Source organism: Bos taurus, chromosome 8 (genome assembly GCF_002263795.3).
Source record: "Bos taurus isolate L1 Dominette 01449 registration number 42190680 breed Hereford chromosome 8, ARS-UCD2.0, whole genome shotgun sequence".
Lineage (NCBI taxonomy): Eukaryota > Metazoa > Chordata > Mammalia > Artiodactyla > Bovidae > Bos > Bos taurus.
In genome coordinates this window covers 6,713,378-6,777,783 of record NC_037335.1, presented here as the reverse complement: position 1 = coordinate 6,777,783, position 64,406 = coordinate 6,713,378, and the positions used below count along the sequence as shown (strand labels likewise).

At 39.2% G+C, this 64,406-nt stretch overlaps 1 long non-coding RNA gene and 1 other non-coding gene across 3 annotated transcripts; one reads left to right on the top strand and one right to left on the bottom strand.

The window, feature by feature from the left end:
* The first annotated feature begins 7,898 nt into the window (after positions 1-7,898).
* Positions 7,899-8,056, top strand: LOC112447936 (U1 spliceosomal RNA). Its single transcript, XR_003036200.1, has one exon. It is a non-coding gene; the product is annotated as a U1 spliceosomal RNA (small nuclear RNA).
* Positions 8,057-14,558: 6,502 nt separating this feature from the next.
* Positions 14,559-34,064, bottom strand: LOC101907004 (uncharacterized). 2 transcript variants are annotated; one of them, XR_001500767.3, is made up of 3 exons: positions 33,733-34,064; positions 19,511-19,717; positions 14,559-14,868 (listed from the first exon to the last, which is right to left on the bottom strand). It is a non-coding gene; the product is annotated as an uncharacterized lncRNA (long non-coding RNA). The 2 variants fall into 2 exon arrangements; XR_235442.5 differs by lacking the exon at positions 33,733-34,064 and adding an exon at positions 20,632-20,806.
* Between the last annotated feature and the right edge of the window lie 30,342 nt (positions 34,065-64,406).

Sequence of the window (64,406 nt, the reverse complement as noted above, 5' to 3'; positions counted from 1 at the left end):
TTTTTATCCTCATCTATAAATCTCCATCATATTGAAGAGAGTAAAAGAATATGCCAGGGGTATGCTTCAGATAGAATTCCTGCAAGTGAAAGAATTTTAAAATTGGGAAAAGAGGGAGGGAATAATGGAAGTCTTAAGGTAATTTGGGGAAAATTTTTGGATACATTTCAGAAAAATATGGTTTCCATATTTAGCCTAGTATAAAAACATAAGGAATAGATTTCTGAATCTAATTGTCTGCCTACAGATGTTTGCCATCATTGTGAATTCGGATTCAACTGAACAATGAATAAGATTTTCTTATAATCACAGCATTGAATACCTTTCTGTGGTTCCCAATACCTCACTGGTTAGATGATTATCACATAAAGTGCTTATTGTTAATACTTGCTGGTTTACCTGAACTGTTTAGTGACGAGGGCTTATCAGTCATAATCCAATATGTTCCATCCAAGATAGGACTTGATCCCTGACTATTCCTTCTTCTTGTGCCTAAAACATCTAAAACAAGTCAGGCGCCAGCGTTGCGGGGTTGCTCTGTCACTCAGCATCATTTCACACACAGACGACAGAGCCCTGTGTGATCTCTGCTTCCCATTACGTTTTTCTTCTTATTATAAGTTGTGGTGAGTGACTAACAACAATTACCAAATTCCAAACAGTCCTATTTTTTTTGTCATTGCTGTAAAATATTTAAAACTTAAATAAACTAAGAACAGTAACACTATTTGTCAAGCTCTTCATGCACAGACACGCAAACGTGCGGCTTGATTGGGCAGAAAGTCAGAACCAAGAGAAATGGCAGACTTCCAACCCTTTTCAAAAATAATTTTTATTGGAGTATAGTTGATTTACAATATTGTGTTAGTTTCAGATGTACAGCAAAGTGAATCAGTTTGCATATATTCACTCTTTTTAAAAAGAGTCTTTTCTAATATAGGTCCTTAGATTCTTGAATAGAGTTTCCTGTGCTATGCAATAGGTCTTCATTATTATCTATTTTACATGTGTTAGTGTATATATGTTCATCCCAATCTCTCAACTGTCACTCCCACCCCCTTGGGAACCATAAGTTTGTTCTCTACATCTGTAACTAGTTCTAAAATTTTCTCTTTTAAAAGGCTACTCATTTGTAGAGGTTTCTAAGGCAAATGCTAGTATCTTTGTTTCATTGACCTTCTCTTGGTTCCTGAAGCATTTTATAGAAGAGAAGAGGCTGAGTCAGCCCCAGAGGAATTCTTAAAGCTTCCCTAAGTCCATCCCTATTGATGGTCTCCCATTTTGTTGTTTTAGTCACTAAGTAGTGTCCGACTCTTTGTGACGCCATGAACTGTAGCCCGCTAGGCTCTTCTGTCCATGGGATTTTCCCGGAAGAATACTAGAGTGGGTTACCATTTCCTTCTCCAGGAGATCTTCCCAGTCCAAGAATCCAACCTGCATCTTACGCATTGGCAGGCAGATTCTTTACCGCTGAGCCACCAGGGAAGCCCTTTCTCCCCTTCTACAACAAAACCGAATATCAGTAAAGTGAAAAACTAATCTTTCTTTAACTCTCTCCTGTTTAACTTATAGTCAATCCACCCTGTTGTGTTTCAGCTTGTGACAAATCTTTAAAGATGTTTCAACCTGCATGTTAAACATTAAAGCAGTAAAGGACTTTTCTATTCTTCCCTGTCCTTCTATCTCAAGAAAGAGACAAACTTGTTTTACTTTAATATATGCTCTGTTAAAGAGAAATTTGTAAGGAAAACGAAATAATTTTCTCAGAGCTCTGAAATAGGATATCCACTGAGTGAATTTTAAAATTTAAATTACATTTAATATAGTAAATGCCAAGAATATGAATAGATCTACTCTCAGTTACATATATTTATTGGATAACTTCCTTGTTTCAAGCACAGCCCTAAAAAGCAAGCCAGCAAAGATGAATAAATTGCGTGTTTTCCTTCAAGGGGCTCACAATCATGTTTGGAAAACAAGCACGCAGAGGAAAAAAATTACAATTCCAGATTATAAAGGTTGTAACAGATTTATGTACCAGATAGATAAGGAAGTTATAATGGAAACTGTTTAAAGGAGAGACTTTGTAACAAAGAAGACTCTTGAGCCCAACTTTAACAGATTTTCAAGAATTTGGCAGAAGATGTTCCAAGGAGAGGGAAAGTGCATAGTTGGTTCAACAAACTGTAAGCAGTTCCTTATGAGTTCAGGATGAAACATAGGGTTGAAAGCTGGTGTGAAGCATCCTGTGTTTCATTCTAAGTGATCTGCAATTTATTTTGGCAGTGGGGGACCTTTCATGGATGTTTAGTCAGTCCTAATGAGGTGGATGAATCTAGAGCTTATTATACGGTGAAGTAAGTCAGAAAGAGAAAGACAAATATTATATATTAACACATGTGTATGGAATCTAGAAAGATGGTATTGATGATTCTATTTGCAGGCCAGCAATGGAGATGCAAACAGAGAACAGGTTTGGGGACACAGTGCCAAGAAGGAGAGGTTGGGACAGAGACAGTATCGTTGAAACATAAGCATTCGGTCAGTTCAGCCGCTCAGTCATGTCCGACTCCTTGCAACTCCATAACTGCATGAGGCTAGGCTTCCCTGTCCATCACCACCTCCTGGAGCTTGCTCAAACTCATGTTTATCCAGTCGGTAATGTCATCCAACCATCATACCTTCTGTTGTCCCTTTCTCCTCCTGCCTTCAATCTTTCCCAGCAACAGGGTCTTTTCCAATGAGTCAGTTCTTCACAGTAGGTGGCCAAAGCATTGGAGTTTCAGCTTCAGCATCAGTCCTTCCAAAGAATATTCAGGATTGATTTCCTTTAGATGGACTGGTTTGATCTCCTTGCAGTCCAAGGAACTCTCAAGAGTTTATCCAACACCACAGTTCAAAAGCATCAATTCTTCAGTGCTCAGCTTTCTTTATGGTCCAACTCTCACATCCATACATGACTACTAGAAAAACCACAGCATTGACCAGATGGACCTTTGTTGGAAAAATAATGTCTCTGCTTTTTAATAAGCTGTCTAGGTTTGTCAAGCTTTTCTTCCAAGGAGCAAGTGTCTTTTCATTTCATGGCTGCAGTCACCATCTGCAGTTGGAACCCAAGGAAATAAAGTTGTCACTGTTTCCACTGTTTCCCCATCTATTTGCCATGAAGTAAACTAATGCTGAAGAAGCTGAAGTTGAATGGTTCTATGAAGACCTACAAGACCTTTTAGAACTAACACTCAAAAAACATGTCCTTTTCATTATAGGGGACTGGAATGCAAAAGTAGGAAGTCAAGAAACACCTGGAGTAACAGGCAAATTTGGCCTTGGAATATGGAATGAAGCAGGGCAAAGACTAATAGAGTTTTGCCAAGAAAATGCACTAATCATAGCAAACACCCTCTTCCAACAACAGAAGAGAAGACTCTACACATGGACATCACCAGATGGTCAACACCACAATCAGATTGATTATATTCCTTGCAGCCAAAGATGGAGAAGCTCTATACAGTCAGCAAAAACAAGACCAGGAGCTGACTGTGGCTCAGATCATGAACTCCTTATTACCAAATTCAGACTTAAATTGAAGAAAGTAGGGAAAATCACTAGACCGTTCAGGTATGACCTAAATCAAATCCCTTATGATTATACAGTGGAAATGAGAAATAGATTTAAGGGCCTAGATCTGATAGAGTGCCTGATGAACTATGGACTGAGGTTCATGACATTGTACAGGAGACAGGGATCAAGACCATCCCCATGGAAAAGAAATGCAAAAAAGCAAAATGGCTGTCTGGGGAGGCCTTACAAATAGCTGTGAAAAGAAGAGAAGTGAAAAGCAAAGGAGCAAAGGAAAGATATAAGCATCTGAATGCAGAGTTCCAAAGAATAGCAAGGAGAGATAAGAAAACCTTCCTCAGCAATCAATGCAAAGAAATAGAGGAAAACAGCAGAATGGGAAAGACTAGAGATCTCTTCAGGAAAATTAGAGATACCAAGGGAATATTTCATGCAAAGATGGGCTCGATAAAGGACAGAAATGATATGGACCTAACAGAAGCAGAAGATATCAAGAAGAGGTGGCAAGAATACACAGAAGAACTGTACAAAAAAGATCTGCACAACCCAGGTAATCACGATGGTGTGATCACTGACCTAGAGCCAGACATCCTGGAATGTGAAGTCAAGTGGGCCTTAGAAAGCATCACTATGAACAAAGCTAGTGGAGGTGATGGAATTCCAGTTGAGCTATTTCAAATCCTAAAAGATGATGCTGTGAAGGTGCTGCACTCAATATGCCAGCAAATTTGGAAAACTCAGCAGTGGCCACAGGACTGGAAAAGGTCAGTTTTCATTCCAATCCCAAAGAAAGGCAATGCCAAAGAATGCTCAAACTACCACACAATTGCACTCGTCTCACATGCTAGTAAAGTAATGCTCAAAATTCTCCAAGCTAGGCTTCAGCAATATGTGAACCGTGAACTTCCTGATGTTCAAGCTGGTTTTAGGAAAGGCAGAGGAACAAGAGATCAAATTGCCAACATCCACTGGATCATGGAAAAAGCAAGAGAGTTCCAGAAAAGCATCTATTTCTGCTTTATTGACTATGCCAAAGCCTCTGACTGTGTGGATCACAATAAACTGTGGAAAAGTCTGAGAGATGGGAATACAAGACCACCTGACCTGTCTCTTGAGAAATCTGTATGCAGGTCAGGAAGCAACAGTTAGAACTGGACATGGAACAACAGACTGGTTCCAAATAGGGAAAAGGAGTATGTCAAAGCTGTATATTGTCACCCTGCTTATTTAACTTATATGCAGAGAACATCATGAGAAACGCTGGACTGGAAGAAGCACAAACTGGAATCAAGATTGCCGGGAGAAATATCAATAACCTCAGATATGCAGATGACACCACCCTTATGGCAGAAAGTGAAGAGGAACTCAAAAGCTTCTTGATGAAAGTGAAAGTGGAGAGTGAAAAAGTTGGCTTAAAGCTCAATATTCAGAAAACGAAGATCATGGCATCCCGTCCCACCACTTCATGGGAAATAGATGGGGGATACAGTGGAAACAGTGTCAGACTTTATTTTTCTGGGCTCCAAAATCACTGCAGATGGTGACTGTAGCCATGAAATTAGAGACACTTACTCCTTGGAAGGAAAGTTATGACCAACCTGGATAGCATATTCAAAAGCAAGGACATTACTTTACCAACCAAGTTTCGTCTAGTCAAGGCTATGGTTTTTCCAGTGGTCATGCATGGATGTGAGAGTTGGACTGTGAAGAAGGCTGAGCACTGAACAATTGATGCTTTTGAACTGTGGTGTTGGAGAAGACTCTTGAGAGTCCCTTGGACTGCAAGGAGATCCAACCAGTCCATTCTGAAGGAGATCAGCCCTGGGATTTCTTTGGAAGGATTGATGCTAAAGCTGAAACTCCAGTACTTTGGCTACCTCATGCAGAGTTGACTCATTGGAAAAGACTCTGATGCTGGGAGGGATTGGGGGCAGGAGGAGAAGGGGACGACAGAGGAGGAGATGGCTGGATGGCATCACTGACTGGATGGACATGAGTCTGAGTGAACTCCGGGAGTTGGTGATGGACAGGGAGGCCTGGCATGCTGCGATTCATGGGGTCGCAAAGAGTTGGACACGACTGAGCGACTGAACTGAACTGAACTAAATGGGACCAAATGCTATGATCTTCATTTTTTGAATGTTGAGTTTTAAGCCACTTTTTTCACTCTCCTCTTTCACTTTCATCAAGAGGCTTTTCAGTTCCTCTTTGCTTTCGGCCATTAGGGTGGTGTCATCTGCATATCTGAGGTTATTGCTATTTCTCCTTGCAGTCTTGATTGTGTTTGTGCTTGTGCTTCATCACCTGGCATTTTACATGATGTACTCTGCATATAAATAAACAGGGTGACAATATACAGCCTCGACATAATCCTTTCCCAATTTCCCAACTATCAGTCTATTGTTCTGGTTCTAAGTGTTGCTTCTTGAGTCACATACAGGTTTCTCAGGAAGCAGGTAAGGTGGTCTGGTATTCCCATCTCTTTCAGAGTTTTCCACAGTTTATTGTGATCCACACAGTCAAAGGCTTTAGCTTAGTCAATGGAGCAGAAGTAGATGTTTTTCTGGAATTCTCTTGCTTTTTCTATGATCCGACAAATGCTGGCAATTTAATCTCTGGTTCCTCTGCCTTTCTAAATCTAGCTTGAACATCTGGAAGTTCTCAGTTCACATACTGTTGAAGCCTCGCTTGGAGAATTTTGAGCATTACTTTGCTAGCATGTAATAGGTGTGCAATGGTACAGAAGTTTGAAAATTCTTTGACATTCCATTTTTGGGGGATTGGAATGAAAGCTGACCTTTTCCAGTTCTATGGCCACTTCAGAGTTTTCCAAATTTGTTGGCATATTAAGTGCAGAACATCATCATCTTTTAAGATTTGAAATAGCTCAACCAGAGTTCCATCACCTCCACTAGCTTTGTTCGTAGTAATGCTTCCTAAGGCCCACTTGACTTTGCATTCCAGGATATCTGACAAGTGGCAACTTGCTGTGTGACACAGGGAGCTCAACCCAGTGCTCTGTGACAACGAAGACAGATGGGATGGCATGGGAGATGGGAGAGGGCTTCAGGAGGGAGGGGAAGTATGTACCTGTGTGGCTGATTCATGTTGCTATATGGCAGAAAGCAACACAATATTGTAAAGCAACTATTCTTCAATTTAAAAAAATTAAAAAGAAATAGTACAGGTGTTTTTGCATTTGAGAAGTTGATACTGAGATGACTTCAGAATGGAATAGATTAAAGTTGACCTGAAAGCCTGGGTAACTAAGTGGGAAAACTAAGTGGGAAAATTCCATAGGATAGATGATAGCAAACTCAGTGCATCCAGTAACCATGGAGATGAAGATATAAACACAGACAGGGCACAGTTAGGAATCAGAATAGTGGTGCCATGTGGGAATTGAGCTGTGACAAGGAGGACAACTCAAAATTTTAAAAAACCACCAAGTTTAAGAAAGCATCAACAGCATCATTAAAATGCAACAGTATTATTAGCAACCTTGAACCAGAATCACCTTTTTTCAACACATTTTGAAGTTATTTCCTTCACAGCCACCTGAGGCAGGGCTCAAATACCAAATCTATTTGTTTTCAATAAACAGAGAAATTGACAAATCTGTGATAAAAGCATGGCAGGTCAGGAATAAAACTCTCAATCTCAGCATTCCCATCCTGGAGAGTTTTTCTAGCTCTCCTGTGTGTATGTGTGTGTGTGTGCATGTGCGTGCACCAGGGCATGCCCAGTTGTGTCCAACTCTTTTGCCATTCCATGGACTGTAGCCTGCCAGGCTTCTCTGTCCATGGGATTTTACAGGCAAGAAAACTGGAGTGGGTTGCCATTTCCTCCTGCAGGGGATCTCCCTGACCCAAAGATCAAAACCTCATCTCCAGTTTTGCAGCAGATTCTTTACTGCTGAGCCATTGGGGAAGTCCTTTGTCTCTCGTAGTTAGTATTGTTAGAGATGATAGTGTCTCTAGTCTGTATTTCACAAATTATATTTCTGCAGAAGAGCTTCTAGGGACAAACATGAGTTCAGCCTCTTGGTTTCAAGAGAAAAAAATTATAAGGACACTAAGATGTATTTCATAACTCATGGGCAGCTGATGGCAGGAGCACCTGGGATCGAGACCTCAAAGTATCAGCACTGCCTCTTTCTTCTCATCTATTTGAATCTTCTCTCTCTCTGAAGATTTGCTTTTATGAATGTCCGACTTCATTTTCTCTGAGAGCATTATTTTTTTTTTTTAAAGAAAGAACAGATAGTAACTACTGGGATTCTCTTAAATTGATATTTAATTTATTAAAGTAAAAAATCCATACTTACCTGGCAGGGGAGATACCATGATCACGAAGGTGGTTTTCCCAGGGCAAGGCTTATCCATTGCACTCCGGATGTGTTGACCCCTGCGATTTCCCCAAATATGGGAAACTCGACTGCATAATTTGTGGTAGTGGGGGACTGCGTTCGCCCTAAAAAAAAAAATAAAATAAAGTAAAAAATCCTAGGGAATTTCCCTGGCAGTCCAGTGGTTAAGACTCTGTGCTTCTAATGCAGATAGTGTGGGCTTGATCCCTGGTTGGGGAACTAAGATCCTACAAGCTTGTGGTGCTGCCAAAAAAAAGTAAATATTCTAAAATTTAGTTTCCCTTAGGTTCTTAATCTTATTGTTTATAGATAGGTATTAAATAGATAGCTAGACATAGATAAATAGATATACAGATATACATCATAAATCTGTATTTATACCTTCAGAAGTTAACAATGACTTTCAAACTGGCCTCTGACTGCTGTTTGGGTCACTCAAGTTACATAACTCACTAAACAACAAGGTTTCTTACAAATTCAGTTCAGTTCAGTTCAGTCGCTCAGTCGTGTCTGACTCTTTGTGACCCTGTGGACTGCAGCACTCCAGGCCTCCCTGTCCATCACCAATTCCCAGAATTTGCTCAAACTCATGTCCATTGAGTCGGTGATGCCATCCAACCATCTCATCCTCTGTTATTCCCTTCTCCTCCTGCCTTCAATCTTTCCCAGCATCAGGATCTTTTCCAATGAGTCCATTCTTTGCATCAGGTGGCCAAAGTACTGGAGCTTCAGCTTCAGCATTGGTCCTTCCAATGAATATTCAGGAATGATTTCCTTTAGGATGGACTGGTTGGATCTCCTTTCGGTCCAACGAACTCTCAAGAAACTTCTCCAATACCACAGTTCAAAAGCATCAATTCTTCAGTGCTCAGCTTTCTTTATAGTCCAACTGTCACATCCATACATGACTACTGGGGAAGCCATAGCTTTGACTAGATGGACCTTTGTCAGCAAAGTAATGTCTCTGCTTTTCAATATGCTGTCTTGGTTAGTCATAGCTTTTCTTCCAAGGAGCAAATGTCTTTTAATTTGACGGCTGAAGTCACCATCTGCAGTGATTTTGGAGCCCCCCAAAAGAAAGTTTCTCACAGTTTCCATTGCTTCCCCATCTATTTGCCATGAAGTGATGAGACTGGATGGCATGATCTTAGTTTTCTGAATGTTGAGTTTTAAGCCAACTTTTTGACTCTCCTCTTTCACTTTCATCTAGAGGCTCTTTAGTTCTTCTTCACTTTCTGCCATTAGGGTGGTGTCATCTGCATATCTGAGGTTATTGGTATTTCTCCCAGCAATCTTGATTCCAGCTTGTGCTTCATCCAGCCCAGCATTTCTCATGATGTACTCTGAATATAAGTTAAATAAGCAGGATGACAGTATATAGCCTTGATGTACTCCTTTCGTGATTTGCAACAAGTTGCCTTTATCATTTTAGACAACATTCATAAGATTGGTATATTTGTTGCCTAATCTTACCTGACTTGACAAGTGAAATTTCCTCCAGAAACTTTCTCAAGTATTTAAACTACTTTAGTAAACCTCTTGAGAAATTTGTATGCAGGTCAGGAAGCAACAGTTAGAACTGGACTAACATGGAACAACAGACTAACATGGAACTGACATGAACTAACATGGAACAACAGACTGGTTCCAGATAGGAAAAGGAGTTTGTCAAGGCTGTATATTGTCACCCTGTTTATTTAACTTATATGCAGAGTACATCATGAGAAATGCTGGACTGGAAGAAACACAAGCTGGAATCAAGATTGCTGGGAGAAATATCAATAACCTCAGATATGCAGATGACACCACCCTTATGGCAGAAAGTGAAGAGGAATTCAAAAGCTTCTTGATGAAAGTGAAAGTGGAGAGTGAAAAAGTTGGCTTAAAGCTCAACATTCAGAAAACAAAGATCATGACATCCGGTCCTACCACTTTATGGGAAATAGATGGGGAAACAGTGGAAACAGTGTCAGACTTTATTTTTCTGGGCTCCAAAATCACTGCAGATGGTGATTGCAGCCATGAAATTAAAAGACGCTTACTCCTTGGAAGGAAAGTTATGACCAACCTAGATAGCATGCTCAAAAGCAGAGACATTGCCAACAAAGGTTCGTCTAGTCAAGGCTATGGTTTTTCCGGTGGTCATGCATGGATGTGAGAGTTGGACTGTGAAGAAGACTGAGCACCGAAGAATTGATGCTTTTGAACTGTGGTGTTGGAGAAGACTCTTGAGAGTCCCCTGGACTGCAAGGAGATCCAACCAGTCCATTCTGAAGGAGATCAGCCCTGGGATTTCTTTGGAAGGAATGATGCTAAAGCTGAAACTCCAGTACTTTGGCCACCTCATGCGAAGAGTTGACTCATTGGAAAAGACTCTGATGCTGAGAGGGATTGGAGGCAGGAGGAGAAGGGGACGACAGAGGATGAAATGGCTGGATAGCATCACTGACTGGATGGACGTGAGTCTGAGTGAACTCCGGGAGTTGGTGATGGACAGGGAGGCCTGGCGTGCAGTGATTCATGGGGTCGCAAAGAGTCGGACATGACTGAGCGACTGATATGATCTGAGTACTATATCAAACTCATAAATATGACAAACCTCAAATTCCCTCAAGCATTTCAGAAGTCTTTAAAGTTTTAGAAAAAAGCCTTTCCTATTGAAAGGCTGCTGCTGAACCATGAAAGACACCGGGATTTTTGGCCTCCAGAGAAGAATTCAGTCCAGGGCCAGAGACGAGACTTGATCACTCCGAGCTTTTGTGTAATAAAGTTTTTTTAAAATATAAAGGAGATAGAGAAAGCTTCTGACAGAGACATCAGAAGGGGGCAGAAAGAGTACCTCCTCACTAGTGTGGGCAATGGAGTTATATGCTTTTTAATTACTTATTACAGTGAATCAAAAGAATGTCTGGAGGTTGTAAAGACCTCACTAGACCCACTCCCATAATTTACATTTTAAGATAACAGGATTAACCAGAAAATTTTTTCCCAGAGACTGTCCTCAAGCAGGATACATTATTGTTATATAATCCTAAGGAATATAGAGGGAAAAAAAAACATTTGTCCTTTCTTCCTCCTTGAGAATTCCAGGCCCGTCTCTCCTTGGGGACCCCTGGACTTCTTATCAACCTGCCTAGGAATTGACTCTCTCACTATTTGGCCACATACACCACAAGTTCAAATCAATTCTTTAGTTGTAATTTTAAAGTTGACACCAGGGGGACAGAAAGGGTGGGATAAACTGACAGAGTAGTATTGACATATGTTCACTACCGTGTGTAAAATAGATAACTAGTGGGAAACTTGATCACAACAAACTGTAGAAAACTCTTAAAGAGATGGGAATACCAGACCACTTTATGTGCCTCCTAAGAAACCTGTATGTGAGTCAAGAAGCAACAGTTAGAACCAGACATGGAATGACAGATTGGTTCCAAATTGGGAAAGGAGTACATCAAGGCTGCATACCGCCATCCTGTTTATTTAACTTACATGCAGAATACATCATGCGAAATGCTGGGCTGGAAGAAGCACAAGATGGAATCAAGACTGCAAAGAGAAATATCAGTAACCTCAGATACGCAGATGACACCACCCTCCTGCCAATGCAGGAGACTCGGGTTTGATCCCTGGGTCAAGAAGATCCCCTGGAGAAGGGAATGGCTACCCACTCCAGTATTCTTGCTTGGAGAATTAAATGAACAGAGTAGCCTTGTGGGTTACAGTCTATGGGGTCTCAAAGAGTCAGACATGACTGAGGGACGAACACTAGAATTTTTTCCCCTTTGGCAAATTGCACTCAGATTCTCCTTGGAAAAGCCCCTCCCACAATGTGCCAACCACCATGAGCTCCAGATGGATTGACTCCATCCCAGCTCCAAGCTATATTATTTTTCTTCACTTAAAGATTGGTTCAATAGAACTTTTCACCCAAACCTCAGTCAGCATTTGGTTTCTTCCTGGCCACAGTGATTGGCCCAATCAGAGTAAATCACAAGACTTTTATTAAATGGTTATAGAAAGTGACACTCCCTCTCTCTTTGGCTATGAAACAAGTATACATATTACACTGGTTGCTATTGGCAGCCATTTTGAGAATGTGATGAGAACCCGAGTGAGAATGAGGTGAAGCCAGAATGCAGAACAGGGTACAGCCAAAGGAATCACAAAAAACTGGGAGACTACCTCAATCAAAACATGCCCAGACTTTTCAGACATGGGAGCCAGTATATCTGGTTTATAATTTATGCTAATTTGTGTTGGAGGTCTGTTATTTACAACCAAAAACATCCCAACTAATATATAAATCATCTGGGAAGGTGAATTTATCTAGGGAGTGAATAATAGACTGTAGCAAAGGTTAAATAAATCACTACTGTTTATTTTCACTCACTACAGGATTTCATAGATTCAAGAGTATTTGATGGAAAAAAAAACAAGTACTAAGTTTATCAGGACCAAGCACTCCTTTAAGAGTATATATATGGTCATCAATTCAAGTGCTTTTTGATAAATGTTGGATGCCAACTTTGAAAGTCCTGTTTGAAAAACATGCCCAGAAAGGTGAATGAGCCATTGGGAGATTGCTTAATTTAAAATGTTTTCTCTACTAAACCAGTTACTCTATTATACAGAATGCCCAACATTAGTCATGCTTACAAGATAAAGGTTTGAAAGATCTTATTCAAAATTATAATCTTAGATGGGCAAAGAAGGAGCAATTATTTATTACTTAACAACTCAGCAGGCACTAGTTTATCAGATTAGCTCCAGCAGAGAAAAAACCCTCAGGAAATAGAATACAAACATTATTAGGTGGAGGAATGGGGTGGAAGAGAGTTCTGGATCATTCTTGACTAAAGAGGAAGGCATATCTCAGTGGAGACCAGATCATAAGGTAGGGATGAGAAAAGAGTAGTAAAGAGACAGAAGATTATTCAAAAACCTAAGCTCACTTTCTGTTCTTTTCTCCAGAGCCAGTCTATGTAGAGAACATTTATAAATTATATCTTAATATAAGACTTAATATAAGACTATGCATGACTATATCTGAATATGAACCTTGAAACCAACAACTGGCAAAGTCCTAAGAACCTGTCCTTGAACTAGAAGAGGGTTCAAGCTAGAAATCTACTGCAAGCAAACTGAGTATATGCCACATTCTAAACCTTAGGATTTACCTTCCTCCTCCCTCTCTCCACCCCTCACTTCACGGGATCCTGCCAGTCAGTGATTTTCTTGGCAGTGTGTCCTTACAAGATATTTACATGATTTCTCTGCTGCACTTTCCATCCAAACTGGAAAGGAACCAGTTTTATGACAAACTTCTACTTGTCTCACTGGAAAAAAGGCAATGATTAACTACTAGAATTGCATCCAGACGTAGCTAAAAGCTGGTTCAGCTCTCATTCAATAGACTTTGCTTTTTCAAAAAAAAAATGGGGTCCTTCTTTTTCTTTCCATTCTGTTACCTATTCAGTCCATCTTTAACTGCCTTTTCCCTAACATATCAAATAAAAGGTCATTTGATTCAAGGGAGGTGTCCAGATATTTATGGAGTGAATGAAGGAGTAATGTCTATATCATCAGTTTGGGAAGAATATCTTTTTTTATCCTACAGAAAAAATAAGACCTTAAAAATACGTTTTAATTTCTTTTTAACCAAAAGAGAGAGAGAGAGACAGAGACACTCACACACACACACACAGGTATTATATTAAGGTATAAAACTACAACCTGACCACCTGGTATTGAATTAATATTTTATAAAGGAAAAAAAACTGATAATACTAACAAAATTCTCTGGTGTGTAAAATTGCAAATTAAGAGAAACTAATGTCATGTACAAAGTGAAAACTTCTGTCCTGTGTATCTGGTTTATGGTTTGCTTTCAGGTAAAGAGGAGCATCATTCAAGCCTCATTTGAACCATGCAGCAGCAGCAACCAATTTACCAGTAAATTAATGTCATATCCTGTTATTTTTGAGATTCTGACCTTTCATTTTGTTTAATCAGGAAATGTTTAAAATTACAGTGCTTAGGTTCAGCTTCTAGGTTTCACAGCAGCTCTTTTGCCAGCAGCCTGTCCTCCTCCATAGGGTTCCTGGTAGAAGCTGTCTATGCTTGGTAGAATATCAAAGTTTATCAAACCACATGATCCACAAAGTCTTAACTTTTCCTCATTACTCCTCAACCCACACACCCAATTCCACCCTAGAAATGAGTAATGCAATCCAGAAGGGAACTTTGGAGTTGCTAAACCAAATAGAGTCTAGCAGAGAATCCTAGACTCAGTAGAAAGATCTATTTAAATGAGTTTGTTGTTGGTCAGTCCTAAGTCGTGTCTGACTCTTTGCTACCCCATGGATGGCAGCACCCAAGGCTCCTCTGTCCTTCACTGTTTCCCAGAGTTTGTTCAAACTTAGGTCCATTGAGTTGGTGGTGCCATCCAAACATCTCATCCTCTGCTGCCCTCTTCTCCTCCTGCCTTCAATCTTTCCCAGCATAAGGGTCTTTTCCAGTGAATTGGCTCTTTGCTTCAAGTGGCCAAAGTAAATGGGTTTATAAATCTCTAAAAAAAATTTCTAACTGTGATGCTGAAAAGTGAAAATTAGTGAAGTCCATTAGCACAGCATTCTCACGATGGTCATCATGATCAGTTGATATTATGATTTATTCTTATAGCCAAAGAGTCTGAATCCAACTTCTAAAAAATACATGAAATACTTATCAGAAGGAACTTGAAATAACGGCAAAAGGCAAACTTGGGAACTTAGTTTTTATTTTCCTCTGAAAATGTCTGCCTTAAAGATAGAGGTTTTGATTGTGTAAATCACAGCCTTAGATGTGACATTTGCTAAAATCTTAGAGCAGTAAATTCTTCAGTATGATGTCTAACCTTCAGTATACTGGCATATTTCCTAGAGGGAAAAAACAAAGACAAAGTGAAACTACAGAAGTCATGAGATTCTATATAGAGAAAATAATGAATATGTCTATATTTTAAAAAATAATTTATTATTCTTACCTTTCTAGCTACCCAAACATCAGAAGACAACTTCTAAGTCTTAAAAATAATCTATAAATAATAAATGTAGTTCAGTGGCAAACTTTAGATTTTGAATATCTAAATGCTCCTATATTTTCCTACCGTGTTATTCTTTGATAATCCAGGGCCCCACCTTCTTCTACTCCTCTGGCCTTCTCACACATTTGCAAGGAAATGGACCAAAACATTCATTAAATACTGGGAAAATTAAGCTCCAGAGGAAATATTTTAGGACTATAGCAATGGGCTTTATTTCCTTATTCTAAGTACAATAATGATAATATCTTGTGTTTAAAATGTCTTTCTTTGAAAGCATTTGAGCATGTTGTTTTTGTTTGTGCTGTTAATAGGTTACCCAGTGTTCCCATGACATACTTTAAGCCACTTGACTCACTGGTAGAGGGTTAGAAATTAGAAGTTTAGAGTTTCAGCCTCCCCAGTGTATGTCTAAAGTTCCACTCTTTTATATGTTGGTTACATATTGGCTAATCCATAAGGTACCCACCTCAGGGACAGACTCCAAAGGCTTCTGAGTAACAGCAGAAGGTCACACCAATTAAGGTTACTTTTCTTCCCTTTGGGTATGAGCTCTGTTCTTTTGTGACAGAACTAATTTTGATTTTTAAAATCAACTCCTTGCTTTTCCCTGCATAATCATTATCTAAAGAAAGAACAGTCTGAGCTGTTACCTTCGGGTCTAACTTCAGGTCTGCTACATGCCAAATAAATCTTAGCTTATTTCTTCCTGCACAGATCAGAAAGAGGACCTTAACATCATCCAGGCCAGGAAGCCAGGTCTGATTAGCCATAAATGGAAGACTCTCCATTTACTAACTCCATATACTAAGAATCTCCATTTACTAAGTAACTAACTTCTTTCTACTTTAATTTTTTTTAAATAGAAAATTGGATTAACAAAATTAATAGTAATTATATCACTGGATTCCTGTGAATTTTAAAGAAAAATTATATATTTAATATATCATATATGAAAGTGAAATTGCTTGTCACCTAAGTCGTGTCTGACTCTTTGCAACCCTGTGAAATGTAGCTCACCAGGCTCCTCTGGCCATGGAATTCTGCAAATAAAAATATTGGAGTGGGTAGCCATTCCCTTCTCCAGGGGATCTTCCCAGGTCTCCCATATTCCAGGCAGATTCTTTACCATCTGAGCCACTAGGGAAGCCCAATCGATGGCCTATAATTATCTATGCATGTGTTACGTAAGTGCTCAAATAATTTTATCTTATTGTTTGAATTGTGTTATTATTTTTGTCTTTACTCTATTAGTAAGTATTCCAACAGGTCCAATATTGAGCTCAGAAACACCAGCTGACCAGAAGGCTAAGGTCTGTCAAGGCCTCACTGCAGCCTGCACAGTTTTACTTCCACCCACACCCCACCCCTCCCAAAAAATGACTAGGAAAATTCAACAGAATTACTTTGGTCATCCAAGCACAATTACTCAAAGCTGAAATTATTTGAATAGCCTGGTTGTTCCTGAATCTAAATATATATAAATTGTTTTAAAACTCATTCATGAATTTTTCAATTGAATTCTCAGAATATTCAGCACTTCTCAAAATATTGATGTTTATGGATTGGGTGAATATATACATGGATATATATATATATATATAAAATATGTGTATATGTATTACATATGTATATATATGAGTGTGTCATATATTCAATAAAAACATGCAAGAAATCTCCATGTATTAAATTGTCAAACATTAAGAATATTCAGTAATAAAGATAATAAGTATGTTTAAATTACTGCATGCAGATGATTATAAAAGAAAAGAAGCATTTTTCCAAAGATTAAATGGATTTCCTTTCAGTATTTCAGTTTTAAATATGACCTCACATATAATGTACACTGTGTGATACTGAACTTTTTAGTTCTCCATCTAAAATCCATGTATTTAATATTTTCCATTCTATTTTTTTTCTCTGAAAACACTAGCTTGTTGTTTTTAAATTGTTGATAGAGACAAGATGGAGTTGCAAGATCTTTAAGGACTTTTTCAATCTTCCTTATTTAAAGTGCACTGGGACGACCCAGAGGGATGGTATGGGGAGGGAGGAGGGAGGAGGGTTCAGGATGGGGAACACATGTATACCTGTGGCGGATTCATTTTGATATTTGGCAAAACTAATACAATTATGTAAAGTTTAAAAATAAAATAAAATTAGAAAAAAAAATAAAATGGATTTTGTAAAACAAAAGAGCAAGTCTATGAAATTCTTATACATGCTTTTGCTTAAAGATAAAGACAAGAGGCTTTAAAAGTACCAAACTTCAACTGAAAAGGAAAATCTTAATTTTTAGGGATTATGGAATTTTATGTTTATAAATTAAATTTACTCCAAGTAGTATATGTCTGGATTGATGAATATCTGCCTTAGGTAAGCCATCATAGTCTTAACCTGCTTATTCATACTGTTTCTCTTTTCTTTTTTAGTTTCAACTTTAAAGAGCTTTATTGAAATATATAGCAAAGATTCTAGGACATGAGCTGTGTGCAAATATATTGGACTGGAGATGATCTCAGAGGCCAGAGCTACATATAATTCAGACCGTGCTAAATCATATAAACATTTTGGCCTTTGTTTTTTTTTAAAAAGTCATTTGTATTATATGCTTTTTTTTTTTCCTGGGCAGAGTGCCTTCAACTTGTCCTGTTTTCTTCTCTTTTATCAGTCTTCTTTATTTACATAACAGTTTCCTTCAACTTATAACTTATAAATTGACATGAAGCTGTTTCTTTCTGGATCAGAAAAAGAAAATAATACTCTTTTTTTAATTAAACCATGTGGACATCTGGAAGCAGAATCTAAACCTATCACCCTCTCATGATATAAAGCAAATATGTATTATTCCATGGAGGAAACTAAAACAGAGGTGTTCTTTCCTCATCTCCCACCTCATGGAAATAAGTTTAATTTTATGGGAATTTCTGTGACAGGCAGTCTGTACCAGAGAAGAAGGGCACAGCAATTACCTTGGAAAACAAAACAGAGTTTCATCAAATACCTCCTAGTTCTTGGAGAGTTTGTTCAAACTCCATTTAATTTTTGACAGAGGGTTTAGCTATATAGAAAGGGAAGGATAAACTTCCAAGCCAAACATTCTTAATAAATGCCAACTGCAGGAGAAACAATGGCATGTTGTTTCCTCAGCCATTCAGTCAAGTTTGTACTGTAAGACTTTATATACAAGGAATTGTTTACAACACCAGTAGCTGTGAGATGTGCCAGCTGGTGTGTTAAATGCACTCACACTTAGCTAAGGTGTTCCATCTCCTAATCTATGTGTCTCAAAGTAACAGGGTCACACCCTGGTGTAGTGCTCTGAACAATTAAAAACAATAGACAGACACTGGCGGTAACAGGATTCAACCTATTACAATGTATCCAGTGAGCTGAAAAATAACACAACTGAAAAAAATGCATTCTTGGGTCATCTGAGACCTAAAGGGACATACTGCTGCTGCTAAGTCACTTCAGTCATGTCCAACTCTGTGCGACCCCATAGACGGCAGCCCACCAGGCTTCCCTGTCCCTGGGATTCTCCAGGCAAGAACACTGGAGTGGGTTGCCATTCTTTCTCCAATGCATGCAAGTGGAAGGTGAAAGTGAAATCGCTCAGTCGTGTCCAACCCACAGCGACCCCATGGCCTGCAGCCTTTCAGGCTCCTCCGTCCATGGGATTTTCCAGGCAAGAGGACTGGAGTGGGGTGCCATTGCCTTCTCCTAAAGGGACATAATGTACCTGAATTGTTTAGCCACTAAATCCACAGCTCAACTATCGAGGTATTATAGAAGCAGTCATAGGAGCTGAAAAAGAGAGTGCTATTTCAGTCTTTGTTAACATAGAATTATTGCTAGTCTGTGCTAACATAGAATTATTCTCTATGAAATAATCACATCCAATCTTAAAAACACAGCATTTTTAAAACATAAAGCTAATGCCTCCAACTCATGGACAGTGTTTTCATAAACAATCAAAGTAGTTTTACTTTGTACAAAGCAATAGGTGTATAAAGCATTGATGTCCACGACTGTAGCATACATAAACAGTGATCTGCTACCTGCTGCTGCTGCTGCTAAGTCACTTCAGTCGTGTCCAACTCTGTGCGACCCCATAGACGGCAGCCCACCATGCTCCGCCGTCCTTGGGATTCTCCAGGCAAGAACACTGGGGAGGGTTGCCATTTCCTTCTCCAATGCATGAAAGTGAAAAGTGAAAGTGAAGTCACTCAGTCGTGTCCAACTCTTAGCGACTTCATGGACTGCAGCCTACCAGGCTCCTCTGTCCATGGAATTTTCCAGGCAAGAGTACTGGAGTGGGTGCCATTGCCTTCTCCGGATCTTTTACCTAGTGATTTTCTAAAAATATCATTCAACTCTGTTATATGGACAATTCTATGATTCTGAGTCTAGCCAGAATTATTACTCTAGTCTACATATTGTCACTCATATAGAATAACAGTGCACACAAAACTCACCTTGAAGATGCTTCTTTTGATCTCTTGGACAGATAGTCTGTATTTTCCCACTTTTAACCTTGATCAAGAGACTGGTTTCTGCTCCACTCTTCTCTCACCACCATTTCTAGCATCAAAGAAGGCTTTGGGATTCTCTGGGCCCATTCTGCAGATTTATATGTTTTATGTCACCTTTCACTTGTGAAAAGCCTTGTGGCTGCAGTTCTGCTGTTGAAAAAAAAAGACTCAAGTTTAGAGGAGCCTCAACACATGCTAAAATCTCTTGCCAATATTTTAAAAATCCCCTCATTGTTGTAGCTTCCCTTGATAGCTGGACTCATGCCTGAGTGGCAGGTTAAGTCTTGTAGATCTCTGAGATTTTAGGCTCCCTCAGGCTAGATTTCTAGAACTTGGAAACAATTTTGAGAAAGCAATTTCAAACCTTTGCTCTAAGCAAGAACTGACAGAATTTCTCATTATAACAATTCCAACATGTATCTTTAAAGAACCAAAGCCAATGGATTTTCATCAGACTCAAAGAAAATATTGGTGCTTTTCAAAATCCATCAGAGTTCCTTTACAACCCAACTCTTTTCATAGGCAAAGTTATCTGGCTTATATTCAGAACTTCCATAGACAGATACTTAAACCACGGGTAGATGTGTTTTCACTTAAACGATGACTTCCCACATATGCTATAGAAGAAGCTTTACCATTATCATTGGATGTCTGCATATGAAAATTAGCTTTAGTTTAAGCCACATCTTTCTGTGAAGTTTGACAAAAGAAGGCAGCCAGGTTTGGAAGGTTATGAATTCTGCGATGGAACTTGATTCATGGCTTCTAATAAAGATATTTTAATGCTCCTGCCAAATTCAGCAACAAGCTTGCCAGAACGTAGAATCTCAAGTAAACGTACCCTTTAATCTTGTGTGAGAAAAGAAAACAAGCCCAAGAGCAGCAAGGGCTGGATATAAGGGTTCGTTTCTATTACCTTTCCCAACAAAAGTCAGCTGCTCCCTCCCACCCCCAAAAAAGAAAAAACACATCAGTAATATCTGGTATTGTTCACAGTCATTAGCAAGAAGAGAGGACTCTTGTCAGTTGAGTATCTCTACGGAGGAATGCCCCTTGTGTGTTACCTTCTTAATATATGTGTTATCCCCAGTAAACAGAGACAGCTTTTGATAATCCAAATTAGTAGAGGTGAGAAGCAGCGGGGAGGGAGTAAGTCCAATCACAATGACAGGCAATAAACTCAACCGGGGTTGGCTTTCGATTTTGTTTTTGTACTTGCATTGGAATATGGGTGTGTCTGGCATTCTGGGAATTTGCATTTCAGACAAAGTAATAAAAAAACATAGAAAACTAACTCAGAAAAGCTGGAGAGTCACTTTAGCTCTTCATCTGCTCAACTTCTGGTTACCACATTCCCTTCTGGAGGTAGCAACACATCCACTTCTCCAGTTATTATCTAATCTAATTAAGTGAAGTGTTGTATTTTTGTTTCTCAGCCAGAAAGTGAAAGCGCAATTTTGCAGGGAATGATGATGTAAAACTTGAGCAGTGGAGATGTGATTGTTTCCTTAGAAAATCAGTGGAATAAAATCAATCTGATTCTTGGGAAACTGTAACTTGTCACACATTTTCAGAGATATTTAGCCTATTGCACTTGACAATTGCATCCATTTTGCAAAACAAGATTGTTTCTGGAAATTTTACCTACACCCGCCCACACACACACACACCCACAGTCACATCACACACACATCCCTCATCTCTGAGACTGAGACAGGGACAAACATCTAGGTAGTGATCCAGAAGAATAAAAATCCAGGGAAGACCAGTGGGAGATGCATTGTCTAGCAACGAAACAGGGAGAGGCTACTCAAGACCATCTTTCACCTGGAAGAGAAACAAGCCCCACCACCCCTGCCCCTCCCACCCCCCCACCCCCCCACCCCCCCGCCCCCCACCACCAATATTGGGTCAATGATATTACAAGACAAAAGTATTTGAAAATTTATTTAACCTATACATTCTGTTTTCCAAGAGGTAAACATTTAGGTATTTGGCAGGTAGATTAAACCATATGTTCACTTGCACAGATAGTGCCATTTTGTGGCAACTTAAAAAACATTTTTAATATATGATTTTCCTGTTTTACAATAATTTTCCTAATTCTAATTCCTTTGAATTACTGATTGAGATGAAAGGAACAGAGTGCACAGATTCTTCAAGCTTGAAAAGTTGTTTACCACAAAACGTTTCATTTTTCTCAGAGTTATCTCATGAGGACAGATATCTGTAAACAATGAGAATTTGGGGACTTGGCTGATACACTGGTTATGGAAAGTCATGCTCTGTCGCCAAGTTCCAGAGATGTTTGCACAGTGTCTAGGTGATTGGATTATATACATGGCAAAGTGACAAATATTAGTTACACAAATCAAATTCTTAAAAGCATCCAGTGATGGGACATTCTAAGTTAAAAATTAGAAATTCATCCCTTTTCTAAAATGAAAGCAAAAAGTTAATATTACTTCTTGTTTTATCAATCCATGCAAAAACAAATAAAATAAAATGTTATGAAATTGTTAAATCCCACTAGTTTTACAATTGATGCTTTTAACTAACATCTTTGTTGTAGAAAGTGACAGTGATAGAGTCAGTTCCTAGGCAGGTTGATAGGGAGTCTAGGGGTCCCCAAGGAGAGAGGGGTCTGGAATTCTCAAGGAGGAAGAAAGGACAAACTTTTTTTCTTTCTCCACATTCCTTAGGATTATATAACAATAATGTATCCTGCCTAAGGACAGTCTTTGGATTCAACCTTCTGTTATTTTAAAATGTTAATTATGGGAGTATACCTGGTCTTTACAAGGATGTATCTTGCCTGAGGACAGTGTTATCTTAAAATGTAAATTATGGGAGTAGGTCGGAGGAGGTCTTTACAACCTCCAGACATTCTTTGGATATATAACCTCATTGTTAACACTAACAAGTGGGTACTCTTTCTGCCCCCTTCTGATGCCTATGTCAGAAGCTTTCTCTATCTCCTTTATACTTTAATAAAACTTTATTACACAAAAGCTCTGAGCGATCAAGCCTCGTCTCTGGCCCCGGATTGAATTCTTCTCCTGCGGGGGCCAAGAATCCCAGTGTATTCGCGTGATTCAACAACAACCTTTCAACAGTATATATTAGTAAAGCACTCACAAGGTCACCAGTAAGATCCAGCTTAACTCAATGTGGCATTTTTACTCAACGAAGAAAATTTGCTCTGAAAAAACAGGTTAAGAAAAACAACAGAAAAAAAAAAAAAAGAAAAACAACAGAAATGAGGAAATATAATTGCATATTCATAAGCCACACTAAATAGGAAAAAAATCGAAAAGAAACATGAGTGCTGTTTGACATAGTTGGCATAAATAATGACTGAAATTATGAGTTGTAAGTACAAAGTCAAAATGAAACAGTGTGTATAAAAAAGAAGGATATTTCTTCTATGATGCATCTAGAACTTATTGTGATAGACATTAGAGGAACATGTTATATAACAAAAAGGAAAAAGATGGTCATTATTTTTCAAGGGATTTGAACTTAGCCATCCAAAGGTTGTGGCACAAACTATAGATTATATTAATATTCCATCTATTTTTTAAACAAAATGCCAGTTTGGATGATTCTTATATCCTTCAGTATCATTACACTGGAATAGCTGCACTTAAGCTACAAATTTACACAGTAATAGGGCAACCAAAGCTATATGTAATTTCAGGGGAGAACAAGATGGTGGAGGAGTAAGTGGACGTGGAGTACATCTCTCTCCACGGATACATCAGGAATACACCTTCAGACATGGAAGTGCACGCAGAGCACAAGCTGATAGCAGACTGGAATACCCGATGAGTGGAAAAGAATATATAGACCCACGCAAAACTCGGTAGGATGAAGGAACTAGGGGGGAAAACAGCAGTGTTAGTAGGACAGGACCTGCCCTTGGCAAGTGGGGGAACTGAAGCAGGGGGTCCAATCCCCACATCGGGGCAATTGTCTGAGGCAGGGAGAAACATTTAAGGCTGAGGGTGAAACAGCTGATCTCTGGCAGCCTAAATGGAATGAGAATCCGGCAGTCCTTGCCACAGCCATACATACATACCCCAGAGATCCCCTAGAAAACACAGCAGCTGGGAGCTGGAGTTTACAGGTTATAGAGCAATCCCTGGGTGAGGACTGCTTTTGACTGAAGAGAGACAGATTGAGGGGGTGTGAGAGAGGAGATTGTGGTGGGAAAAGCCTGTGGAGGAAAGCTGAGCAGCCCTGGAATACTGAGCAGCCGAGGCAATACTGCTGAGTTATCCATAGAGGGTGGAGCCATCACCATAGCCTGTCTCCCACCACACACCAGCATTGGCAGCTGAACAGTAGAGAGGCTGGCCCATCAAATGCCTGACACACTGAACTACATTGTAGGAACCCACCCAGGGTGCCCCTTTAAGTGCCTGACCCACCCATCTAAAGAGTAGGACCCCAGCCAGGGGGGCCTCCTCTATGTGCCTGACATGCCGAACAACAGAGAAAGACCCCAGGCAAGGAAGCCCTCTAAGTGCCTGAATGAGCAGAGCTATGGAGAAAGACTGGCCAAAGAGGTCTTCTGATCACAAGCTACAAGATGCTTGAAAAAAGACGGATAAGACAATAACTCCTACGCGGCAGAGGCAGTCCATGTCTCTGCACACTTGGGGCCGCCAGCGTGCAGATGTGCCAACATTCACATTCAACAGCTGCCAGGGCAGCTGTGCCATCTTCACATTCAACTCTCACTGGGGCAAGAGCCGCCACAGGCAAATAGTCTTGCTTCTATGCGTACAGGGTCGCTTTGGTAGTGTTCAACTCTTTGCGACCCTGTAGACTGTGGCCTGTCAGTCTTCTCTGTCAGGGAGGGCAGGTTCTCCAGGCAAGAATACTGGAGCATATTGGCTAATATTTGTTGCAATACTCTTCTAGAGCACTATATTTCCTGCTGCCCTAGCCACCAACTCCCCTGAATACCTGGTGCTGCCAGAATCCATGCCACCCAAGCAGCTGCACCACCTCCACACCTGGCCCTCACAGGGGCAAACCCAAGTCCTCCAGGGCAGCCTCAGGAGCAAACCCCAGTGGACAACCCAAGTGTAGAGGTGGAAATAAAACCACAATTGAAACCCAAGGGCAGTGTAACTAAGGAAGAAGACCCAAAGCCTTCCCACCAGCTGTACAACCTGCAGATTAAATCCACACGATCAACTGGGCAGACTCTGTGTCTATGGAATATATAAAAGGTCATTGAGAACTCCAACAAAAAGAAACACACTAGTTCTGATACCTGTGGACACTGGAGGCAAGAACACAGATGAGTAAGACCAGATTAGAAACTGAGCTGCCCCCACAGCAGGTCCAGAGACCAGCACAGTGTTAGAGGGCATCCTAGGGAGGTGAGGGGGACTGTGACTCCCAGCAAGGGAAAGGACTCTGACAGCAGTGACTCAAGAGAAACAGTTATTATTCTTATGTTTTGACTTGTTCTGTAGATTCTTTTGGATTGTTTTCTTTTTCTTTTCCTCCCCCCGCCCCAACCCCACCCCCGGTGGTAGTTGTTGATTTTATTGGCACTATGAAATCTAATTAAGCTTTTGAGCTTTTTTCTTTTTTTCCTCAGTCACATTTTTTTATTGTTGTTATTAATCTCTGCCTGTACATTGGGCTTTTGCAGTTCTAGGAGTTTTCCTTTTTTTTTTCTTTTCTCTTTTTTTAATTAAAATTTTTTAAACCTATTAGTACTTTTTCTACACTTATTCCTTTGTTTGTTTTTCCTACTGTTCTTTTCCCCTTGCAGTTAATCTTTCGTATATATAAATCTTCTTTATCCACCTCTATTTGACTTTGCATATCTAGTCTTTCTTTCCTTTCCTCTCAACATATTTGTTAGTTTTATTTTCATTGCTTTATTCCTCAGTTGGCACCTTGCTTTAGTTTTGTGTTCCAGTTTATGCTTTAGCTAGTTTTGTTCTGGTAGATATAATTTTTGGTTCCCTTTGTTTGCCAGGTAAATCTATTGTCTTTTATTTTTGTTGGACATTTTTGATTTTGCTTATGAGTGTATATGTATATGTGTATATTCAGTTACACTTTTTATTGTTGTTCTAAATCTCTGCCTGTATGCTGGGCTTCTGTAGTTCTGTGGAGTTCTCCTTTTTTTTTTCCTTTTCTCTTTCTTCTTCCATTTTTTTTTTCTCTTTTTTATAATTTTGTTTTAATTTTTTAAACCTATAATATTTTTTCTACATTTATTCTTTTGTTTCCCTTTCCTACTGTTTTTTCCCCTTGGCAGTTAATCTTTAATATATATACAAATCTTCTTCATCTACCTCTATTTAACTTTGCATATCTATTCTTTCTTTCTTTCTTTTTTTCCTTTCCTTTCCTCTCAACATATTTGTTAGTTTTATTTTCATTGTTTTATTCTCCAGTTGGCACCTTGCTTTAATTTTGTTTTTGAGTTTGTGCTTTACTTAGTTCTTTTCTGGTAGAAACAATTTTTGGTTTCATTTGCTCACCAGGTCAATCTATTGTACTTTATTTTTGTTGGACTGTTTTGATTTTGCTTATGGGTGTATATGTATATGTGTATATTCCATTATTTTAATTATTATTTGCCTGATTTTGTAACTGCCATTTGTCTGGGGTTCTCTTTGGTTTCTCATTTTTGGATATGTGTTCTAATATCACTTAATGCCATAACAAGCCACTTGTGGAATCTTTATTTCTGACCAGAGATCAACCCCTGAGCCTTTGGAGTGGAAGCACTGTCTCCAAGACCCTAGACCACCAGAGAAATAACCCTAGGAGGTATCACATGGTGAGAACTCACACAAAGGAAACCACTGGAATATAAGACCCAGCAGCACCCAACCACCAGTAGCACCCTGTGCAGGATGCCTCATCTAAGCAAGAAACAAAACAAAAATACAAATCCAGTCATCAGCAGACAGGAGTACCACCTCACTCAGCATTGCCCTTCAGTGAAAAAACAAACAAACAAAACTCAGCACAAATCTCACCATATGCAAAGCTTACACAAACCACTGGACCAACCTTAGGAGGGAAGAAACCAGAAGGAAAAAAGAATTCAGCCTTGAATCCTGGGAAAAAGAGACCTCAAACACAACAAGTTTTAAAAAAAAATAAATAATGAAAAGGCAGAGAAATACTACACAAATGAAGGAACAAACTAGAAACACAGACATCCAAATAAATGAAGAGGAAATAGGCAAACTACCTGAAAAAGAATTCAGAATAACGATAGTAAAGACGACCAAAACCTTGAAAACAAAATGCAAAAAATGTAAGAATCAATTAACAAAGACCTAGAAGAATTAAAGAGTAATGATGCAGAGACAAACAACACAATTGCTGAAATTAAAACTACTCTAGAAGGAACCAATAGCAGAATATCTGAAGCAAAAGAACGCATCAGTCAGCTGGAAGATAAAATGTTGGAAATAACTTCTGAAGAGCAAAATAAAGTGAAAAGAATGAAAAGAACTGAGGACAGTCTCAGAGACCTCTGGGACAATATCAAACGCACCAACATTTGAATTATAGGGGTCCCAGAAGAAGAAGAGAAAAAAAAGGGTATGAGAAAATTTTTGAAGAGATTATAGTTTCCCTTCCCCAACATGGAAAAGGAAATAGTCAATCAAGTCCAAGAGGCTCAAAGAGTCCCATACAGGATAAACTCAAGGAGAAACATGCAAAGACACATACTAGTCAAACTAACAAAGACTAAACACAAAGAAAGAATACTAAAAGCAGTAAGGGAGAAGCAACAGGTAACACACAAGGGAAACCCCATATGTTTAACAGCTGATCTTTCAGCAAAAACTCTGCAGGCCAGAAGGGAATGGCAGGATATATTTAAAGTACTGAAAGGGGAAAATCTACAACCAAGATTACTGTATCCAGAAAGGCTCTCGTTCAAAACTGATGGAGAAATAAAAAGCTTTTCACACAAGCAAAAATTAAGAGAATTCAGTACCACCAAACCAGCTTTATAACAAATGTTAAAGGGACTTATATAGTCAAAAAAAACACAAGAGAAGAAAAAAGATCTACAAAATCAACCCCCCAAATTAAGAAAATGGCAATAGGAACATATATATCAATAATTACTTTAAATGAAAATGGATTAAATGCTCCAACCAAAAGACACAGACTGGCTGAATGGATACAAAAACAAGATCCACATATATGCTGTCTACAAGAAACCCACTTCAGACCTAAAGACACATATAGACAGAAAGTGAGAGGATGGTAAAAAAATATTCCCTGCAAATGGGAAGCAAAAGAAAGCTGGAGTAGCAATCTTCTTATCAGACAAAATATACCTTAAAATAAAGAAGATTACAAGAGATAAGGAAGGACACTACATAATGATCAAGAGATCAATCCAAGAGGAAGGCATAACAACTATAAATATGTATGCACCCAACACAGGAGCACCTCAATACATAAGACAAGCACTAACAGACATAAAAGGAGAAATTGACAGCAACACAATAATAGTAGGAGACTTTAACACCCCACTAACACCAATGGACAGATCATCCAAACAGAAAATTAACAAGGAAACACAAGTCTTAAATGATACATTAGATGAGATGGATATCATTCAAATCTTCAGGACATTCCGTCCAAATGCAGGAGAATACACCTTCTTCTCAAGTGCACATGGAACATTCTCCAGGATAGACCACATCATGGGTCAAAAATCAAACCTCAGTAAATTTAAGAAAATTGAAATCATATTAAGCATCTTCTCCGACCACAACACTATGAGAGTAGATATCAATTACAAGAAAAAAAATGTAAAAAACACAAACACATGGAGATTGAACAACCCGTTTCTAAATAAGCAACAGGTTACTGAAGAAATCAAAAGGGAAATCAAAAAATTTCTAGAAACAAATGACAATGAAAACACAACAACTCAAAATCTATGTGATGAAGCAAAAGAAATCCAAAGATTTATAGCAATAAAACCCTACCTCAAGAAACAAGAAAGACATTGAATAGACAACCTAACTTTACACCCAAAGCAACTGGAAAAAGAAAAATAAAAAAGTCCCAATATTAGTAGAAGGAAAGAAATCATAAAGATCTGAGCAGAAATAATTGAAAAAGAAATGAAAGAAACAATAATAAAGCTTAATGAAATTAAAAGTTGGTTCTTTCAGAAGATAAACAAAATTGACAAGCCTTTGGCCAGACTCATCAAGAAAAAAGAGAGAAGAATCAAATCAACAAAATTAGAAATGAAAAAGGAGAGGTTACAACAGACAATGCAGAAATACAAAGGATTATAAGAGATTATTATGAACAGCTATATGGCAATAAAATGGATAACCTGGAAGAAATGGACAGATTCTTAGAAAAGTTCAATCTTCCAAGACTGAACCAGGAAGAAATACAAATTATGAACAATCCAATTACAGCACTGAAACTGAAGCTGTGATCAAAAATCTTCTAGAAAACAAAAGCCCAGGACCATATGGCTTTCACAGGAGAATTCTATCAAACATTTAGAGAAGAGCTAATGCCTATCCTTCTAAAACTCTTTCAAAAAATTTCAGAGGAAGGAACACTTCCAAACTCATCCTATGAGGCCACCATCACCCTGATACCAAAACCAGACAAAGACAAAACAAAAAATGAAAACTACAGGTCAATATCACTGATGAACATAGATGCAAAAATCCTCAACAAAATTTTAGCAAACAGAATTCAGCAACACATCAAAAAGACTCATACTCCATGATCAAGTTGGGTTTATTCCAGGAATGCAAGGATTCTTCAATATATTCAAATCAATCGATGTGATACACCATATTAACAAATTGAAAGATAAAAACCATACAATAATCTCAATAGATGCAGAAAAAGCCTTTGACAAAATTCAGCACCCATTTATCATAAAAACTCTTGAAAAAAAGGGGCATAGAAGGAATCTATAGTAATGGCCATATACAATAAGCCTACAGCAAACATTATTCTCAATGGTGAAAATCTGAAAGCATTCCCCCCAATTAGGAACAAGACAAAGGTGTCCAATTTCACCACTATTATTCAACATAGTTCAGCAAGTTCTAGCTACAGCAATCAAAGAAGAAAAAGAAATAAAAGGTATCCACATCAGAAAAGGAGAAGTAAAGCTCTCACTGTTTGCAGATGACATGATACTGTACGTAGAAAACACTAAAGATAGTATCAGAAAATTACTAGAGCTAATCAGTGAATTTAGCAAAGTTTCAGGATACAAAATCAATACATAGAAATCACTTGCATTTCTATATACTAACAATGAAAAATCAGAAAGAGAAATTAAGGAATCAATCCCATTCATCATTGCAAGAAAAAGAATTAAATATCTAGGAATAAACTTACCTAAGGAGACAAAAAAACTACACAGAAAATTGTAAGACACTGATGAAAGAAATCAAAGATGACATAAACAGATGGAGAGATATTTCATGTTCTTTGGTAGGAAGAATCAATATTGTGAAAATAACTATACTACCAAATGCAATCTACAGATTCAATGTGATCCCTATCAAATTACCAATGGCATTTTTCACAGAACTAGAACAAAAAATTTCATGGTTCATATGGAAACACAAAAGACCCCAAGTAGCCAAAGCAGTCTTGAGAAAGAAGAACAGAGCTGGAGGAATCAACCTTCTTGACTTCAGGTTATACTACAAACCTACAGTCATCAAGACAGTATGGTACTGACACAAACACAGAAATATAGACCAATGGAACAAGATAGAAAGCCCAGAAATAAACCCATGCACATATGGGTACCATATTTTTGACAGAGGAGGCAAGAATATACAATGGGGCAAAGACAGCCTCTTCAATAAATGGTGCTGGGAAGACTGGACAGCTAAATGTAAAAGAATGAAATTAGAACACTTCCTAACACCATACACAAAGATGAATTCAAAATGGATTAAAGACCTAAATGTAAGACTAGGAAGTATAAAACTCTTGGAGGAAAACATCGACAGAACACTCGATGACATAAATCAAAGCAAGATCCTCTATGACCCACCTCCTAGAGTAATGGAAATAAAAACAAAAGTAAACAAGTGGGACCTGATTAAACTTAAAAGGTTTTACACAGCAAAGGAAACTATAAGCAAGGTGAAAAGACAACCCTCAGAATGGGAGAAAATAATAGCAAATGAAACAACTGGCAAAAGATTAATTTCCAAAATATACAAGCAGCTCATAAAACTCAATGCCAGAAAAACAAACAGCCCAATCAAAAAGTGGGGAAAAGACCTAAACAGACATTTCTCCAAAGACATACAGATGGCTAACAAACACATGAAGAGATGCTCAACATCGCTCATTATTAGAGAAATGCAAATCAAACCCACAATGAGATATCACCTCACACCAGTCAGAATGACCATCATCAAAAAGTCTACAAATAATAAATGCTGGAGAGGGTGTGGAGAAAAGTGAACGCTTTTACACTGTTGATGGGAATATAAATTGATACAGCCAGTATGGAAGGCGGTATGGAGATTCCTTAAAAAGCTAGAAATAAAACCACCATATGACCCAGCAATCGCATTCCTAGGCATATACCCTGAGGAAACCAATGTTGAAAAAGACACGTGTATACTATTGTTCATTGCAGCACTATTTACAGTATCTAGAACATGGAAGCAACCTAGATGTTCATCAATAGATAAATGGATGAAGAAGCTGTGGTACATATACACAATTGAATATTACTCAGCCATAAAAAGGAATACACTTGAGTCAGTTCTGATGAGCTGGATGAACCTAGAACCTATTATACAGAGTGAACCAAGTCAGAAAGAGTAAGATAAATATCATCTTCTAACACACATATACAGAATCTAGAAAAATGGTAGTAAAGAATTCATTTACAGGGCAGCAATGGAGAAACAGACATAGAGAATAGACTTATGGACATGGGGAGAAGGGAGGACAGGGTGAGATGTATGGAAAGAGTAGCATGGAAATTACATTACTAAATGTAAAATAGATAGCCAATGGGAATTTGCTGTATGGCTCAGGAAACTCAAACAGGGGCTCTGTATCAACCTAGAGGGGTGAGATGGGGAGGGAGATGGGAGGGAGGTTCAAAAGGGAGGGGATATATGTACACGTATAGCTGATTCATCTTGAGGTTCGACAGAAAACAACAAAATTCTGTAAAGCAATTATCCTTCAATAAAAACATTTTTTTTTTAAAGTTATAAACCTCTTTTTCAAAAAAAAGCTACATGTAATTTCAAATGACTTATTCTGGACTTTAGAATGTATTGTAGGACTTTCAGCTGGTTCACAATCCCCATCATACTTTATATTTATGAAAGAAGGTTACGGGCAGAACAAGTCAGAGGTAAGAAGCAGGAAAAAGATTCCAATGCTTCCTTTCTGGCTTGAAGATGAATAGGTCGTGTGTCAAGAAATGCAAGTGGCTCGTTGATGAACAGAGTAATACTTCAGTGACCTTGCCTTCCAGCACAAATGATGTGGGTTCAATCCCTGGTCAGGGAACTAAGATCCCACACACCTCAGGGCCGAAAAAACAAAACATAAAACGTAAGCAATATTGTAACAAATTCATTAAAGACTTTAATAATGGTCCGCATCCAAAAAAAAAAAAAAGTTGCCAGTGAGACTTGTGATTGACTCTGATGTGAGTCAGGAAATATTTGTCTAAGGAATCACAAGTTACTTTAGGACAGAGGTCTGTTAAGTAGATAGGCTGTTGCACGTTATTTTAGATTACAAGATATTTAAAAGTACCATATCATAAATGGCCTCTTGGCTCCATTTTAGAGAGTTCTTTTGCAGTATCAACTCCATTTTAATTTTGCTTCCACAGTTGTTTTTTATCTCAGGCCCATTTTTTTCCTATTGTCTCAGCCTAGCTTTTAGAGTAAGTCAATTCAGTGATGTTCAAAAACAAACATAGATAGACCTCTTTGTTTCCCTGGCATTTTGTTATACCAGCAATGATAATCCCCTCTTTTGGGTTAATCCTATGGTTTCCATGTTCTCTGTTCTCGTACTACCAGTACTGTTGATTGTAGTCATTCAAAACCATGCTAATTAAATTCAACAAAGCTTGAACTAGTTAGCAATCTTTTCTTCATTATTCCCTCTAGAGGCTAGTTTAAATCATTTTCGTATTCCTCAAACTCCTAATGTGTCTTCTACACCCAAACGCAGAGGCTATTTCATTGAAAAGGTTTAAGTCATTAATAGTAAGCTTTATTGACTTTCTTTTCTAATCTGAAAACATTACCTTATTTCCTCTTATTCACTTTTCTAGTTTTGCCACAAATATCCTGCTTCCATTTTCAAAACTATCCCTTTCACCTGTCCTAACAACCCCATTTTGGTTTCAAGCCATTGCACTGCCTTAGTTTTATGCTCTCTGGATGGTATTTCTCAGTCTCCCTCACAGGCACATATAATAGATAACAGCAACACGGAAGCATACAAATCTAAACAAGCTAGATTATTTCTCCATAACATTTTTTATAGAGCAGCATTGTTGCTTTAAAATGTTGGGTTAGTTTCTGCTGTATAACAAAGTGAGTCAGCTGTGTATACATACATCCCCTCCCTCTTGGACCTCCCTCCCACTCCCCCACCTCACCCCTCTAGGTCACCACAGAGCACCAAGCTGTGCTCCCTACCTTACACAGTAGGTTCCCACTATCCCTCTCACATGGTAGCGCACATACATCAATCTCAATCTTCTACAGCGTTATTAAGCACAAGAACATTACAGAAAGAAAATTGCTGCTTTTCTAAGAGTTTAGGTAAGACTGGGAGCCATAGAACTACCTGCCATGTTCCTCAAATTTCTAGGGAAATAGAAAGAAAAGTGGCCAAAGCAAAAAATATAATAATTCAGTTTTATTTTTTAAGTCTTTCCACTGTACATTTCTAAAGTTAACAGAACTATTTCTATAATTCCCAGAGTATGACAGGAATTTCAAAATTATTTACTGCAACCCTGGAATTGGCTTCCCAGGTAGCTCAATAGTAAAGAATCTGTCTGCCAAGCAGGAGACATGGGTTCAATCCCTGGATCAGGAAGATACCCTGGAGAAGGAAGTGGCAACCCACTCCAATGTTCTTACCTGGGAAATTGCATGGACAGAAGACCCTGGCGGGCTAGAGTCCTTGGGGTCACAAAATGTGTCAGATATGATTTAGCAATGAAATAACAACACTGAAATTGATGAAGAAAAAGAAATGAGTGGTAATAATAGTAGAAGTAGGAAAGAGAGGGGGAAGGGAAAAAAGAGAATGTAGGGGAGGAGGAGGAAAAACAAGGGGAAAGAAGAGAAGGAGGAAGAGATTAAAAAGCAGATAGAAAGTAAAGGTTCTTTTGTTTGTTTTTTTGGCATGCTTCCAAAGGTAAGTTCAGAGGACAAATAAGAGAGCAACAGTCAGCTTTATGCCCTAGCTAACCATTATATAGATTCAGAATCATTATCCAGGTGCTGCTAAAATCTTGGCTTCTAGTTCTAATTAACAAGCTCGTATATATAGGAAACAAAACGAGCATTCTGAAAGTGTCTGTTACCTCTTCCCTATAATCACTTGTTTCTTAGGATAGAAATAGAGCGTTTTTATGGTCAAACACTCTTGATGGAATTCTGAACCAAGCAGTATTAGAATTATACAAATAGAGAAGGCATAGTGTCCATTCTATGGACTAGGTGGTGAGTATAAGATTGAACTGACAGATGTGGTCCATTCCCTGGAGACAGAGATAAAAATTAAACACTAAATCAACGACTTCTCATTTTAACAATGCTAAGAAGAAAAACATAATTGTCTAATGTCTATGTAATCTATGAAAAATTCTTGAAGAGATGGGAATACGAGACCATCTGACCTGCCTCCTGAGAAATCTGTATGCAGGTCAAAAAACAACAGTTAGAACTGGACTTGGAACAACAGACTGGTTCCAAATCAGGAAAGAAGTACATCAGTGCTGTATATTGTCACCCTGCTTATTTAACTTATATTCAGAGTACATCATGAGAAATGCTGGGCTGGATGAAACACAAGCTGGAATCAAGATTGCCGGGAGAAATATCAATAACCTCAGATATGCAGATGACAGTACACTTATGGCAGAAAGTGAAGAGGAACTAAAGAGCCTCTTGATGAAAGTGAAAGAGGAGACTGAAAAAGTTGGTTTAAAAATCAACATTCAGAAAACAAGATCATGGCATTCTGTCCTATCACTTCAAGACAAATAGATGGGGAAACAATGGAAGCAGTGACAGACTTTATTTCGGGGGGGTCCAAAATCACTGCAGAAGGTGACTTCAGCCATGAAATTAAAAGACACTAGCTCCTTGGAAGAAAAGCTATGACCAATCTAGACAGCATATACTTTGCCAACAAAGATCTGTCTAGTCAAAGCTACAGTTTTTCCAGCAGTCATGTATGGATGTGAGAGTTGAACTATAAAGAAAGCTGAGCACCGAAGAAATGATGTTTTTGAACTGTGGTGTTGGAGAAGACTCTTGAGATTCCCTTGGACTGAAAGGAGATCCAACTAGTCAATCCTACAGGAAATCATTCCTGAATATTCATTGGAAGGACCAATGCTGAAGCTGAAGCTCCAATACTTTGGCCATCTGATGTGAAGAACTGACTCATTTGAAAAGACCCTGATGCTGGGAAAGATTGAAGGCGGGAGCAGAAGGAGATGACAGAGGATGAGGTGGTTGGATGGAATCACTGACTCGATGGACATGAGTTTGAGTAAATACGGGAATTGGTGATGGACAGGGAGGCCTGGTGTGCTGCAGTCCATGGGGTCACAGAGTCGGACACGACTGAGCAACTGAACTGAACTGATGTAATCTACAAAACTGTGATTCCCTGCAATGTTAAAGACTCTTGCCTATCATCTTCCTCTTTTTACAATCAAGCACCTCATAGAACATATGTGTTGTATATATTTACTGTGATAGAAAAAAAAAATAAGACTTACTAGCAGGTTTATTATATTTACTGATAAATATTAAAGGATCCTGAAACAGACAGATAGATAGATAATAGATCAAAAATGCGTGAGGTGGATAACTTACTGCTCAGTGTAACTTAGCTCACAGGAGAAAAGATTATGGCGGGGCGGGGGCCGGGAAATGGTAGGGCGGGGGCCGGGAAATGGTAGGGCATTTGGAGAACTCACAGTAGTACAGCTGACATGGAATTAGAACTAGATTGTGACTGTGGAAAGAAAAAGATAAATCTTGAAACTATCTGCAGAGAGAATGAGTCAGACATGATGATGGGGTGAAAGGCAAGAATAAAGATGTAAGAGATGTAGTTGCTGCCTCTAACAGTCTAGAAAACCATGCCCTTGGAGAAAAAGCTTCAGGCTTACAGTGATACAGTCTCTAGCACTGTTGCTGTCTACTAGAAAGATAGGTTTGATGGCATTTGCATTGGAATGTGTGTGTAGGACATTCTGGGGCTGAAAGGAAAAGCTAACATGGGAATCACTCAATCTGTCCATGAATACCAACCAGCTCGACCACCATTCATTTCCTTTTAATCTCCAAATAACAACTTGTTCTATTTTCCCATGTGTCTAACGATAAGAATTCCCTAGCTTTCCAAAACCAAATTTCAAGTGTCCTGTTGGCAAACTCCCACTGAGAATAATAAAAGCATTCAGAAACTTTGAGGAAACTCCCTTCTTTGCTGCCAAACTCTCCCCCACTCCCCGCAAAAACAAAACAAAACACATACAGCTCCTGAAATGATTTCAACATCATGCATTGAATCTACAACCAAAAAGCATGAACTTTAACATATTGGCACTCCAAGCAAAGTTGTCTTCTCAGGAACATTTTTTGAAAAAGATTAACATATTGTGAGGAGTGAGAGCACCCACATGTCTGCAAAATAAATGATTCAACCATTCCTCAAGCATTCTCACAAAGGAAATGCAGGCTTGTCACATTAAATAAGAACACATGAAGAGACTTCAATGTGTTAGAATTCCAGACACATTCAGATATAGCGATATCATGGGCTACCCTTTCATATTTATTCCATGATTGGCTTTGAGGCTATTTGTTTGGAAATCCTATAGCCATTAGTGCTCCGAAATTATACTGGGAAAAGGCTTTTCTTATTCCATATCACATTTAATCCTAGAATTTTGTTGTTTTAGTTGCTAAGTCATATACAACTCTTGGTTATCCCATGGACTGTAGCCCGCCAGGCTCCTCTATCCGTGGGATTTCCCAGGCAAGTATACTGGAGTGGGTGGCCATTTCCTCCTCCAAGGGATCTTCCCAACCCAGGGATCAAACTCCTTCACTGCAGGCTGATTCTCTACCACTGAGCCACCAGGGAAGCCCTAATCCTAGTATACTAGCATTAAATATTTGATTGGCCAAAAACTTCATTCAAGTTTTTCATATGGAAAAACCGCAATGAACTTTTTTTTTTTAATTTTATTTTATTTTTAAACTTTACATAATTGTATTAGTTTTGCCAAATATCAAAATGAATCCACCACAGGTATACATGTGTTCCCCATCCTGAACCCTCCTCCCTCCTCCCTCCCCATACCATCCCTCTGGGTCGTCCCAGTGCCCTAGCCCCAAGCATCCAGTATCGTGCATTGAACCTGGACTGGCATCTTGTTTATGAAATGAAATGAACTTTTTAGCCAACCCAATACATAGATATTGAACTCAATAGGGCCTTTGAAATAATGTATTCTAATTTTGATTTGTTTGTTGTCAGTGATTTTTGAATACAGGCTTCTTTGGAAATCTGACATTATCTCTGAACTCTCTGCTTAGAAAACGGCATATGTTCCACGTGTCCTGCAGAAGTTCAGACTTGTAAAGAACCCCAAAACTCTTCATGAACGATGCAACTTCCAGGGTGGGAAGGGAGGGCTTCCTGGATCCCAGGTGAGACATCTTTGATTTGGCCCAAGCACCTTACCTACCAAGGAAGAATGAAACCCAAAGAGGCTCAGTGACAAAAGTCAGACAACAAATGGATGGGGGAACCATCCCAAGTGGAAGTGGAACTTCCTTACTAATTCTTATCCCCACACATTCCTACCTACTGGGAACTTTACCATAAACAATCACAGTTTGGGGACGTCTATCTCTACCTCTCCTCTCCAAGACTGGAGTGTCACCATCAAGAGAGAGTGAGGTCAGAGACTGGAGAGACTTGGTTTTGCTCCTGATGGATGAGTTGATTATTGCATGACTGGTCATAAATGTTTTGTCCACATCAATTTATCTGCAGAGTAAAAATAATTATTTCTGGTCAATTCAACCACTTTGGACTAATGCAAGAAGCAGCAGGATATCTATAGCATATTGTTGTACCCCTGAAACTAAGGCAACACTGTAAATCCAGTATGATATGCTACATCACTTTAGTCATGTCCGACTCTGTGTGACCTCATAGATGGCAGCCCACCAGGCTCCCCCGTCCCTGGGATTCTCCAGGTAAGAACACTGGAGTGGGTTGCCATTTCCTTATCCAATGCATGAAACTGAAAAGTGAAAGTGAAGTCGTTCAGTCGTGTCCGACTCTTAGCGACCCCATGTACTGCAGCCCACCAGGCTCCTCCATCCATGGGATTTTCCAGACAAGAGTACTGGAGTGGGATGCCATTGCCTTCTCTGGTAAATCCAGTATACATCAATAAAATAAATGAATAGAAAAAATAAATATAAATGATTTTTTGAATGTTTTCTATGGTGGTAAAAGTCGCATAAAGTAAAACATACTATTTTGACCATATTTGTGTTTATTTCAGTGACACTGTTGTACAACTCTCACCATCATCCATCTCCCGAATTTTTCGCCTTCCTAAACTGAAACTCTGTCCCTATTAAACACCAACTCCTTATTCCTTCTCCCCATCACCCCATCCTGCCCTCAGCCCCTGTCATCTATCAGTGTACTTTCTGACTCCATGAATTTGGTTAATCTGGATACCTCATATAAGTGGAACCAAACAATATTTTTCAGTACCTACTGCATATACTCTGACCACCTGATGTAAACAGCAGACTCAGTGAAATAAACCCTGATGCTGGGAAAGATCAATGACAAAAGGAGAAGGGGTAACAGAGGATGAGCTGGTTCGATGGTATCACCGAGTCAGTGGACACGAACTTGAGCAAACTCCAGGAGACAGTGAAGGACAGGGAAGCCTGGTGTGCCACAGTTCATGCGGTCTCGAAGAGTCGGACACAACTTAGTGACTGAACAATCACAACTGTATATTAGAATGTATTTTATGGTTAACTTAATATATGTCCTAAAAATCATATAATTAAAAAATATCAACAACATATAATCAAAAGCATATAACTTCAGGGGAAAATGTCCTGGGAAAAAAAAAGCAAAACAGTAGCAATCATCTGCGTTTTCCAGAGTCTTACAACCTAGCATTTCAACTGGGAAGTAACAAGTTTGGTACGAATAAGTTTACCCTGATTCTTATGTTCACTGGAAGATGAGTGGCACATTAAACTGGTTGCTCGTTGAAGTCTCAGCTGTGTCCTGGTCCTCATATGAAAGTTATCTCTGCTATTGGACCCCCACCCTCCTGCTTAGGGTCTAGAATCCTAGAGGTAAGCATCTGAAACCCCGATGCTTTAAACTTGCTGCTGCTGCTGCTGCTTCATATTCACAACACCTCCCACCAAAGTGTTCAACACCATCCCACGATGGGGTGGGATTGGCACTATTTTTACTGAGATCCCAACAAGGTGGCCTACTGTCACTTACCCCGCTCTGGATTCACCCCATTCAAGAGCAGACCACACCATCTCAAAGCAATACTACTTAGCATTCCTAATGTCCCACAGAGATTTTTCTATTTCTGGTAACTGGTTCATCAGATCAGATCAGATCAGTCGCTCAGTCGTGTCCGACTCTTTGCGACCCCATGAATCGCAGCACGCCAGGCCTCCCTGTCCATCACCAACTACTGGAGTTCACTCAGACTCATGTCCAATGAGTCCGTGATGCCATCCAGCCATCTCATGCTCTGTCGTCCCCTTCTCCTCTTGCCCCCAATCCCTCCCAGCATCAGAGTCTTTTCCAATGAGTCAACTCTTCGCATGAGGTGGCCCAAATACTGCAGTTTCAGCTTTAGCATCATTCCTTCCAAAGAACACCCAGGGCTGATCTCCTTCAGAATGGACTGGTTGGATCTCCTTGCAGTCCAAGCGACTCTACTTGGTCTCAAATAAATGCTGATGGAAATGCATTTTGAAGAACACTGACTCTGCAGTATTATTATTTCAGTGTGAGAGTGTAATCCCTGAACTATATTGCCAATTAACACATTGAGTCTCAATCTTACTGGTGAAATAATCAAAAAATGCCAGACCTCAAAATAGATTTATCTAAAATGATATTTAAATGTGTCTGCTAATAAAAATATTTGTTCATCTCTTAAATTTCAATTTCTGAGAAATTTCCTTGAGAAACTGTGATGAATACATACAATTATTTAAATTGTGAACTTGGCTTCATGCTAATAAATACAGTAACAGAAAGTGAAGAGGAACTAAAAAGCCTCTTGATGAAAGTGAAAGAGGAGAGTGAAAAAGTTGGCTTAAAGCTCAACATTCAGAAAATGAAGATCATGGCATCTGGTCCCATCACTTCATGGGAAATAGATGGGGAAACAGTGGAAACAGTGTCAGACTTTATTTTTCTGGGCTCCAAAATCACTGCAGATGGTGACTGCAGCCATGAAATTAAAAGACACTTACTCCTTGGAAGGAAAGTTATGTCCAACCTGGATAGCATATTCAAAAGCAGAGACATTACTTTGCCAACAAAGGTCCATCTAGTCAAGGCTATGGTTTTTCCTGTGGTCATGTATGGATATGAGAGTTGGACTGTGAAGAAAGCTGAGCGCCAAAGAATTGATGCTTTTGAACTGTGGTGTTGGAGAAGACTCTTGAGAGTCCCTTGGGCTGCAAGGAGATCCAACCAGTCCATTCCGAAGGAGATCAGTCCTGGGTGTTCTTTGGAAGAAATGATGCTAAAGCTGAAACTCCAGTATTTTGGCCATCTCATGCGAAGAGTTGACTTATTGGAAAAGACTCTGATGCTGGGAGGGATTGGGGACAGGAGGAGAAGGGGACGACAGAGGATGAGATGGCTGGATGGCATCACCAACTCGATGGACGTGAGTCTGAGTGAACTCCGGGAGTTGGTGATGAACAGGGAGGCCTGGAGTGCTGTGATTCATGGGGGTCACAAAGAGTTGGATACGACTGAGCGACTGAACTGAACTGAACTGAACTGAATAGGTATTTTTACTCTGTATTGTGGACCTTTTGGACAAACTGGAAAAACAGTGGATATTTCACAATGAAAGTCATTGAATAAACTTAAGAAAGACAAGGGGAAAGTCATTTGCAAAAGGATTTAAAGATAATATTCACATTTAGAAGTTCCTTTCAAGTGTCTTAATTGAGGTGATCTGACTTAAGCCAGAGAAAAATCTGGAAAGCTTTTTACTACTCCAATTTATTTCTCCAGGGTCTTATTAAATGGTTTACTCATTTATGGAAAAAATATAAACAGACATATGTGTTAGATACTGCTGTACACAAAAAAAGACAGTGCTAGACAAGCAAAAAATGCAAACCACACTTGCAGGCAATTTGAAGTCACATGGGAAATAGACATACACAGTTTGTTGTTGTTTAAGTCATATTCCACTCTTTTGTGACCCCATGGACTGTAGCCCACCAGGCTCCTCTGTCCATGGTATTCTCCAGGCAAGAATGCTGGAGTGGGTTGCCATTTCCTTCTCCAGGGCAATTTTCCTGACCCAGGGATTGAACCCACGTCTCCTGCATTGGTAGGCAGATTCTCTTCCACTGAGCCACCAGGGAAGTTCAAAGGTTTGATATCCTGACCATAAAAGGAAGAGGAGCCTAGGACGTGGATGGCGAATGGTGGAGAAGGGGACAAAGCAGCCATTCTTTGGAAGGTAACCTCTTTTTTGTGCCATTTTATTCACTAGTTATCAACTTCAAACTGCACTGCAAAATTATGTTTTACCATAGAAACCACTTTGACAGCAACAAAATTTTGTATTTAAAGGACAGAAATGGTGCATGCATAGAACATACTCACAAGTCACCCCCTGCCCCTCAGTGTATGTAAACAAAGCGCAATTCTGAATTCATCGAAACATTGTTCTATCTAATATTCTATATAATATTCTCAGACTCTGCACTGTTGTGTCGTCTCTTGATGAGTATGTCTTTGCCTGAAAACATAATGTGGGAATATTCCTTTTTGTAGTATATATCTTTACCACACTTGAGGGGAAAATTGTACTAAAAAACAAAGGACTTACTCACAAAGAGGTAAACTTTTTAAGAGATGTCTGACAGAAAGTTATAAATCAACAATTGTAAGGAGGAAGATCTGTAACCTTTTTGTCTCCTAGGGTGTAAGGCTTTGTTCCCAGCCTATAGAATGAGTGAAGTGCATGGATACAAAGCCTGGGGGCAAGAAGGATTGATCTATTGTCACTAGGCGGTTTATTGGAGAGAAGAAGGGTTCTGAAACAGGACTTCAGGACTTCTCTGGTGGTCCAGTGGCTGATTCCAAGCTGTTAATGCAGGGAGCCCAGGTTCAATCCCTGGTCAGGGAACTGGATCCCACAGGCCGAAATCGAGAATTCAAATACTGCAACTAAAAGATCTCACATAGCACAATGAAGATCAAAGATCCTGAGTGCTGCAACTAAGACCTGATGAAGCCAAGTAAATAAATATTATTTTAAAAATAAATAAATGTTAATTAAAAATAAATAAATTTTAAAAAGAAACAGGACTTGTATTCCCTTTTTCCAGAGGAGAAGCTGAGACTTGAAGACGAGAGAACTGGGCATGGAATTCTCTGGGCTCCTGGTGAAAGGCAGGCCCACAGAACTTCAGGGATGTACACAGAGATGCATGAAAGAATATTCATCATATGTCAGTGTTAGTGCTGGGGAAAGAGTTTTTGTTTTATTTTTACTTTCTGCTTATGTGTATCTATAGTGGTAATTTTTTTTTTACAGTAAACTATATTACTCCTGTAATGAAAAAATCATAACCTTATTCCATTTGGAAATAGAATTTAAACAGAAAAAAATTGACTCATCCAAAAATTTAAAAACCTAAATTCTTGGTTCATCTCAAAGATATTCAGAAACCCAGGGACTTTCTTAAACCATTCAAAATGATTCTCTAGCTCAGGCAGCTGCAGGGCGGTAGCAGCCAAAGGTTTATCCTGTGGGTTGTCAGATCGTAATACGTCAATTGAATTCTCTCAGCCAAGTCTCATTATGATAGTCATGGCTGACACTTAGAAAAGCCTGTGTTCAAGGCACTGTGCTGAGTACTATATTTGTATCATCACATTTTATACTCAGAGGAATCCTTTTAAGTATTACTGTCTTTATTTCACAGATTAAGAAAAGAAGACACAGAAAAGTTAAGTAAATGGTTGTAGATCAAATACCAGGCAATGGTGGTGTGTGCATCCTCACTCAGCTGTGTTCAACTCTGCAACCCCATGGACTGTAGCCCGCCAGGCTCCTTTGTCCATGAGATTTTCCAGGCAAAAATACTGGAGTGAGGTGGCATTTCCTGTTCCGGAGGATTTTCCTGACACAGGGATCAAACTCGTGTCTCTTGCATCGCCTGCGTTGGCAGGCGGATTCTTTGCCACTGCACGACCTGGGAAATCTACTCCTTAGCTCTTAGAGCCATCATATATAATATGATATATATTTTATTTGTTTCTCGTGGGTATTATATGTCTCTTCGACTCTAATGAAATTTCCATGAGGATGGGGATTTGTAATCATTCTTTCTTATCACATTTCCATTTCTGAGAGCAGTACCTGGCATGGAGTTGACATGTCCTAGTTGTTGAATTCATAAAGGGATACTCCACAATGTCAGTTACAGAATCAAACCTCACAGTGTGAAAAGTATATTTACTGAGGACATCTCAACCTTTGAAAGTCAGGCAAAATTGTGTTAAGCCCTTTACGCCATGTTCTATGGGGAGTCTAGTGCCCTCACCAAGATTTCCAAGCATTCCCTGGTGCTAATGTTTTCATGATTACTCTGGATTGCCTCCCTGCCTCCCTGAACTGTTGATGTCATTGGCATTTAGACCCCTATAACTATTCTCTGTATCCTGCTCTGTGACAAACCAAGACACAGAGATCAGCATCTTTGCTTCCAACACTCCTACAAACTCTGGTCCATTGTATCTGTATGTATAGTATGTTTAACTTATAATTTGCAATGACAGAAGTGTATTTACATGTCTTCAAAAAGTTAAAATTTCATATTAGACATCCTTAATCTTTATACTGCTTTGACATGTCTTTAACACTGTCTTACTATACATTTTTCTCCATGGACGTCTGTCAAGTTGCTTGGTCATTTCTCTTCAATTCTCTCACTCTTTTCACCATTCTTTTCCTAATATCTGTTCATCATTTTTTACAGAGAATATTGCCTCTTCTTCTCTTTTATTTTATGTTCCATGCTATTAAATTTTCACATTGTACTAAGAAATAGCTTCTCTAGTTTTATCATTTTACACAAAAGGCAATTCCTCCTCATCAAAGGAAATTCAATGTCAACTTTTAAAATTCTTTGCTTCCAAGACCCCTGGGCAGTTGGACAATGACAGCTACCTAGCCAAAATCTCTTTCAACAACCTCCAAACGACAAGAACAAATAAAACCATGCAAACTCATCCTTTTGGCATAATTAGAAGACAGACAATCTTATCCTGCAAATTACGTATAAGTGAAAAACAAGTACCGAATTCCAGCAGAGCCAACTTCACAGAGTGCAAAGAGTTTCTGAAAAAAATACACAATAAAGATAAGAAAGGATAGAGATAAAACCACCTTCATAAATTGTACCCTTCAGTGTGAAAATATTGAAAAAAAGAATTCTGATGTTGGTGGTAACAGATTCAATGAATACACTGAATTCAATAAGAATCCATGAATACAGTAAAAATCCTTGAATCCATACAAATACCAATCAATAAATTAAAGCTAAATGAATAAGAGGTGGGAGGGAAGAATCTTACTCTTTCAGCTAGAATATCAAGTGATAAATGTGGGTGGAATTATAGAGTTGGAAAAATCACCTTTTTATTATAATCACCATTATAATAAAAATTTATTTAAGCAAAATTATTGAAAAATTGATGCTTAGCATAGGTGAAAGTTTTTACATTGCCTAAAAATACTTATTTTTCAAACCAAGTATTACTTACCAAGGGGAGAAAGTGACTTGACAGTAGAGAAACCTGGCAGAATCATCATAGCCATATGATTATAGTCAAAAACACCAATAATGTGACAAACAACATAGATTGCCTCCTGATGTGATGGCCTGAGGAGCACACAATGTCACATCTGTTCCCCTGTACAACATCCATAACCTGAATCTAATCAGAAGAAACCTCAGGTAAGCTCAAATTGATGGATGTTCTACAAATAATAGGTGCTCTTTGAAACTGCCAACATTATGAAAGAAAAGGAAAGAGTGATGAGCATTATTCCAGATCCAAGGACACTCAAGACACAAGACAACAAAGTATAATTCCTAACCATGGATATATTTTTTTTACTTTTTATTTTATGTTGGAGTATAGCTGATTTATAGAACATGTTAAGAAGCAGAGACATTACTTTGACAATAAAGGTCCATCTAGTCAAAGCTATGGTTTTTCCAGTAGTCATGTATGGACATGAAAGTTGGAATATAAAGAAAGCTGAGCACCAAGAATTGATGCTTTTGAACTGTGGTATTGGAGAAGACTCTTGACAGTCCCTTGCACTGCAAGGAGATCAATCACTCCAACAGTCAATCCTAAAGGAAATCATTCCTGAATATTCATTGGAAGGACAGATGCTGAAGCTGAAGCGCTAATACTCTGGCCACCTGATGGGAAGAACTGACTCATTGGAAAAGACCCTGATGCTGGGAAAGATTGAAGGCGGGAGAAGAAGGGGACGACAGAGGATGAGATGGTTGGATGGCATCACTGACTCAATGGACATGGGTTTGAGCAAGCTCCAGGAGTTGGTGATGGAGAGGGAGGCCTGGTGTGCTGCAGTCCATGGGGTCACAAAGAGTCAGACAGGACTAAGTGACTGAACTGAACTGAATAGCTGATTACCCTGAATATTTATTGGGAGGTCTGATGCTGAAGATGAAGCTCCAATACTTTGGCCACCTGATGTGAAAAACTGACTTATTGGAAAAGACCTTGATGCTAGGGAAGATGGAGGGTTGGAGGAGAAGGGGATGACAGAGAAGGAAATGGTTGGATGGCATCACTGACATGAATTGGAGCAAACTCTGGGAAATAATGAAGGACAGGGAAGCCTGGAGTGCTGCAGTCCCATGGGGTCATAAAGAGTAGAACACAACTGAGCACCAGCAATAACCAATTAACAAAAATGTGATAGTCTAGATGGACAACAAAGTTGTGATAGGTTTAGATGGACACCACAGGGACTCAGCCATACACATACATGCATCTGTCTCTCCCAAACACCCCTCCCATCCAGGCTGCCAAGTAACATTGAGCAGAGTTCCCTGTGCTGTACAGTACGTCCTCGTTATATAACCCTGGATATCTCAAGCCAGGAAAAATGAATTAGCTGTACAGGGCATTATTGAGATAGTAGATAAAATTCAAATAGGAACTCTGAACAAATGAGCTCTCTGTGTATCCTGGCAATAAAGCAACCGGGATTAAAAAAGAATTTTAAAATAGACTTTTAATATCCTAGCGGAATCCACAGTGTAGGAAATCCAGAAATAGCTAAGAGTAATTAACTCTAAAGAATTAAAAGGACGGACTGGAGCAGAGGAATGAAACCTCCAAATACTACATATTCGATTTTGAAGTTTAGGTTTTTTTTCTATGTCAATGAAGAAGATCTCATAACAAAATTCAAAGATCGAGAAATCAAATCTTTATAAACAGTCTTTGTTTTGAAGGTCTTTAAAGTTGGCTTTCTTTCTTTTTTAATTAATTAATTAATAGCGGGGGTGCTGTGATAGTTCTTCCTGGCTGCGTGTAGGCTTTCTCTAGTTGGCAAGAAGCGGCTGCTCTCGAGTTGTGGAGCTCGGGCTTCTCATTGCAGTAGCTGCTTCTTGTTGCGGATCACGGGCTGTAAGGCACTCAGGCATCAGTGGTTGCAGCACGCAGGCTCAGTAATTCGGGTGAATGGGCTTAGGTGCCCTGCAGCCTGTGCAGACCAAGGATCGAACCTGTGTTCCCTGCTTGAGCAGGTATATTCTTAACAACTGGACCACCAAGGAAGTCCCTAAAGCTGGCTTTCATATTGAACTGTCAGGAAGGTAGCTGGCTACCCATCACCTTCAGACAGACTAGCTCTGTTTACCTGGCCACTGCCAACACATGACTCATGGAGTCAGACTGCAACATGCCTACAGCTTGTCTTATTATTTAACCCATCACTTAAGAAAACACACACATGGGGAAAAATACACTCTCTACCAGCCAATCATTTTAGCATCAGTACCGAATTGCATACAAGAGAAACAGCTGCATTTCTTAAGCAGTCTGACTAGCGACTTCAGTGATTCTATGCAAGGCTGTAACATGTTTTTGCTATAAGTTATTTCAATGGAATTTTAGATAACAATCCAAAGTTAACTCTGATCTATGGGTATTGTAATCACAAAGCACTCCATTATTCTTGCCTGGGAAATCCCATGCACAGAGGAGCCTGGCAGGCTACAGTTATGGGCTTGCAAAAGAGTCAGACCTAACTTAGCAACTAAGCAACAATAAATGGGTATTGTAACATTTATCAGGAAAAAATGCAAACCTAGAAGTGGTTTGACTGGGCTCCCCACTTGATGAAAATCTAGATTCTTCTAACTTGTCAAAGAGATAGAGGACTGCTAAAAGTGTCTAAATTATGGAAAGGACCAATTTAGCGGTCTTGTTAAAAAAAAATGAAAGTAACGATGTCATAATAAAGTCAAAATATTTAATCATTCATTTTTTGAAATTGACTTCTCTCCTAAAATTAAAACTTATTTGCTTTCTTTTCTTCTTCAAAAACTGAGTTTAGTTGAGGTCCTGGAAATAACTTAGTGGTTTACTTTAGACTAAATAAGCTGAAAATTCACTAAATATCAGCATTAAATCTATTAAAAGATAGTTTGCATAGGAGCATATTTTTAAATTCCATAAATTTAATCTACTAAAGTCTAAAATTCAGCTCAGAGACTTTTTTTTGACAGATTAGTGCAGAGAAAAATGAAAGCAATGAGCTTATTTCCTTGCACATCTATAAGTGTACCACTTTTGCGCAGTACATCATGAAGCCTGTTACATTCACATCTGAGAAGGAAAAACAATTGGTAATTATAATGATATTTATGTCTGATGAATGAAAATATGATCATAAAATAATTTATCACAAAATAACTTAAGAGAATTTATTTGCACACTGCGTATTGTATATGTGAACCAAGTCAAGCACAAGAAACATGATTTCCTTGTTCTGGAAGAATAAATGAATATAAATAACATAGAACAAATAAAAAGTAATTAAATATTTTCTTATTTGAAATGAATATATAATGATAAATATAAAAGAAAACACTATGCAAGAAAAATAATTCTTTACTTAACCATATCCTCTGGGCAATATTGTGAAAAATTTCCTCACTAAACACAAGGAAGAGACTGAAGAAAATGAAGTATTAATGCCCATTTCCTGTGCACTGATTCAATGTGCTCAGTTGCTCAGTTGTGTCCTACTCTTTTGGCCCCAGAGACTGTAGCCTGCCAGGCTCTTTTGTCCATTGGATTGTACAGGCAAGAATGCTGGGGTGGAATGACATTTCCTTCTCCAGGTTATCTTCCCAGCTCAGGGACGGAACCCAGCCTCCTGTGTCTCCTGCATTGGCAGTCAGATTCTTTCTGTCCATATAGTGATCCCCTTTCCCAGTTACCTTCCCCTGTGCCCCTTCCTATCCATCAGCCACCACCGTGTTCTCTGTGTCTATATTTTTGTTTTGTTTCAGTTCAGTCACTCAGTCATGTCCAACTCTTTGCAGCCCCATGGACTGCAGCATGCCAGGCTTCCCTGTCCATTACCAACTCCTGGAACTTGCTCAAACTCATGTCCATTGAGTTGGTGATGCAATCCAACCATCTCATCCTCTGTCGTCCCCTTCTCCTCCTACCTTCAATCTTTCCCAGCATCAGGGTCTTTTCCAATGAGTCAGTTCTTCACATCACATGGCCAAAGTATTGGAGCTTCAGCTTCAGCATCATTCCTTCCAATAAATATTCAGGACTGATTTCCTTTAAGACTGACTGATTTGATCTCCTTGCAGTCTAAGGGACTCTCAAGAGTCTTCTCCAACACCACAGTTCAAAAATGTAAATTCTTTGATGCTCAACTTTCTTTATGGTCCAACTCTCACATCCATAAATGACTGATGAAAAAACCACAGTTTTGACTAGACAGACCTTTGTTGGCAGAGTAATGTCTCTGCTATATAATAAGTTGCCTAGGTTGGTCATAGCTTTTCTTCCAAGGAACAAGTGTCTTTTTCATTTCATGGCTACAGTCACCATCTGCAGTGATATTGGAGACAAGAATATAAAATCTGTCACTGCTTCCATTGTTTCCCCATCTATTTGCCATGAAGTGATAGGACTGGACGCCATGATCTTCATTTTCTGAATGTTGAGTTTTAAGCCAGCTTTTTCACTCTCATCTTTCACTTTCATCAAGAGGCTCTTTAGTTCCTCTTTGCTTTCTGCCATTAGGGTGGTATCCTCTGCATATCTGAGGTTTCTCTTGGCAATCTTGCTTCAAGCTTGTGCTCATCTAGCCTAGAATTTCCCATGATGTACTCTGCATGCAAGTTAAATAAGCATAGTGACAATATACAGCCTTGACGTGTTCCTTTCCCAATTTGGAACCAGTCTGTTGTTCCATGCCTGGTTCTAACTGTTGCTTCTTGACCTGCATATAGATTTCTCAGGAGGCAGGTAAGTTGGTCTGGTATTCCCATCTATTTAAGAATTTTCCGCAGTTTGTTTTGATCCATGCAGTCAAGGCTTTAGCATAGTCAACAAAGCAGAAGTAGATGTTTTTCTGGAATTCTCTTGCTCTTTCTGTGATCCAGCAGATCACAGTTTGATCTCTAGTTCCTCTGCTTTTTCTAAATCCAGCTTGAACACCCAGAACTCATCACTTCACGTCCTGTTGAAGCCTAGCTTATAGAATTTTGAGCATTACTATGCTAATGTGTGAGATGAGTGCATTTGTGCGGTAGTTTGAACGGTCTTTGGCATTGTCTTTCTTTGGGATTGAAATGAAGCCTGACCTTTTCCAGTCCTGTGGCCACTGCCGAGTTTTTCCAAATTTGCTGGCATATTGACTGCAGCACTTCCACAGCATCATCTTTTAGGATGTGAAATAGCTCAACTGGAATTCCATCACCTCCCCTAGCTTTGTTCATAGTGATGACGCCTAAGGCCCACTTGACTTCACACTTCAGGATATCTGACTGCAGGTGAGTGATCACACCATCATGGTTATCTGGGTCGTGAAGATCTTTTCTGTATAGTTCTTCTGTGTATTCTGGCCACCTCTTCTTAATATCTTCTGCTTCTGTTAGGCCCCATACAGTTTCTGTCTATTGTGCCCATCTTTGCATGAAATATTCCCTTGATATCTCTAATTTTCTTGAAGAGATATTTAGTCTTTTCTATTCTATTCCTTTTCTCTACTTCTTTCCATAGATCATTAAGGAAGGCTTTCTTATCTCTCCTTGCTCTTTGGAACTCTGCATTCAGATGAGTATATCTTTCCTTTTCTCCTTTACCTTTCACTTCTCTTTTCTCAGCTATTTATAAGACATCCTCAGACAACCATTTTGTCTTTTTGCATTTCTTTTTCTTGGAGATAGTTTTGATCATAGCCTTCTGTACCATGTTGCTATGACCAGTGCGTTCTCCTGGCAAAACTCTTAGTCTTTGCCCTGCTTCATTTTGTACTCCAAGGCCAAACTTGTCTGTTACTCCAGCTATCTCTTAACTTCCTATTTTTGCATTGCAGTCCCCCATGATGAAAAGGACATCTTTTTTTGGTGTTAGTTTTAGAAGGTCTTGTAGGTCTTCATAGAGCCATTCAACTTCAGCTTCTTTGGTATTAGTGGTTGAGGCTTAGACTTGAATTGCTGTGATATTGAATGGTTTGCCTTGGAAACAAAGAGAGATCATTCTGTTGTTTTTGAAATTGCACCCAAGTACTGCATTTCAGACTTCTGTTGACTATGCTGCTGCAGCTGCTGCTAAGTCCCTTTACTCGTGTCCGACTCTTTGTGACCCCATAGACCCCACCAGGCTCCCTCATCCCTGGGATTTTCCAGGCAAGAACACTGGAGTGGGTTGCCATTTCCTTCTCCAATGCACGAAAGTGAAAAGTGAAAGTGAAGTCACTCAGTTGTGTCCGACTCTTAGCGACCCCATGGACTGCAGCCTACCAGGCTCCTCCATCCATGGGATTTTCCAGGCAAAAGTACTGGAGTGGGTTGCCATTGCCTTCTCTGTCTGTTGACTATGAGGACAATTCTATTTCTTCCAAGGGATTTTTTCCCACAGTAGTAGACATAATGGTCATCTGAGTTAAATTCACCCTTTCTGGTCCATTTTAGTTCACTGATTCCTAAAATGTTGACATTCACTCTTGCCTTCTCCTGTTTGACCACTTCCAATTTGCCTTGATTCATGAACCTAACATTCCAGGTTCCTATGCAATAGTTTTCTTTACAGAATCAGACTTTACTTTCATCACCAGTCATATCCACAGCTGGGTATTGTTTTTGCTTTGGCTTGGCCTCTTCATTCTTTCTGGATCTATTTCTCCACTCTTCTCCAGTAGCATATTGGCCACCTACTGACCTGGGGAGTTCATCTTGCAGTGTCCTATCTTTTTGCATTTTCACACTGTTCATGGGGTTCTCAAGGTAAGAATCCTGAAGTGGTTTGCCATTCTCTTCTCCAGTGGACCAGGTTTTGTCAGAATTCTCCACCATGACCCATCTGTTTTTGTTGGGCCTACATGGCATGGTTCATAGTTTCACTGAGTTAGGCAAGGCTGTGATCCATGTGATCAGTTTGGTTAGTTTTCTGTGATTGTGGTTTTCATTCTGTCTGCCCTCTAATGGATAAGGATAAGAGGCTTGTTGAAACTTCCTGATGGGAAGAACTGGCTGTGGGGGAATCTGGGTCTTGCTCTGATGGGTGGAGCCATGTTCAATAAATCTTCAATCCAATTTTCTGCTGATAGGAAGGGCTTCCCTGGTGGCTTGGTTGTTAAAGAATCTGCTTGCAATGCAGGAGACCCAGGTTCAATCCTGGGCTGGGTTAATCCCCTGGAGAAGGAAATAGCAACCCACTCCAGTGACCTTGCCTGGAGAATTCCATGGGCAGAGGAACCAGATGGGCTACAGTCCATAGGTCACAAAAAATCAGACACAACTGAGCAACTTTCACTTTCACTTTCTGTTGATGGCTGGGGCTATGTTCCCTCCCTGTAGTTTGACCTGAGGCCAAATTATGGTAAGGGTGATGCCCCATGGCTCCCAGGACAGTTACATTCAGTGCCCCACGCCTTCACTGGACACCCACAGGAAAGTTTGGCTCAGTCTGTTGTGGGCCTTAGAACTTTTGCAACAGTGTGAGAACTTCTTTGGTATAACTGTTCTCCAGTTTGTGGGTTGTCTGCTTGGTAGCTCTATGGTGGGGCTAATGGTGACCTCCTCCAAGAGGATTTATGCCACACACAGCACCTCCTAGGTCTGCTGCAGCCAGAGCCCCTGTCCCCAAGGCAGGTCACTGCTGACCCGTGCCTCAGCAGGAGACACTCAAACTCAAAGGCAGGTCTGGTTCAGTGTCTTGTGGGGTTTCTGGGTCCTGGTGTGCATAATGTTTTCTTTGAGCCCTCTGAGCATCTCTGGCGGGTATGGGGTTTGATTCTAAATGTGATTTCACCCCTCCTACTGTCTTGGGGCTTCTCCTTTGCCCTTGGATGTAGGTTATCATTTTCTGGTGGGATCCAACATCCTGTCGATGGTTGTTCAGCAGTGAGTTGCAATTTTGGAATTCTCGCAGGAGAGTATTCACACAGTCCTTCTACTCCACCATCTTTTCACAAGTCTACCCTGCCCCTTGTTTTGTTTAGTTCGTTCAATAATTTTGTTGTATGTTTATTCTTTTATATTGCACATATGAGTGAAATCATACAGTATTTGTCTTTCTCACCCAACTTATTTCACTGAGTGTAATAGCCTTAAGCAAAGAGTCAGACACGACTGAGTGACTGAGCTGAACTGAACTGAATATCCTTAAGATCCATGTGTGTTACTGCAAATGGAAAGATTTCCTCTTTTATGGCTGAGTAGTATTCCATGATGTCTGTGTGTATGTGTGTCCACATAAAGCTTAAAGTGTCACAGTCCCTGCATTCCTAGAGCTTGCACAGTTCAGGAGAGAGGCATGCACACTCACAACACACCAGTATAAGTATGTGACTATGACGACTGAGGTATTGTCAAGGGCTATGGGATCACCAAGTGGAAATCTTATCTTGCCTGGAGAAGCCACAGAACATTTCATGAAGCTGATACATTTTAGCTGAGTAATAAGCAACTACAAGGAACTCCCTGTGCAGTTGCCCAAAACACCCTTGCAAAGGTGTTGAAGAGAAAAAAGCATACCATATTTTGAAAAGCTAAACGTTTCAGTGGTGTTAGGGTATGAAAGGGAAAAGTTAACAACATACTATTATATTAACAGTATTTAGGAATACTGAAATATTTTTATTGATTTTTTTGCTATCAATTAAATTAATTCGTGTTCATCAATAAATGTTTTTAAGTGGAGGAAACATAAAGAAGAAAATTAAGCCTATTTTACATCCTATCACTAAATAATCATGTGACTTATACATTTCATACCATAGCTCTGCTTCTAATAGCCTTTCCTGGCTACTGATCAGAGAAAGGGGATGGTAAATACTGCCTGAAATCTCCTGAAATCAACCATATATCCTACACTTCTCACCAGAATCTTCTCCACTTGTTTTCCACATCAATCATTTCTTCTCTCATTTTGGTTCCTTTGGGTTGATTCAATTTCCCTACACTCTGCAGACATTTCTTGAATCTTGTGGTATGAAGTTGCCGTTTTCTTATCTTGGTACACTAATAAATATAGGTTTTTTTTTTTTTTTCTGTTATTAATGTTTCTTCCTCTTGTTTTTCTTGTAATAGATTGATCAGTAGCTGAGATGGGTTTTCAGAAGTTTGCTCAGAGAAGCAGCTGTGCTGGGAATCCAGAGCATACTGTCTGGTTTCCGTTCATAATAAGCACATATAAGTGGCACTACTGGGCTAACAACTACTGTTTAAAGTTATCTTGTCCACAAGACAAACTGCTTTCTGGAGAAATAGCAATATTCAGTTCCATTAGTACTGGATGAATGCTATTATCTGGAGTTCCTACTGACTCTACGTGTCATCTTTAATCTTTGTAAACAGTTGAAGAATTTCAAAGAGTCATGCTATCAGGACTGCCCTTTATTCCTATCGCTTTTCCTGCTGTGTGGGGGACAGATAGGAGGTGCAGGGGTGTGGTGCCGTTGTAGTCAGGAAGACAAGGAGGTTAGTGAAATAATCTATAAGAGAAATTAACCAAGGAAGTGACAAGAAGAAAATGAGATAAGGAAACAGATTTGAGAGATAATAAGAAAGTACAAGCATTGTAACCAAGAACATGTTGCTAAGGGAGAGATGAAAAATCATTTTGAAAATGGCCATTGTCTATAAGACATGTGACATACTTGGGCTTGTGTAAATCTCACAACAAATTTAGGAAATCAGTTTTATTATTCTGATTGTTTGGATTTGTAAAATAGGTTAAAGTACACATTTAGGAAGTTTCTTTGTAAGGATGCTATTGGTGACTAAAACCCACACTCATGTGGACAGTATCTCCCCATACCACACTGGACCACACTGGCTTCTGAAATGAGGCCTATTTTGCTAATGTGAGTGCCTGTATATTGAAAGAAATTTTTACCTCCAACTCCACTTCCTTTGGAAGTGCCTGCCTTTCATTAGATTTCAGGTCAGTTAGCTACCCTGCTGTCTCAGTTTTATAATGCAGCTTAAAGAGCATTTACCAATTGTAAATTTTTAAATTTCTTGTTGTTTGGGGTAGAAGTCATGCTCTTGCCAGGGCTTCCCCAAAGGCTCAGCAGGCAAAGAACCTGCTTGCCAACGCAGGAGACACAGGAAGTGCAGGTTTGATCCCTGTGTCAGGGTGATCCCCTGGAGAAGGAAATGGCAACCCATTCCAGTATTCTTGCCTGGAAAATCCCATGGACCGAGGCGCCTGGCAGGCTACAGTCCATGGGGTCTCAAAGAGTCAGACACAACTGAGGGACTAAGCACAAGCATGATGCTCTTTCTACATCATAAGCAGAAGCTACTGTCTCTCCACTGATTTTTCAGGCTCTGTGACCCTTCAAGGGCCTAGGTTTATGTTCATCCTCCTTTTCATGTTTCCTTTTGTATTTCCCACAACTTTACCCCTGCAAGATGCCTTCTGGGAGAGTTCCTTGAACTAATTTTCCCCATCATGAATTCTTGTGGATGAGAATCCACCCCTCTATCCCAATTCCTGCTCTTTTCTAAAATTTCTTCTTTATTTCCTTTTGTTGTTGTTGTTCTGTTTCACAGTCTTCTTCTTTAATTGTAAGCTCATCTGTGGAGAATGGCAGATGTGAGAAGAAAGGATAAGGACCTGCTTGGGGTCCCACTGACCTGCCTGCAGCGTTCCCTGGTTCAGCAGGCTCTGGCTTTCCTGGCTTGTGAGCAGTAAGACAGGCAGCCATCTGTCTCCAGAGTGACAGCTGGAAATAAAAGACCTGGTGTAGCCTCCTCATCCTGTTAGCCAGTGTGTCAGGTCCTCTGCTGTCCTAGGCTTTGACTTCACACACACACACACACACACACTGGGGTAATCACCTTCCCAGATGAATATTCTTTGATTTTATGTTTCATTTTCTGATCACCCATCACCTTCTCACTTTTGTGATATTTCAAGAGTTCAGGAAAAAGAGATGTTTGCTCTTGTTTATAGATCATCTAAAACCACCCTTATGGCAGAAAGTGAAGAGGAACTAAAGAGCCTCTTGATGAAAGTGAAAGAGGAGAGTGAAAAAGTTGGCTTAAAGCTCAACATTCGGAAAACAAAGATCATGGCATCCGGTCCCATCACTTCATGGGAAATAGATGGGGAAACAGTGGAAACAGCATCAGACTTTATTTTGGGGGGCTCCAAAATCACTGCAGATGGTGATTGCAGCTATGAAATTAAAAGACGCTTACTCCTTGGAAAGTTATGACCAACCTAGACAGCATATTAAAAAGCAGAGACATTACTTTGCCAACAAAGGTCTGTCTAGTCAAGGCTATGGTTTTTCCAGTGGTCATGTATGGATGTGAGAGTTGGACTGTGAAGAAAGCTGAGCGCTGAAGAATTGATGCTTTTGAACTGTGGTGTTGGAGAAGACTCTTGAGAGTCACTTGGGCTGCAAGGAGATCCAACCAGTCCATTCTAAAGGAGATCAGTCCTGGGTATTCCTTGGAAAGAATGATGCTAAAGCTGAAACTCCAGTATTTTGGCCACCTCATGTGAAGAGTTGACTCATTGGCAAAGACTCTGATGCTGGGAGGGATTGGGGGCAGGAGGAGAAGGGGACGACAGAGGATGAGATGGCTGGATGGCATCACTGACTTGATGGACGTGAGTTTGAGTGAACTCCGGGAGTTGGTGATGGACAGGGAGGCCTGGCGTGCTGCGATTCATGGGATCGCAAAGAGTCGGACACGACTGAGCGACTCAACTGAACTGAATACCTTTAAATAACAGTGAAAAAAGGCACTTTTATTAAATGTCAAAAAATCTTCCACAATATGGTTTTTACATTTAAATAAATAAATAAAAATATATATATGTTGCCTCACTTTAGCACCCAAATGCCAGAGGAAAATAGGTCAGAAATGTAGCTTTAAAATGCAGCCCCAACAGTAAATAAGTGATTTTGATAAAGCAACAGAAAAATCTGGCAGCCTACCCAGGAAAACAATTTCTATCACGTAAGCGTGTACCAAAAGACCACAGCATCAAGCAAAATACCTAGGCATATGCATCTTTGCCTAGGTTCTAAGGCTAGTAATGAACCAAAAAAAATTTTTAATAGTGATCTGAAATTTTGATGTTGATTAAATTTGGTAATCCAATGAGTGAATACCAGTATATTCTGAGGAACCAATCTGACACTTTCTACTACATTAATATTTTACTTTATTTTATTCTCAAGTTTTTTAAATATAACTAGCAAGTCAGACATTTGACTTGCCATTTGCTTAAAAAAAAGCTTGTTTCATATATAAGAATATGTAAAATCAAACCCATATAAGTCAATGTTCCTTTTATTGACAATTTATCTGGAGTCAAATCAGCTCTATCCAAAGCAGCAGCATGCACCCGTGCTCAGTCATGTCTGACTCTTTGTGACCCCATGGACTGTAGCCCACCAAGCTCCTCTGTCCACGGCATTTCCCAGGTAAGAATGTTGGAGTGAGTTGCCATTTCCTCCTCCAGGAGATCTTCGCAAGTGAATTCTTTATTACTGAGCCACCTGGGGAGCCAAGAAGTAGCAGCAAGAAAATATGTTCCCATGCATCCAAGACTCTAAATGGCAGCTGGGCTTACCCTCTATCCTTTGGGAAATATTAATTTCCTACAAAATGTGAGAACTCACTACAGTTCATTATATTTCTAGAGAAACGAAAATATTATGTTACAAGACTTTCAAAAGTAAATTGAAATGTATATACTTTTAGGGAAAATAAAATATTTTTGAGTTTAGGTTTAAGTGAAGAGGATGAAACTGAGATCATTCCCCCACGTTTCACAAATACCACATCCCTCAAGTTCCTTGAAGACAGGGAAACCCAAGTCGTTCATTCAATGTTCAGTCAACCAGGAAGACTCCAAAATTAGAAAACGTGATTAAAAAACAAATTCCAGTTGCTTTACAAGTTACTTAGTTCCAAATGCATTAAAATTTAAATCTTGACTATTTATACTAATAAACAAGTTACCAGATAACCAATAATAGAAGAATCATAGTTACATCACCATGGATTTGATCCTTTCAAAGGGAAGACTGAGATTCATACCAGACCCCAGCTGTGGTTTGACATGATACCCCATCTCTTTATTTAAAATACTATGAACTCAAGAACCAGATAACAGTCTTATTAAGTCAGTTTAAGCTATTTTTTTGACAAGTGATCACCTCTAATTCTGATGCTTGATTTGTGGGATTGAATTTTTTAACCACTGCATTTTACTCATAATAGAATCTGTAGACTTCTGAAAGCAAAGTCTCTGGTGTACAATAAATTAGGACCTGAGGCCCACATCTTCAGGCACTTTAGTGAATTATGAGACAGAAATACACTTCAAAGTTCATCTAGTTCTGTGCCCTTGGTTGTGTCTCAATGATGACTGTTAAGATAAAAAGAGGTCTATTTCTCAGCTTTTTAACTCAGTTCAGTTCAGTTCAGTCACTCAGTCATGTCCAACTCTTTGCGACCCCATGAATCGCAGCACGCCAGGCCTCCCTGTCCATTACCAACTCCCGAAGTTCACTCAGACTCACGTCCATCGAGTCAGTGATGCCATGCAGCCATCTCCTCCTCTGTCGTTCCCTTCTCCTCCTGCCCCTAATCCCTCCCAGCATCAGAGTCTTTTCCAATAAGTCAACTCTTCGCATGAGGTGGACAAAGTACTGGAGTTTCACCTTTAGCATCATTCCTTCCAAAGAAATTCCAGGGCTGATCTCCTTAACTCAAGTAAGTAATTTAAACACAGTATCAACTTCATTTCAGAAACTTTCAAAGTAACTTCAAAAATTATTTAAAACTTAAATAATCAACAAAAACTAGGCTATTGAAGGTAAAATATGCTGTAATTTTATTTCTACATTTAGTTATTGGGCAAAACTAGCCTTTATAGAATGGAAAATAGTATTCTTATATTAAAAATTAATTTAAGAAAAGAGTATATAGTGTTAAAATATTTAAAATATTTTCATTGTTAAAATAATCACAATTAAAAACATAATGTATATATTTCTAAATTACACATATAAAAAGTATTAAAAACTGGAGTATAAGTGTAAAGGTATTCGTTGTCATTAAGTCACTCAGTCGTGCCGAATTCTTTGCCATCCCATTGACTGCAGCACGCCAGGCTTCCTTGTACTTCAGTCTCCCAGAGTTTGCACAAACTCATGTCCATTGCATCGGTGATGCCATCCAACCATCTCATCCTCTTCTCCTGTTCTATCATCCCCTTCTCCTCTTGCCCTCAATCTTTCTCACCATCAGGATCTTTTCCAGTGAGTCAGATCTTCACATCAGGTGGCCAAAGTATTGGAGCTTCAGCTTTAGCATCAGTCCTTCCAAAGAATATTCAGGGTTGATTTCTTTTAGGATTGGCTGGTTTGATCTCTTTGCAATCCAACGGACTCTCAAGAGTCTACTCCAACACCAAAGTTCAAAAGCATCAATTCTTCAGTGCTCAGCCTTCTTTATGGTCCAACTGTCACATCCTTGCATGACTACTGGAAAAACCATTGCTTTGACTACACAGACCATTGTCAGTGAAGTAAAGGCATACCTTTAAATAGAAATTGGACCAAAATCTACATACTATGTTGTATCCTGTTTCCTTCATTTAGATGACATTATGAACATTTTTTGTGTTAAAAAGTCAGTTCAGTTCAATTCAGTCATTCAGTCATGTCCGACTCTTTTCAACACCATGGCCTGCACCACGCCAGGCTTCTTCCCTGTCCATCACCAACTCCTGGAGTTTACTCAAATTCATGTCCATTGAGTCGGTGGTAACCATCCGACCATCTCATCTGTCATCCCCTTCTCCTCCCGCCTTCAATTTTCCCCAGCATCAGGATCTTTTCAAATGAGTCAGTTCTTCACATCAGGTGGCCAAAGTATTGGAGTTTCAGCTTCAACATCAGTTCTTCCAATGAATATTCAGGGCTGATTTCCTTTAGGATGGACTGGTTGAATCTCCTTGCAGACCAAGGGGTTTTCAAGAGTCTTCTCCAACACCACAGTTCAAAAGCATCAATTCTTCGATGCTCAGCTTTCTGTATAGTTCAACTCTCACACCCATATATGACTACTGGAAAAACCATAGCTTTGACTAGATGGACTTCTGTTGACAAAGTAATGTCACTGATTTTTAATATGTTGTCTAGGTTGGTCATAGCTTTTCTTCCAAGGAGCAAGTGTCTTTTAATTTCATGGCTGCAGTCACTATCTGCAATGATTTTGGAACCCAAAAAAATAGTCAGCCACTGTTTCCACTGTTTCCCCATGTATTTCCTATGAAGTGATGGGACCAGATGCCATGATCTTAGTTTTCTGAATGTTGAGTTTTAAGCCAACTTTTTGACTCTCTTCTTTCATTTTCATCAAGAGGCTCTTTAGTTCTTCTTCACTTTCTGCCATAAGGGTGGTGTCATCCGCATATCTGAGGTTATTGATACTTCTCCCAGCAATCTTGATTCCAGTTTGAGCTTCATCCAGCCCAGCACTTTGCAAGAAGTACTCCACATATAAGTTAAATAAGCAGGGTCACAATATACAGCCTTGACATACTCCATTCCTGATATGAAACCAGTCTGTTGTTCCATGCCCAGTTCTAACTGTTGCTTCCTGACCTGCATACAGGTTTCTCAAGAGACAGGTCAGGTAGTCTGGTATTCCCATCTCTTGAAGAATTTTCCACAGTTTGTTGTGTCCACACAGTCAAAGGCCTTAGCGTAGTCAATTGAGTAGAAGTAGATGTTTTTCTGGAATTCTCTCACTTTTTTGATGATCCAACAAATGTTGGCAATTTTATCTCTAGTTCCTCTGCCTTTTCTAAAATCAGCTTGAACATCTAGAAGTTCACGGTTCACATATTGCTGAAACCTGGCTTGGAGAATTTTGAGCATTACTTTACTAGCGTGTGAGATGAGTGCAAATGTGTGGTGTGGTAGTTTGAGCATTCTTTGGCATTGCCTTTTGGGGACTGGAATGAAAACTGACTTTTTCCAGTCCTGTGGCCACTGCTGAGTTTCCCAAATTTGCTGGCATATTGAGTGCAACACTTTCACACCATCATCTTTCAGGATTTGAAATAGCTCAACTGGAATCCCATCACCTCCACTAGCTTTGTTCATAGTGATGCTTCCTAAGGCCCGCTTGACTTCATATTCCAGAATGTCTGGCTCTAGGTGAGTGATCACACCATCGTCATTATCTGGGTCATGAAGATGTTTTTGGTATAGTTCTTCTGTGTATTCTTGCCACCTCTTCTTAATATATTCTGCTTCTGTTAAGTCCATACCATTTCTGTCCTTTATTGAGCCCATCTTTGCATGAAATGTTCCCTTGGTATTTCTAATTTTCTTGAAGAGATCTCTAGTCTTTCCCATTCTATTGTTTTCCTCTATTTCTTTGCATTGATCTCCGAGGAAGGCTTTCTTATCTCTCCTTCATATTCTTTGGAACTCTGCATTCAAATGGGTATAGCTTTCCTTTTCTCCTTTGCCTTTCACTTCTCTTCTTTTCACAGCTATTTGTAAAATCTCCTCAATCACTGGGTTTTGCATTTCTTTTCCTTGGGGATGGTCTTGATCACTGCCTCCTGTACAGTGTCACGAACCTCCGTCTATAGTTCTTCAGGCACTCTGAAAAACTATAAAAAAATATTTACTTACAATATCCTCTATGGCTCTAAGTAGACCATTTAATATATATCCCATTGTTTATTTAACCAGATTCTTTATTATTGTTTTAGAGATTTTTCATGCTTATTTAGTATAATGATTTCTTGTGTTGTACGTTTTATATTTAAATCATCGGCTATAACCTTAATAATTTAAGGTTGTTTAGAATGATTTTGAAATAAAGGAATTGATAGGGCAAAGTATATTTTTAAACATTTGATATCTAATTTTGCCTAAGCACAGGTAATAGAAATTATTCCAACTTCACTTACCAAATTCTATGATAATCTAACAGAGTAAAAATGTCTGAGAAATGTGGAAAGTTTGATATCAGTTTGACAGAGCAAATAATTAGAAATAGCATTCTAGTTTTTATTTGGAGAGAGTTTTGATTTATTTCACTCCTACCAGGTAGAGAAAAGCCACTTTAGGACACACCAGTTTTTTTCTTCCTCTAAATTTGTTCCTTTTTTTGTAGTAAAGAAATGACCACTTAATGAAAGACAAGCAAGAAGAATGAAACCCAATTTTTTTTTTATTGTTTTTAAGCCCCTTAAATGTCAAGTCTGTATGAATTATCTGACAAGGGATTGAATGATATTAAAATTGAAAATATTTTCTTTGGAAGTTCATTTGACCTTATGAATCAATGCTTCATTAGCTCTTTCCTGTCTCTCTTTATCTTTACACACTCACCTTTCACCTATTGCTCCTCATAGGTTTTCACTGCAGAGAAAGCTGATTGATAAATTATGTCTTTAGTAAAGTTATGACATAACTTTAACTAAAATTACATCTCATATGCACAATTATAAATTAAGCCCTTTGCATTTGCTATTTGCTTCAGCATATCTTCATAAGCAGGGAAAAAGGAACTTATAGAAATAAAGCTTTTAAAAATTAAACTGATTCACTGAACTAGAAGGTTGGAAAATTTTTTCTCTAAAAAGCCAAATAACAACTATTTTAAGCCTTAAAGTCCTAAAGATCTCTGCTACAATTACAAAACTTCACCCAACCCATACCCAAGCCATAAAAAAAAAAAAAAAAAATAGGTGAAGCTTTGTTCTAATAAAGTTTTATTAGCAAAAACTGGTGGGCCGATTTGTTTAACCTATCTGCACTGAACTCTCCATTTCAAACTTTCCAAAAACTTACTCACAACAGTTTCCATTATTGGGCCAATAATCATTTTCATTTTTCATTTTATTTTCTGGAATAATTTCCACAACTTTATCTATAGAAATAGGAAAGAAAATGTGGACAAGAAGAAAGTAACATTCAACTATCCTTTTTTCTTTTCCAATGATCCTCATAACAGCTCTCTGTGATTTTTACCCACCTTGTATCAGAGCTTATTTGTGTTTGTGCTGTGCTGTGCTTAGTAATTCAGTTGTGTCTGACTCTGTGACCCCGGGACAGTCTCATGTGGAAAATCTTCACCAATTGCACATCCTGGTGGAATTTGTCATGTCAAGATCTTCAATGGTAGCACCTGACTTTCCAATTGGAACCTCCAGACCATTCCAAAATCTCCAGATTTGTTCAATCTGGAGAGTCATTGAAGATTCTGGTCCCACTGGGAGGCAGAATCTTTCCAAGTAGACTCTGATGCTGGGAGGGATTGGAGGCAGGAGGAGAAGGGGATGACAGAGGATGAGATGGCTGGATGGCATCACTGACTCGATGGATATGAGTCTGGGTGAACTCCAGGAGTTGGTGATGGACAGGGAGGCCTGGTGTGATGCGATTCATGGGGTTGCCAAGAGTTGGACACGACTGAGCGACTGAACTGAACTGAACTGACAGCATATTCCTGGCCCTTATAGACTCAACAATGATACTCTTTGCTACTCTGATGCAACATTTTGTGTGTGGTAGAAATTACATCTCATATTTTTCTAGACCTACCAGAAATGTGTCAAGACGAATTTTACACTAATGAGAGCCCACTGTATAGCACAGGGAGCTCTACTCCATGCTCTGTGGTGACCTAAATGGGAAGGAAATCCAAAAAAGAGGGGATATATGTATACGTATAGTTGATTCATTTTGCTCTACAGCAGAAACTAACATAACATCATAAACCAACTATACTCCAATAAAAATTAATTTAAAAAACATTTTTCTCTCAGTAGTGTAAGCTTCTCCAACACCACAGCCGAAGAACTGATGCTTTTGAACTGTGGTATTAGAGAAGACTCTTGAGGAGATCAAACCAGTCAATCCTAAGGGAAATCAGTCCTGAGTATTTACTGGAAGGAAGCTCCAATACTTTGGCTACCTGATGCGAAGAACTGACTCATTGGAAAAGACCCTGATGCTGGGAAAGATTGAAGGCAGGAGGAGAAGGGGATGACAGAGGATGAGATGGTTGGATGGCATCACCGACTCGATGGACATTAGTTTGAGTAAACTCCGGGAGTTGGTGATGGATAGGGAAGCCTGGTGTGCTGCAGTCAATGCAGTTACAGAGAGTCAACCATGACTGAGCGACTGAATTGACTGAGTGTAACCTATATAAGTATTTATACCACAGACTTTTTCACTTTACCTAAAACAAGGAGTTTGCATAGCTTTGCACCCTTTGGCTGTTTAATATAATGCTCAACACTGTTACTCAGAAAGTTGAAGACTCACCTTGAAATGGGTAACAAATGGATGGCTAGGCTTCCAAATGTCCAATTTCAAACATCTTGTCAACAATTAAATCCAAACTAAGCTTATATTAAGGATATTATGAGCCAAAATAAATTTCATAACTTAAATGTT